This window comes from Salarias fasciatus, chromosome 13, assembly GCF_902148845.1.
Source record: "Salarias fasciatus chromosome 13, fSalaFa1.1, whole genome shotgun sequence".
Classification (NCBI taxonomy): domain Eukaryota; kingdom Metazoa; phylum Chordata; class Actinopteri; order Blenniiformes; family Blenniidae; genus Salarias; species Salarias fasciatus.
The window spans coordinates 28,464,665-28,536,284 of NC_043757.1; the positions used below are offsets into that span (position 1 = coordinate 28,464,665).

At 51.0% G+C, this 71,620-nt stretch overlaps 1 protein-coding gene across 3 annotated transcripts; it reads right to left on the bottom strand.

Annotated features, from left to right (window-relative positions):
* Nucleotides 1-6,946: 6,946 nt before the first annotated feature.
* Nucleotides 6,947-49,917, bottom strand: hspa12a (heat shock protein 12A). Of its 3 annotated transcripts, XM_030106925.1 has the most exons (13): nucleotides 49,719-49,917; nucleotides 31,816-31,892; nucleotides 31,402-31,526; nucleotides 28,195-28,381; nucleotides 27,891-27,995; nucleotides 27,663-27,779; nucleotides 24,581-24,752; nucleotides 24,465-24,479; nucleotides 20,576-20,662; nucleotides 10,831-10,935; nucleotides 10,494-10,752; nucleotides 8,988-9,091; nucleotides 6,947-8,000 (listed from the first exon to the last, which is right to left on the bottom strand). In XM_030106925.1, the coding sequence occupies exons 1-13, from the start codon at nucleotides 49,756-49,758 to the stop codon at nucleotides 7,369-7,371; spliced, it is 2,025 nt and encodes a 674-aa protein (XP_029962785.1). In that variant the 5' UTR covers nucleotides 49,759-49,917; the 3' UTR covers nucleotides 6,947-7,368. The 3 variants fall into 3 exon arrangements, with proteins under 3 accessions (XP_029962785.1, XP_029962787.1, XP_029962786.1); XM_030106927.1 differs by lacking the exon at nucleotides 24,465-24,479 and having other exon boundaries at nucleotides 7,369-8,000; XM_030106926.1 differs by lacking the exon at nucleotides 24,465-24,479 and having other exon boundaries at nucleotides 7,369-8,000; nucleotides 20,576-20,665.
* Between the last annotated feature and the right edge of the window lie 21,703 nt (nucleotides 49,918-71,620).

The window sequence follows — 71,620 nt, forward strand, 5'->3', positions numbered from 1 at the left end:
CATTGTGGGTTATTATGTAGTATGCTGTAGTGTAAACGCTTTGCATACTGACTGATGGACTGAGTATGCAGGATGCAGTATGGGCAGTATGGGTATGGAAGGATGTAGTAGGCAGTAAGCGGTTTCAAACGCAGCCATTGTTTTCACTCCAACATGGCGGCGACTACCCAGCGTGCATTGCAAGGCCGGGTGTGTGACGTCAGTTGCCAAGCTCCATATGCTCATCCCCACTGAGCAGAGCTGCTGCAGGGTCAGGGGTCGCTGCAGCCGGTGGGCAGGGCAGCGACCAGCTGGCGTGCCGGTGTGAGTACCTTGGCACAACACCGGTGTTTCTGCAGGACTGACGGAGGTTTCTTTTTACTTACACTTAATTACATTTAACCACAAACACAATTCTCTGCGTGGAATGACTTTAGTTTGATTTTCAAAACAGAACAAAATCTCTGAAATAGTTTCTGAAACAGATCAGAAGCCACAATATGAACCACAACAACAACAGACAAAACACAAATCTATAGAATGGAGAAATCTCTGTATCGTAATTTACACAATGCCTCTCTAGAGTTAAGGATACTCTTTATCTTATCTGGGTTTATGGGTGTGATCTGCAGGTTTTTCCTTTCTGCCTGCCTTCCTGAGGCTTCCTCTGCAGAGCTGCTGCTCCGCTGCGTCCCTAGCAACCAGTCATGGTTGCTAAGGAGTCTCACCTCCGACCCGGAAGGGGTTGATGTGTGTCACGGACTTATTTTTTTGGTTTAAAAACTTGTTCCAGTAGTATGAATACACTTCTGAATCAAAAACAAATAATAAATAAATACTATCTGGAAAATGACAAATGAAGTTGTTATTTAATGCACAGAAGAGTAAACGTGGACAATTATTATTAGATAAAGAGCAAGGAAAAAAACGTGTGTGTGTGTGTGTGTGTGTGTGTGTGTGTGTGTGTGTGTGTGTGTGTGTGTGTGAAGTGCTCCCGGGTACCTTTACACCTGAACACTTCAGAGGTTACACAAATATTCAATTCAAACAAACAGCTTGTAATGAGCAGGACTGTGTGTGTTTCCAGCTCGGAGTGTGTCACGCTCCCTGTTACCGTCCCACGACGTGATTGGCTGGCCGCGGCGCTCTGAACCCCGCCATTAGCAGGGAGAGAGCGAGCTGTGGGAGGGCGGCCGAGCGGCTGCCTGAAGGACCACTCCCGGGGTTCGGGTCCCTCCAGATCACCGTAGCAACTGCTCCACTTCACAACGGGCCACACCTATCCAACCCCCTCACCCCGGCCTCCCGCTGACCCCACACACACACACACACACACACACACACACACACACACACACACACACACACACACAGCAGCTAAAAACAGCCCTGGCCTGTGCGGGTGGAGTGGCTCTCTGCCTCCACTCCTGGAAGAATAACACTCTCACAGTGTAAATGTATTCTGCTGGAGTGAGAGGCTGCCTCGCTCCATGAATCCCTGCTGGGGTGTTTGAGGGAAGCTGGACAGAAACACTGGTGGAACATGCTGGAGTTTCCGTCCTCGCCGTCGCTCCCCCCGACCCACATCTCTGCAGCGACCCTCGCTTTCACTGGAAACCTCTGCTTCCTGAACACATCAGTAAAATCCCAGCGTCGCCTCGCCTGGCCCGTGAGCCACAGCTTGGACACCTGAGCTGGTTGATAGGAGTTTCACTACATTAGTAAAAGCACAGTGTCAACTGAACCGCAACAAAGCTCAGTAATTCTCAGTGAAACGATTCATTCATCAGTTTTCAGCCGTGCGACCGTCAGACAGCTGGAAACGACACGGCGTTTTAACACCATCATCCAGAAAAACAGAAAGACGTCCTTTTAAAGAGCCGGGACTGAACGAGAGCCAGACCTCATCCTGATCCAGGACTCATGACCCCCAGCCAGTCCTCAGTTCATAGTGAGCTTTAATCCAGATCAGGCAGTGGGTGGCAGAGGGAACAGGCGGACTGTCTGAGGAGACTCCTCAGGACCATGCAGTGTGTGTGTGTGTGTGTGTGTGTGTGTGTGTGTGTGTGTGTGTTGAACCCCACTGCACCGGGGTGCTGGCAGTTTGGTGGACGTTATATGGTAAGTGATGGTAACAGTGAGATAAAAGCATCAATCAGCTGCTCTGACTGCTGGAGGGAGCTGGTCCTGCTGTCTCATCAACAGAAACCAAAACTCAAGTTTACCTTCGTCCCTGTGGACAATGTATGATAAGAACAGACGCTACAGAACGGTGGAAACACACAGACACACACACACACACACACACACACACACACACACACACACACACACACACACACACACACACACACACACACACACACACACACACACGCCTTGCAGTGAGTGTCGGTTCCGGTTTCAGCCGCTGGGGGGCAGTGTTGTCGCACAGATTTGAAAATCATTCTCAAATCAGACATTAAGCTTTCTTTCTCCTGCCTCAGATGATCAGATTATAAAGGTTTTGTTATTGCAGTCCTGGACCATATCTGAAGACCAGCTGGTCTGCTCCTGTTGGCCCCTGGGCATGCAGGTATCCTGTGTCCAGGTCCAGACTCCGTCCAGGTCCAGGCTCTGTCCAGGTCCAGGCTCCGTCCAGGTCCAGGGTCTGTCCAGGTCCAGGCTCCGTCCAGGTCCAGGCTCTGTGGGCTGGGAGCTGTGTGTTGTGTGTTCAGGTCAGAGTGTGTCGCTGGCTGTCCACTGCTCTTCCTTCACACTCTTGGAGGTAAAGGTGACATTTGAGATGAAGTTCCAGGCGAAGCTTCAGGTGAAGTTCACAGTAATTCCTCGGCAGCAGCCGCCGCATCCTGCTGCTCTGTCCTTCAGCACTGCTACAGCGGCCCTCAGAGAACATGCAAACTCCACAGACTGGAACCGGACAGACACAAAGAGAGCAGGAGACGATGAGAAATACACCGAGCGTTTTTATTGGTGACAGTCGGACAGAGAACACCTGGCATAGATCAGAATACACCCAGTAGAGTGAAAACATCAGTAACTGAACAGGAAAACAGAGGGAGGAGTGCGCCGTGTTGTTTTCCACTAACTACAAGCTCGGTCAGTATAAGTGCTAGCTCTGCTGATTTACTGGTTAGATAGTGCTAAGCAGATGCTTGTACAGGAAGCCAGCGTGCTGGACTGCTACAATCCCTCCGAGAGCTCCTCCTCCAGGAGGCTCAGTCCCGGCTGCAGAGGGGAGGCTGCTACACACCAGCACCCACTGCTAACAGAACATTACAGGTGTCCAACAGGAGTCCTCCAGCTGTCCTCCAGCTCAGAGGACAGCAGCGGCCCGTCCCATCGCCGCCGCTGGCTTCAACAAGTCATCACCTTGAGTCATTCCTACGCGACACATGCGAGGCGTGCATTACAGAGTGCTAAGGAGAGAACTGAAGCGTGTACCGAGCGCCAGGAGCTCCAGGGTGTGACAGGGCCACGACGCCGGAGGGCCACGGCACTGCAGGGCCACGACGCCGGAGGGCCACGGCACTGCAGGGCCACGACGCCGGAGGGCCACGGCACTGCAGGGCCACGGCACTACAGGGCCACAACGCTGCAGGGCCACGGCACTGCAGGGCCACGACGCCGGAGGGCCACGGCACTGCAGGGCCACGACGCCGGAGGGCCACGGCACTGCAGGGCCACGATGCCGGAGCACGACCGTACTGCAGGGCCACGGCACTAAAGCACCAGGATACTGCAGGGCCACAACGCCGGAGGGCCACGGCACTGCAGGGCCACGGCACTAGAGCGCCACGGCACTGCAGAGCCACAACGCCGGAGGGCCACGGCACTGCAGGGCCACAGCGCCGGAGGGCCACGGCACTGCAGGGCCACGGCCCTGCAGGGCCATGACGCCGGAGGGCCACGGCACTGCAGGGCCACGACGCCGGAGGGCCACGGCACTGCAGGGCCACGGCACTACAGGACCATGACGCCGGAGGGCCACGGCACTGCAGGGCCACGACGCCGGAGGGCCACGGCACTGCAGGGCCACGACGCCGGAGGGCCACGGCACTGCAGGGCCACGGCACTACAGGACCACGACGCCGGAGGGCCACGACACTGCAGGGCCACGGCACTGCAGGACCACGACGCCGGAGGGCCACGACGCCGGAGGGCCACGGCACTGCAGGGCCACGACGCCGGAGGGCCACGGCACTGCAGGGCCACGGCACTGCAGGGCCACGACGCCGGAGGGCCACGGCACTGCAGGGCCACGATGCCGGAGCACGACCGTACTGCAGGGCCACGGCACTAAAGCACCAGGATACTGCAGGGCCACGACGCCGGAGGGCCACGGCACTGCAGGGCCACAGCGCCGGAGCACCACCGTACTGCAGGGCCACGGCGCCGTGGCGCACTACTACGCTGCGGTGCAAACTCAGCAAAGGAAGAATTGTCTAGAAAAGCAGGTTCAATCAGGACCATTAAAAACACTGCAGCACAAAATATGATCCTGAACGGTGGGGGCTGCTCATCATCACTCTGATCTATGGGGGGCTGCTCATTAAGACTCTGAACGGTGGGGCTGCTCATTAAGACTAAGGGGTTGCTCACTGGCACCAGTGACTCCTGGTGGTTCGGTCCTTCGTTTTGTAACCAACAGGTCTTCATATCAGAAGTTAAAGCTGGGATATCTTGCTTTGCGACAGTGATTAACATCTTCCATGCCGTTAAGAAGCTTCTATATGGACTCACGATACAATGACACCTCATGGAAGTGGGAAATTGCCAGCTGGCAAAGTCCCATTTCCCACCTCCCAGCTTCATGGGGCCAAATGAATTTTAACAGTGGGAATTTCCTTGTAAGACAGCATTTTGATTAATTCTGACACCATGACTCAGCATTAATCTGAATTACTCAGCATTAATCTGAATGACTCAGCATTAATCTGAATGACTCAGCATTAATCTGAATGACTCAGCATTAATCTGAATGACTCAGCATTATATGTAATATTCTCCTTGATGTGTGCTGCTGGACTGTGTGTTGACAGAGAGCAGAAGCTGGTGAGTGAAGGTCAGAGGTCACAGGAAAGTCCCTTGGGTTCAGTCCGAGCTGCTCTTCCTTCATCTGGGCCACGGTGACGTTCACGGCTCGGGGTCGTCGAGGTTCACTAACCCATGAGAGACAGTTCAGACCACCTGGAGACCGCCCTCTGGGGATTATTGCTGACTGGGCCTGGTTTCCTCAGGAAGCTTTGGTGAACGAGTGACTCAAGTTCAAGTTATTGGGTGAAAGATTGAAGGATGAAGTGATGAAGGATGAACAGAAAGATGGACACATTCAGTCTGCTTCTTAAGGAGGGAGGTGCTGGATCTGCTGCTCATGCTACAGCTGTGGGATCTGTGATAGTCCAATACCCACGCGCGCACGCACACACACACACACACACACACACACACACACACACACACACACACACACACACACACACACACACTCTTGGCTAAAGCTGCTAAAATAATACTAGAAACCTGTACAGTATTTAAATAGTGTATTTACAGGAGCTGACGCTGCGCCGTGTCCGGCCGGCAGCCTGAAGCTGAAGCACGGCCGTCCTCTCCTCACCTCGTCAGCCTCGCAGCACGTCTCACTTCGCTGGATGGAGAGCTGAGCGTGGATGAGACTGGACCAGACTCGGGTTTCCCATGATTCTCTCATGGCGGCTCTCTGTTCTCCAGCATGTGACAGGTGAGACAGACCCCCCCCAAAACACCAGCAGCACCAGCTCCACAGGTCTACAGGCTCTATAGAGTGATTCCCCAACTGGATGGAACGCCTGAACTACTTCATACCTGATCACAACAGGAACCAACTCAGAAACCCAAACCCAACCAAACCCAACAGACTGCTGGCCTCCTGGAGCACTGCTGGAGAACACTTCTGTCAGGCCATCAGAGACAGAGAGCTGCTGTGTGGAGGCACAGACACGTTTACAGACATTTATATCATGTTAGAAGACTTATATCCATACATGTACGAAACTCAGATGATGTTCTAACAGAGTGAAGTCATGAAGAAACGGTTTCTAACATAAAGTCCAGCTGAAGGAGAAGAAACCTTCACAGCCACCAAGTCAACCCTTCGTTCAGACCTGAACATGGTGGCTGGTGACCACAGCCTGCCGTCTGAGCTGCTCCTCTCTGCCTTAGTCTAAGAGCGACGAGGACGAAGGTCCCTGTGTGACGGACACCACGTCCCAGGCCAGTGTGGAGGACGAGAGCTGACTTTCCTCTTCTGCCATCAAGAAGATCCAGAACCCTTTCTCCAACAAATCTGAAGACTGAGGCAGAGCCTGCTTTCCTGGAAGGAGGCGTCAGGAGGAGACGGCTGCAGGACAGCAGCTAGCAGCACTGGGACTGGAGTCTCCATCAGGTGCAGAGGACTCATGTGAAGCCTCAGGAGGGTCCTCCAGCTGGACGGACGGCGACGGCGTGAAGACACGGGACATGGTGGCGTCTCCAGACAGGATGGACACAGTGAGAATGAACTGAAGAGCTGGACGCCAGACATGAAGCGAGACGGGACGAGACCAACTTCAGCTTCAGACTGAACTCCACCACGGAGAGACGAGTGCTGATGAAGCATGAGGATGGGCCTTCACCTCACTGCGGGGTCTTCCTATGGGGTACATGGGTTAGTCCTGAACACCGGGAAGCTCCTCAACACTTCATCTAGAACCCTGGTCCTACAGGTCCTCGGTCCTGGAGACCCTGGTCCTACAGGTCCTCGGTCCTACAGGTCCTCGGTCCTGGAGACCCTGGTCCTACAGGTCCTCGGTCCTGGAGACCCTGGTCCTACAGGTCCTCGGTCCTGGAGACCCTGGTCCTACAGGTCCTCGGTCCTACAGGTCCTCGGTCCTGGAGACCCTGGTCCTACAGGTCCTCGGTCCTGGAGACCCTGGTCCTACAGGTCCTCGGTCCTACAGGTCCTCGGTCCTGGAGACCCTGTCTCTGCTGAAACGCCCCTGAGGACATCGCCGAGCTCCCGGTGGGCCGGAGCAGGAGGTCAGACCCAGGGTTGTTGGAGCCGGGAGGAGACATGTGGGACAGGAGATCAGACGGAGCAGGTCTTTAAAGCGCTGGTCTAGACTGAAGACAGGAAGCGGAGAAAGAAAACTCACTGGGCCTCCCAGACTGCCTCTCTCCCCGAGCCTGGATCCTGGACTCTACAGTTACTGTCTGATTCCTCTTCGTGTCTGCCACCAATCCTAACTCTGTGAAGATTCAATACGATGAGCCAGTGTGTGCGTGTGTGTGTGTGTGTGTGTGTGTGTGTGTGTGTGTGTGTGTGTGTGTGTGTGTGTGTGTGTGTGTGAGGCTCTCTCTGCCCTGCTCTGTCTAATGGCTCAGGAAGTCGATGCTGGCTTTGACGGTGCGCCCGGTGGACACGTCCACGGCCATGGCCCGGATCTCCGTGTCCCCGAACTGCATGAGCGTCTGGATCTCGCGGCGCGGCGCGGCGCTCTCCGTCCCGCTCACGTCCAGGCGGAGCGTCCCGCACTTCCGGACGCCCGCCTCGCTGATGAAGCCCACGGCCTCCTTCTCGGAGCAGTAGACGTGGATGACGATGACCTGCTGGGCCGGCCGGGCCGGCGTGTAGCTGCGCTTCACCAGCTCGCCCAGCGCCACCGACTGGTCCGCCGCGATGAAGGTGTCGAAGACGTCGGTGCACCAGCGCGTGCCGTCCTTCACCAGCAGCTTGTCGGCGGGGTGCTTGCCCTCCACGAAGCGGTTGAGGACGCCCACGCCGTAGGTGAGCGGCGAACGGCGCACCTTGATGACGCTGGGGTCCAGGCCGAACAGCACGGCGCCCTTCAGGATGGTCAGGCCCACGTCGTGCGGGATGATGATGCGGCTGCGGCCCTGCAGCATGGTCTGCACGGCGTGCTGCAGCAGCGGCGACTCGGCGAACCCCCCGACCAGGAACAGGAACTTAATGTCGCACACCTCTGGCTTCTCGAAGAGCTCGGCTGCAGGGGGCGACAGAGAGCACAGCCTGAACCCACAGCCTCCACCCGGGGGACGCTCAGGAAACAGCCGAGGGTGGAGGAGACGGAGCAGTCAGTCCAGAGCTTCGCCACAACGGACCGAGACGACGACTGCATCGCTGCAGCCGCTGCACCGATCCGCCTGTCCATCTCACCTCCATCCTCCACTGGTGAGCAAAACCCCGAGAACTGCTCCGCCTAGAGGTCAGACGCTGTATTAAATGAACTTCACTAAAGCCCATTGGAACAGTCTGAAATTACAAAAGCTCAATTCAAAATCATCGTCGCCACCTCAGAATGCACCTTCGAAGACGTTTGACAGAAGCAAAGGTAGCTGGCTTTAACTGCTGCCATCTGGTGGTCAGTGTTGGTGCTGCATCGCACCTGCTGAGCAGATTAAGACTGGAAGTCTGGCAGGCAGGTAACGGATACCTGTAACAGACCTGTGGACGGTCCGCTGCTGAAGCGACACCTCGTCACACCGCTTTGGGTCTGCGCTGACTTCCTCTTAGGATGCTGCATGTTGTTTTACTTAATGCTTCTCAGGTTGGATGCAGAGCGCAGGGAGGATTCATTTAATCATTCCTGACGGTTTTCCTGATAACCCAAAGCTACTTCAGCTGATCAGGAATCGTCCAGACCACTGACGGCTGAACAGGTGAAGCTGAGGAGGAGGAGGAGGAAGATGAGCCGATTCACTCAGTCATCCTGAAGCTCCAGGAGGAAATCCAAGCAGTGTTAGAACACAAACACCAGAGCCCCGTGACCCTCCCTCCTCTCAGACAGGAAACTATCAGTTATGCAGGCGGGAGGGTTTAACAGCCCCACATCCCTCTGAGGTGCCACCAGGCACTGCTTCCATTACTGAGTGAGTGTGTGTGTGTGTGTGTGTGTGTGTGTGTGTGTGTGTGGTGGGGGGGGGGGGGGGGGGGGGGGGGGGGGGGGGGGGGGGGGGGGGGGGGTTCTTACTCAGATGCTGGATGATGTGGTCGATGGTGGGCTTGAAGAGGGAATTCATGGCGTCTGGACTCATCCTGAGCATCCCCTGAGAGGACCACTTCACAAAGTCCACACTGCAGACACACACAGGACACACAACTCACACACTGGCGGGCGCCCACAGTCAGCCATTTATCCAGTGAAAAAAGAAAAGCTCATTTCCAGTTAGTGTGAAAGTGAACGTGTCTGCTCTCTACCAGTTTTTCCCGTGGATCGGTTCAGACCAGAGAGTCCATCAGTCTCACCATCTGACATTTCATGAGGTTTTTGGTTAAATCCTCCAGAACACTCTGAAACAGTCAGTGAAAAGCTGGACTGGTGTGAATTCATCAGGCAGTGTTTCAGGTCTGAAAGAGGCAGGCTTCCATGAATTTCAGAGGAATTTACGACGTTTCATGACTGTTTCTTCTCACAAAGCGACTTCCACTCTGAAAGTGCCGTCGCTCCAGTGTGAGGCAGTTTGTCCTTCACTGACTTCCCTGCAGCTCCTCTGGCTTCCTGCAGTCACTCATTCATTCACCCATTCATTGCATTTTGGCTGTTCATGAAACTGTTTCAGGGAGGCAGTGTTTTATCTGGAGGATCAGCGGATGCTTCCACTGCAGCAGTATGAAAACCGTCACGTAGCTGTGGACGAGTTATTCCTGCTTTCTAGAAATCATCTTCATGGATGAGAGGTTGGTGTAATAAACCCTCCCAGCGGCGAGCAGGCGCCGTCCTCTCATCTGTCTGGGGTCCGGCGGACTCTGCTGTGGGCCACGGGACGGATCAATAGGAAACCCGACCTCTCCGTACAGGCTGCTTTGGAGCTGGGTGATTTCTGGTAAACTGCTCCCTTCAGGCCTGAGAGCGCAGCGAGCTGCGTCAGAGCGTTGAACCCCCCACCCCTCCACGGCGAGCGCCCCGGCATTTCCAGTCAGGCAGCGAGGCGTCCGGGCTTCCTCCTGATGCTCCTCTGGGGCTCATGAAGGTCCAGCAGCCATTAGCCGGACTGTGTCTGCACCGCTCTGGAACGGCGGGAGGAGAACCGTCCTGCCTCGGTCCGGAGCTCCTCCCACTCTGGAGGACGCTGGGCTCTGAGGTGGTCCGGACCGGTCCGGACCCAGCAGGCCGGGATGAGGAGGAACCCATGAAGAAGAGGAGGAGGAGGAGGAGGTGTGGAAGGAACCCGCAAACTCAGGGTCCAGGAAAGAGCAGCGACGGCCAGTGTGTGTGTGTGTGTGTGTGTGTGTGTGTGTGTGTGTGTGTGTGTGTGTGTGTGTGTGTTTGATGTGATGTTTTAAATATTTCATCTGTTACTGACAGAGTTCCAGTCTTCCAGCTATCTGAACTTCATTTTCCATTTTGAGCAGTCTGAACATGGTGAAGAACCCTGAGAGCCGGCCCAGAGGGTTCAGGGTTCAGGGTTCAGGGTTCAGGTTCCTGTGAGCCGGCTCTCAGTGGTTCCGGACCGCTCCGGCAGAGCTCTGGACCTACTTGCTCTTGCGCAGGGCGTGCTCCACGCTGTGGCCTCTGAACTTCTTGTAGTAGTCGATGAAGGAGAAGGGCAGGTTGATGTTGAGCGGGTTGGTCCTCTCGGGCGCCGCCGCCCTCTTGCGGGACTCGAAGGCGATCATCAGGTCCACCCAGGCCGCCGGCCTCTTGACCTTGAACTGGTCGATGAAGTCCTGGCCGAAGATCTTGCACAGCAGCTTCTCGAACTCGTAGTCGATCCCGATGGAGCCGTACGGCCCGCCTGGAGAGGAGCAGCGTGAGAGGAGGCCCGGGGGGGGGGGGGGGGGGCAGCTGGACCAGGTCCTGCTGGGCTCTGTACCTGATGCCTTGTACAGCTCCTTCAGATGTCCCTCTGGAAGACGGATCTGATGCACGGTCAGGTCTACGGTTCCTCCGCCGCAGTCCACAACCACATAGCGGTCTCCTGCAGACGACAGAGGACAGACAGTGGTCCACATGGTCTCTGTCCAGATCAGGTTCTACTGCTGACAGTCAAAGAACCACCGTCAGGGTCAAACCTCGGCCCAGGACTCTTCTGTTACTGGCTGGCTGCTGATTGATTCACTTCAGACCATTTATATTTACACATAACATACAGTACATACATACATATATATACGTATATATATGTATATATATATATATGCATGTGGGCCGTCAGGGCCTGCAAAGCCTTCTCTGCTGGCCTAAAAATTATCTGAATTAAAGACTGATGTAAATTATATTTTGTCAATAAATAATTAATAAATGATTCCAAGCGGTATGCTCCAGTTCCTTTCATAGTTTTCCCGTGGTTGCGCTGCTTCCAGACATGTTTTTTTCATATTAAATCATTTAACCAATCAGATTTCAGGCATCATCTGTTGCTAGGGTCAAAGAAATCTGCCCGAGGCCTTCGCTATCCGTTCCTGATGGCGCAGTGAAGTAAAGTGAAGCGTCAATCAGACAGTTGCTTCAACCAATCAGACAGTTGCTTCAACCAATCAGATTTCGACTTGGCGACTCAGCGCCTTCTAGCTAGCTACACTAACAACAGCAGATCCAGGCCTTCTGCTTTACATTCACCAAGAGATACAGTAGGGGGCGCTATGCACCTAAGTTGTTGGTCGCTGACCGCAATTATTCCAAAGAAGAAGAAGAAGAAGAAGAAGAAGAAGAAGAAGAAGAAGAAGAAGAAGAAGAAGAAGAAGAAGAAGAAGAAGAAGAAGAAGAAGAAGAAGAAGAAGAAGAAGAAGAAGAAGAAGAAGAGAATTAAAACTTAGCCAGAAATCCCACAGGGCAGCTGGACTTTCAGTCCTGGCTTTATGGAACTGAAACGCACGGATAATCTATATGACAGAGCAGTTGAACTCTTTTAGAGGAAGGAAAGGAGGATGGATTTTGTTTTCAAATAATCGGGATTTTGGTGAGTAAAATGTTCCTCTTTTCCTAAATAATATTGCTGTTTTATTAAGTTGTTGATGCTCATTGTATGTGCACAGATGTAGTAGGAGAATTGTGCACTTCAGCAAAGGCATTTATTCTGGCTGCACAAGTATCTATCTGCTGTGCAACAACTCTTTATGTGCATATCTGCATAATAAGATTGTTTTTTGTAGACAAAATAGTTATTGAGAGGTGGATTGGTTCAGGCGGATCTGTTCTGAAGGCCTTAATGTGAAATGCACGGTCCGCCACTTATATATATATATATATATATATATATATATATATATATATATATATATATATATATATGTATAGGGGTGGACTGGCCATGTCCGGTCCACGATAATTTTTTTTTCTCCTGTCTCTCTGAATTCCCTCCAATTAGACCAGCCAGTGGGCTACAGAGGGCTAGCGGTGTATTGTGAGCATCGACACATAATATTGGTCTGTGTTTGTCATTGACAGGCCCAGAGGCCCTGAACGCTGTCAATCACAACACAAACCAGGGTGGGCGGGGCCTCACGGCATGGGCCGCAGCTCGCTAACGTGACGCGGCAGGTGGCTTGTGAGCACTGTGAGCGCACGTTTACGATATTGAAGTTCATCAAAAACCGACTCAGAAGCTCTCTTTCTTTCGATCAACTGGAGGCATTTCTGCTGATGGTCACAGAGAAAGACGTCCTCATGGCCCTGGACTCTGACTCTGTGACAGAAGACCTGCAGAGAAGAGTGAGCTGCTTAAAAAGCTGCTACACTGATAAGGTGAGAAATATTTCATATTATTGTTATCATGTAACACACATTATGGACGTAGTGCTTCTTTGTTATTTTAATGATGCTTTTTCAGAAGTTTTATTGTGCTGATGTGCTGATCCTTAACTAAATGATCAATTTTTCTCCATTACAGGTTGTAATGATGGATTTGAGGAGTCGTTCTCCCTCTGTTCTACAGTATATTTGGACTTGTTCTTCCATTTGGGACCACTGTTAGAATTTGGTATGTTTATTATGTATTTTTAATGAAATATAATTCATACTTTATAATTATTCTAATTTTAAAAAAGTTTTAAAAGAAAACCCACATCCCAAAAGTTTTCAGCTGGAGGTGCAGCAAAGAGGAAAACATTTTTGTCATTTTTCAGAATTAATAATGTGTCCCAGTCTCTCATAGGTTGACCGCTTGATGTGTGAGAGTTTGAGGAGTTGTTCGTCCTCCGTCCATGTTGGAGGACTTGCTCTCTATTTGCCTTCACTTCACCAAAGTTTGGCTGTTGAGTTTCCTCTAGTATGGTGAGTTTCTAATTTTTTTTATGATTTATGAAATCATACTTAATTTGTGATGATTAAAGACTGAATGTGTCCATGTCCCTCTCAGGTTTAGTGACCACTGGACCTGTGAGAGCCTGAGGAGCTGTCCCCCTCTGCTCTCTCACTGCCTCCACTTCACCACCGTTTGTTGAGTCATGTGTCTTATAATGTTATAAATTCATCCTTGATTTGTGATGATGACTTGATAATGTTTCCATGTCTCTTTTTGGTTGACCACCCGATATATGACAGCCTGAGGACTTGATATTGATGTTCATATTGATGATTTTAATTTCAAACATCTGCATATCTTTTAATGTCAATTACCAGTTTTGCAGGTCGCTGTTCATTGACATTGGGCATTGGGCCTCGGGGCTCTTTTGAGACTGAAGTCCTTCATGCAGATAAATTTGTTCACGAGTGTAACAACATCAGATAAAGGCTACATGGATACATATACTTGCCAGTACACAGATACTGAGTACAAGTTCTGTTTGCTGTTTCTTGCAGGTCATACATTTGGTGAGGAGTGGAGCTGGCTGGCTGTGGACGAGGAAGTGGGGCAATATACATCTGCACTGCACAGACCACGTATATGAGAATGCAGATCTATTTAAAACTATAATTCAGGTCTGAGCCTTTTTACAAACCTGTTGGTAATATTCTTTTAATTTTCTATTTATATATTATGGCTGAGTCATAATCCTGCTACTGTCTGCAGTTTATTCTGTTTAGATTATTTGTCAGGATATTTTGCTCATATCTGGTTTTAACTAATGCTCTCATGTCACTCCTAGTCATACCTTCCGTTGTGGTTTGACACTGGAATGAATAAATACTGATTGCTTGATTGCTATAGGTGCCATTTTTTGTCCTTGAGTTCATAGTTATGTGCTTTTATTTGTTATCTGCTATCAAGGAATATGACTCTCAGTATGCATGAGAGGAGATATTGCAAGAATTGTAGACGTGTGTAGTGTCTGCTAATATTGTAGTGGGCTGGTCTGGACAGAAAATGCCAGGGCCAAATTTTTGTCCCAGTCCACCCCCGTATGTGTGTGTGTATATATATATGTATATATATGTGTGTGTGTGTGTGTGTGTGTGTGTGTGTGTGTGTGTGTGTGTGTGTGTGTGTGTGTATGTATATGAATATATGTGATGTCTGATGTCAGGAATGTAAAAAAAAAAAAATGTAAATATGATAACAAGTTATAAAATTGATTTTCCAAGCATGAAACTGCTGTCAGTAGATGATTTCCAGGTTTAATCTCCACTTCTTTAGTTCTCTGGGTTCTTGATGAGTTCTCTGAGTGGTTCTCCTGCCGGTGGGATCCCTGGTTCTCTGTGGTTCTGAAGTGTTCCTCCACACTTTACGGTTCCCTGTGATTTTTTTCCTCTACGTTTTCAGTTGAATGGGTTTGAAAGTTTGAGTTATTAAACAGTGTCTTTAGATTCTCTGGTTTCTATGAGTGAGGCATCTTAATGTGAGTTCATTTGGGTTCTGCAGGTTCTTACTGTTACTATGTTCTATTTACTCTTTCTCCACTGAAACAAGAAGTCAAGCAGGAAGGAGGTCAGTCAGGGAAACTGCTGCTTTCTAAAAGACTCTCGTGCTTTAAAGAAAGCTTGTTTCCTTTGTCCTGTCCTCAGTTTGGAGTTCTATGTCTTTGTCCATCGGGTAGAAAGTGAAGTGTGAACCTTTTGAAGTCCAAGCTGATTGAGTGGCGATCATACAAAAGCAGGGCGACACACGTCTACTGACAACACTGTGAAATAAAAACAGAACAAATGTAGATTTTCCTCCACCCTGGTTATCAGAGGCAGTTAAACTGCTGGAGGACCAGGCAGGAATGAGTCCAAGTTGTAATTTTGACAGAAAATATTCACAAATGGCGTGAAATAAAAGGCACAGTTGCAGAACTACTGTTATTTTCAGGTGACCATATGGAAGAAAACCAAAATATATGCTCACTTCTTTCAAGATTAAGATCTGATCATAACATGTTTTAATGAAGGGATTTGAACCATAAACCCCCTGAACCTTTGACCTTCCTGAGGGGTGAGACAGGTTAGCTACACCCTGCTGAGGATGTGCTGATGCAAGATACATTTGTGTAAAGAAACAGGAAGCTCATAGTGTGTCTGCTGATCAACATCCACCCCATGAGACGAAGCAGGAGAAACGAGATCTCCGATGTAAACACTCCTCAGATCCAGATCCAGAGTGACGCTTCACCTGCTGATCCCACATTCCTCATCAGGAGGCTCCCCGAGTGGACGGAACACAACTCATCCCACTGAACCAGACTCCCACCAAACAGGATCCACCTGAACAGGATCAATCTGCTGAACAGGACCTGTCTGAACAGGATCTGTCTGAACAGGATCAATCTGCTGAACAGGATCTGTCTGAACTGGATCTATCTTAACAGGATCTGTCTGAACAGGATCAATCTGCTGAACAGGATCTGTCTGAACAGGATCAATCTGCTGAACAGGATCTGTCTGAACAGGATCTGTCTGAACAGGATCAATCTGCTGAACAGGATCTGTCTGAACAGGATCTGTCTGAACAGGATCCGTCTGAACTGGATCCATCTTAACAGGATCCGTCTGAACAGGATCAATCTGTTGAACAGGATCTGTCTGAACAGGATCCGTCTAAACTTGATCCGTCTGAACAGGCTCAATCTGCTGAACAGGATCTGTCTGAACAGGATCAGTCTGAACAGGATCTGTTTTGACAGGATCCGTCTGAACAGGATCTGTCTGAACAGGATCCATCTTAACAGGATCAGTCTGAACAGGATGCATCTGAACATGATCAATCTGCTGAACTGGATCCATCTGAACAGGATCCGTCTGAACAGGATCCATCTGAAATGGATCCGTCTGAACAGGCTCAATCTGCTGAACAGAATCTTTCTGAACAGGATCCGTCTGAACTGGATTTGTCTGAACAGGATCTGTCTGAACAGGATCAATCTGCTGAACAGGATCTGTCTGAACAGGATCCGTCTGAACTGGATTTGTCTGAACAGGATCTGTCTGAACAGGATCAATCTGCTGAACAGGATCTGTCTGAACAGGATCTCTCTGAACAGGATCAATCTGCTGAACAGGATCTGTCTGAACAGGATCCGTCTGAACTGGATCCATCTTAACAGGATCCGTCTGAACAGGATCAATCTGTTGAACAGGATCTGTCTAAACAGGATCCGTCTAAACTTGATCCGTCTGAACAGGCTCAATCTGATGAACAGGATCTGTCTGAACAGGATCAGTCTGAACAGGATCTGTTTTGACAGGATCCGTCTGAACAGGATCTGTCTGAACAGGATCTGTCTGAACAGGATCCATCTGAACTGGATCCATCTTAACAGGATCAGTCTGAACAGGATCTGTTTTGACAGGATCCGTCTGAACAGGATCTGTCTGAACAGGATCTGTCTGAACAGGATCCATCTGAACTGGATCCATCTTAACAGGATCAGTCTGAACAGGATGCATCTAAACATGATCAATCTGCTGAACTGGATCCATCTGAACAGGATCCATCTGAACAGGATCCGTCTGAACAGGATCCGTCTGAAATGAATCCGTCTGAACAGGCTCAATCTGCTGAACAGAATCTTTCTGAACAGGATCCGTCTGAACTGGATTTGTCTGAACAGGATCAATCTGATGAACAGGATCTGTCTGAACGGGGTCAGTCTGAACAGGATCTGTCTGAACAGGATCAATCTGCTGAACAGGATCAGTCTGAACAGGATCCGTCTGAACAGGATCAGTCTGAACAGAATCCATCTGAACAGGATCCGTCGGAACAGGATCCATCTGAACAGGATCAGTCTGAACAGGATCAATCTGCTGAACAGGATGTCTGAACAGGATCCGTCTGAACAGGATCCATCTGAACAGGATCACTCTGAACATTATCCATCTGAACAGGATCAGTCTGAACAGGATGAGTGTGAGCAGGATCCATATGAACAGGATCCGTCTGAACAGGATCAATCTGTTGAACAGGATCTGTCTAAACAGGATCCGTCTAAACTTGATCCGTCTGAACAGGCTCAATCTGATGAACAGGATCTGTCTGAACAGGATCAGTCTGAACAGGATCTGTTTTGACAGGATCCGTCTGAACAGGATCTGTCTGAACAGGATCTGTCTGAACAGGATCCATCTGAACTGGATCCATCTTAACAGGATCAGTCTGAACAGGATCTGTTTTGACAGGATCCGTCTGAACAGGATCTGTCTGAACAGGATCTGTCTGAACAGGATCCATCTGAACTGGATCCATCTTAACAGGATCAGTCTGAACAGGATGCATCTAAACATGATCAATCTGCTGAACTGGATCCATCTGAACAGGATCCATCTGAACAGGATCCGTCTGAACAGGATCCGTCTGAAATGAATCCGTCTGAACAGGCTCAATCTGCTGAACAGAATCTTTCTGAACAGGATCCGTCTGAACTGGATTTGTCTGAACAGGATCAATCTGATGAACAGGATCTGTCTGAACGGGGTCAGTCTGAACAGGATCTGTCTGAACAGGATCAATCTGCTGAACAGGATCAGTCTGAACAGGATCCGTCTGAACAGGATCAGTCTGAACAGAATCCATCTGAACAGGATCCGTCGGAACAGGATCCATCTGAACAGGATCAGTCTGAACAGGATCAATCTGCTGAACAGGATGTCTGAACAGGATCCGTCTGAACAGGATCCATCTGAACAGGATCACTCTGAACATTATCCATCTGAACAGGATCAGTCTGAACAGGATGAGTGTGAGCAGGATCCATATGAACAGGATCAGTCTGAACAGGATCAATCTGCTGAACAGGATCTGTCCGAACAGGATCCATCTCAACAGCATCCGTCTGAACAGGATCCGTCTGAACAGGATCCATCTGAATAGGATCAATTTGAAGATGATCAATCTGCTGAACAGGATCCATCTGAACAGGATCCATCTCAACGGCATCCGTCTGAACAGGATCAGTCTGAACAGGATCCATCTGAACATGATCAATCTGCTGAACAGGATCCATCTGAACAGGATCCGTATGAACAGGATCTGTCCGAACAGGATCCATCTGAACAGGACCGTCTGAATAGGATCCGTCTGAACAGGATCTGTCCGAACAGGATCCATCTGAACAGGATCCGTCTGAACAGGATCCGTCTGAACAGGACCCGTCTGAACAGGATCAGTCTGAACAGGATCCGTATGAACAGGATCTGTCCGAACAGGATCCATCTGAACAGGACCATCCGAATAGGATCCGTCTGAACAGGATCTGTCCGAACAGGATCCATCTGAACAGGTGCAGTCTGCTGAACAGGATCTGTCCGAACAGGATCCATCTGAACAGGATCAGTCTGAACAGGATGCGTGTCAACAGGATCCATCTGAACAGGATCAGTCTGAACAGGATCCATTTGAACAGGATCAGTCTGAACAGGATCCATATGAACAGGATCGGTCTGAACAGGATCAATCTGCTGAACATGATCTGTCTGAACAGGATCCATCTGAACAGGATCCGTGTGAACAGGATCTGTCTGAACAGGATCCGTCTGAACATGATCAATCTGCTGAACAGGATCCATCTGGACAGGATCCGTATGAACAGGATTTGTCCGAACAGGATCCATCTGAACAGGACCGTCTGAATAGGATCCGTCTGAACAGGATCCGTCTGAACAGAATCCATCTGAACAGGATCCGTCTGAACAGGATCAGCCTGAACAGGATCTGTCTGCTGAACAGGATCCGTCTGAACAGGATCCATCTGAACAGGATCCGTCTGAACAGGATCAGTCTGAACAGGATCAGTCTGAACAGGACTGTTTTCTCTGCTGTGTTCAGTGGATTCCCTCAGGTTCTCATTTCTCAGCAGCTTTACTCAGGAACAGATCGGCCTGTCGGTGTGGTTCTGAAGAGATGCTCCAGTTTCCACTGGGACTCTGATCTGAAGCGATTAAGTCGTGAAGTCAGTTTGACACACGAACGTCTGGAACTTGTTCTTGACTGTGTGGACTAAACACAAGTACATCCTGACACACGTTATTACTGACTTCTATCCCATGTATCAGACAGAGAAGGTGAGTGAGAGGCTTCTGCTTTGGTATTAATAGAATACAGACTGAAAACCGTTCAGAACGCAGACACTCTGTTAACCAGTGAATCCAACTAGATCCAGCAGGCTGACAGCTGCTGTAACGAGGAGAGATCTGCTGTCAGCAGCAATCCCTCTCAGCTACACTGATTTCACCAGCAGTGGTCGATAACTTAGTACATATTTCACAGTTTTGTTCAAACGATTGTATAGGGCTCGAAAATGACGTATGGAGTGGAAAAAACCGCAATGCATTGTGGGCTTCTTGGGATGCTGAAACGTTTGTTTACGGCAGCTACAGACAAGACGCTGCGCTGGTGTTCTTTTGTTTGGCAAGTTTTTATAAATTAGAAACATGGTGCAGTCGTGCTGTGTCATTAACTGCCACAGTCGTTCCCACCATCGCTCCAGTAAAGAAAGAACGAGGGATGACATCTTTCTCATTCCCAACCTGGAAGCAGCGCAGGGAGCTCGGATATGTGAGCTAACAGAGACGCCGAACGGCCTGGAGAGCAGCGTCAGACGACCAAACATCACTTTCAACGCCGTCACCAGACACGCTGGAGTGTTCACGCCATCTTCACCCTGGTGAGTTCTGTTATGTTACTAGCGTGTTGCGGTGTTAGCAGTGTTAGCTGGTTGCTAGCGTTAGCCGCGCTAGCTCAGGGCAAACACTCTCTCCCTCTTTCCTCCACTTCCTGATCGATTAGTGTTGAGTTTATATCATAGTTGTCCTCCCTCAGAGGAGACTGACTTTGAGATTACATTGTAACTTGAGGATCAGGGTTAGGGTTAGGATCAGGATCAGGATCAGGATCAGGATCAGGTTTAGGTTCAGGATCAGGTTCAGATTTAGGATCAGGTTCAGGTTCAGATTTAGATTTTAGGTTAAGGTTCAGATTCAGGTTGAGGTTCAGGTTTAGGATCAGGTTCAGGTTCAGATTCAGGTTTAGGATCAGGTTCAGATTCAGGTTTAGGTTCAGGTTCAGATCTCACAAACACGACGTCTTCATGCAGAATGTCTTGACAGTCAGATATAGAAACATGGAGAGACACAGCTGGTCTACGTCGGTGTGCTGAGAGGAAGCGGCGAGCGAGCGTCCAGAGGCCTGCAGAGCGGCGGAGGCGGAGACGGAGGCGGAGACGGAGACGGACAGGACAACCAGAGACAAGAGGAGGACACTCTACCTTCTTCCAGCTCCGACCAGAGCTCCCCTACGACATTTTCCACCAAAAACGTGCGGCTCTGCCGGTTGCGCCGGACATGCTCCTTAGCTGCTTGTTAACAGAGAGAGAAGGAGTGAGTGGGGCGGGGGAGGGGCGGGGGAGGGGCGGGGGAGGGGCAGGAAGTGGCGGCGGCGGGCGTCCCGGCACGCCCTGCGCACCAACCGGCCGCCGCAGGAGCAGGAAGCAGGAAGCGGGAAGCAGGAAGCAGGAGGGTTAGTCAGAGACAAGCACACCGTCACCATAGGCATCAGTCCCACTCCGTCCACACCGTCCCACACTGTCCACACCGACCCACACCGTCCCACACTGTCCACACCGTCCCACACGTCCCACACTGTCCACACCGACCCACACTGTCCACACCGACCCACACCGTCCCACACTGTCCACACCGTCCCACACTGTCCACACCGACCCACACCGACCCACACTGTCCACACTGACCCACACTGTCCACACCGTCCCACACGTCCCACACTGTCCACACCGTCCCACACTGTCCCACACTGTCCACACCGTCCCACACTGTCCACACCGTCCCACACGTCCCACACTGTCCACACCGACCCACACGGTCCACACCATCCCACACTGTCCCACACTGTCCACACCGACCCACACTGTCCACACCGCCCCACACTGTCCACACCGTCCCACACTGTCCACACTGTCACACTCCATCCACACGACCCACACTGTCCATACCATTGCACACTATCCCACACTATCCCACACTGTCCCACACTGTCCATACTGTCCACACTGTCCACACCGTCCAACACTGTCCCACAACGTCCCACACCGTCCCACACTGTCCACACCTTCCCACACTGTCCACTCCGTCCAACACTGTCCCACCCTGTCCCACAGCTCTTCCTCCCTGTGAGACCTGAGCAGCGTCCAGCTGGCAGGAGGTCGGACCGGTCAGACGTTCCTCGTCCAGAAGAGCAGAAGCTGTGTCTAGCACACAGATACGTCTCAAAAGACGTAGGACTCTATCCTGGTCAGGGTCACAGGTCACAGGTCACAGGGCAGCTGGCCCCAGAATGGCGTAGGCAGGGATTCCAGTACAAGTTCATCTATCTGGCAGATATTTCAGACTCATCACTCCTAAACTGGCCAGTCCCAGACCTGGTCTGGCTCCTGGTCCACAGTCTGAGTTCTCCAGAGAGGAAACTGCAGTTTCTGAAAACATCTGAACGGTGAGATTACATGCTGGTCACTTTCTGACACCAGGCGGCGTCGCTCCGCTGGCGATGCACAGGCAGCGAGAGCTGTGCCACTGCCTGTCAACCACAGGAAGTCACATACGATCGGCTCTGGAAGCAGGAAGTAGTGACAGTCTAGCCCCGCCCACCGTACTGGACCAGACATTGCTGATGGAGAAGAAAGATGGTTCAACGTGATGGTTCTTCAACAACAGGAATGTTTTCAGTGATGTCAGAGACCTCTCTGACCTTTCAGACGTGGCTTCAGGACAGAAGTTCAGCCCTGACGAGCCACATGGTCACGTTGTTGATTTTCAACATTTCAGGCTTCTGTTCAGATGAAACGCTGTGGATCGTTTCTACCGACGGCTCTGAACTCACCTCCTGTCAGGTGATCAGCGGCGTCGGAAACCTTCTCTGAGCCTCAGTGAAGCCTCTGTTCCCCGCTCGGCTGTGCCAGAGAAAAACTCGTCCATCTCCCGTCAGGCTGGAATAATCACTCTGTCACGTCTGTCCGTCAGCTGTCCCGCCTCCGCCGAGCCTCCAATCGGCTCGGAGCGCCCGGCGGCGAGCCGGAGCAGTGAGCCGACGGGCCGACCTCAGTCGGGCTGGAACCAGGACCAGGACCAGACAGTCTGCTTCCACCTCGCTTCTGCAAACACAGGCGGCGCGATGGCCACGGCCGGAGGAGACGCCACGCCCACGGCCCCGTCTCTGAGGACACAGCTTCAAGCCTCCAGTCCGTCTCCACCCGCTAGGCTGGACACTGGGCGTCCTCCACCTGGACCACTGGGCTCCTGCTGCCTGGACTCTGTCCATGGCACCACCTCTACAGACCCTCTGAGACCAGGTCTATAGACCCTCTGAGACCAGGTCTATAGACCCTCTGAGACCAGGTCTATAGACCCTCTGAGACCAGGTGTATAGACCCTCTGAGACCAGCTCTATAGACCCTCTGAGACCAGCTCTATAGACCCTCTGAGACCAGCTCTACAGACCCTCTGAGACCAGCTCTATAGACCCTCTGAGACCAGCTCTATAGACCCTCTGAGACCACCTCTACAGACCCTCTGAGACCAGCTCTACAGACCCTCTGAAACCAGCTCTATAGACCCTCTGAGACCAGCTCTACAGACCCTCTGAGACCAGGTCTATAGACCCTCTGAGACCAGGTCTATAGACCCTCTGAGACCAGCTCTACATACCCTCTGAGACCAGCTCTACAGACCCTCTGAAACCAGCTCTATAGACCCTCTGAGACCAGCTCTACAGACCCTCTGAGACCAGGTCTATAGACCCTCTGAGACCAGGTCTACAGACCCTCTGAAACCAGCTCTATAGACCCTCTGAGACCAGGTCTACAGACCCTCTGAGACCAGGTCTATAGACCCTCTGAGACCAGGTCTACAGACCCTCTGAGACCAGGTCTATATACCCTCTGAAACCAGCTCTACAGACTCTCTGAGACCAGGTCTATAGACTGTCTGAGACCAGCTCTACAGACCCTCTGAAACCAGGTCTACAGACCAAACTCTGAGGCTTTGAACACGCCAGACTTTGCTCGTTCTGGAATGAACCGGATTGGTATGGAAGCTGCTGGTCGTCCACCCCAAGGAGCTGGTCCAGGTGGTCTCTGGATCTCTAGAACCCCTGGTTGTCCACCCCGAGGAGCTGGTCCAGGTGGTCTCTGGATCTCTAGAACCCCTGGTTGTCCACCCCGAGGAGCCGGTCCAGGTGGTCTCTGGATCAGAACCCCTGGTCGTCCCTCAAGGTTTGTGATGTTTGGCCCTCTTGTTTCTCCATATCTCCATCCATAGAGTCCTGCTCAGGGCCACAGGGAGCTGGATCTGACCCAGACCTGACCCAGACCTGACCCAGACCTGCAGAGACCAGACCGTGTTGCCCAGGTAACAGAGGCTCTCCTGACTGACTGCAGAGCTGCTGCTTTTCCACTCCGGCAGGCGGAATGACGGAGCATTGTTCTAGAAGGAACGGTTCCTCCTGCTCACAACAAAGACGCCGTCAGCGACTGAGGCGTCGGTGAAAAGGCGAGAAGTGAGTTTGTGACATGTCATCAAGCGGTTTGTGTTTTCAGAAAACATTTCCATGTTTACAACATCAAATCACTCAAAGACACAAAAAGAAACAAACAGTGAAACAGTGTGGCTCTGTTCTTTGAATCAGTGGTTTCTGCCTCCCCAGCTCTCCGCCGCCCCCTCCTGGTGGAAACCATTGCTTTAAACAGCAACACGGACGGATTCTACAGCATGCAGAGTCCTGGTAGCCCTCCTGGTGACAGGAACGCCGGGGGGGGGGGGGCGTTCTGCTGTTGCTGCTTCACAGTGGACCGAGGGGGGCTTGGTTCTAACTGACCCGGCACCCGGACCCGGACCCGGACCCGGACCCGGTTCTACCTCACCCGGCTCCACAGGACCTGAACCAGACTGAGGCCTGATCGTTCAGCTGAAACTTGCTTCAGACCAAAACCTAAACACACTGAGAAGCAGCAAGAGGGGGTGGAGGTGGAGGGGAGGTGGAGGTGGAGGGAGGTGGGGGGGATGTGAGGTTGGGGGGAGGTGGGGGGGGGGGGGGAGGGGGGGGGGAGCTGTGTCCGCCATGCTGCTGTGTGGAGACATGTTTACCGTGGCCGGGAGACGCTGAGGAAGAAAAGACATGGATCCATGAGCGGGGCGGCGCGTTAGCGTGTTAGCATGTTAGCGCAGCGTGTCAGCGCAGCGTGTTAGCGGGCGCCCGGTACCTTGGCTCATGCTGCCGCCCACGGTCTCGGTGGGGCTGAAGCCGTTCTGGGTGGTCGGGGTCCCCAGGTCCACCATCTGGTGCAGGCGCAGCTTGCGGCAGTAGATGGAGGCGGCCTCGGGCTCCAGGGCGATGATCAGCTGCTCCGGGACGTCCCGACACACCAGGCCCGACTGCACACACAACACACCGCCCGTCGGTCCGGAACCTTCTGAACGGGCTTCTGATGTGCCAGACTGCAGACCCGGGCCTCCTCCAGCACCACGGGTCCAGGTCCTGGTCCAGGTCCAGGTCCTGCTCTGCTGCAGGCTGCGTCCTGCTCGGTGGACGGTCTGCAGAGTGGAGGTCTCTGCTCTCACCTGTCCCGCCCTGCTCCCTGCGGCCATGTGGGGGCGCTCTGTCTCAGCTGTCTCTGTCTGTCCTCATGTCCTCCGCCTGGTCTCCTGCCTCGCTCCGCCCTAATGCGCTGCACCTGTGTCTCCCTGTCAAGCCCGGCTCCCTTGCTGGTCTTGTCGGGTCCTTGTGGGCCTGTCCTGCCTGTCCTGCCTGTCCGTCCCCCCGCACCGAGACAAACCCCCTCTGGACGGGTTTCAAGGTCACTTCAGTGAAAATCAAGAGGAGCTGATGTGAGGATCTCTTCTCCACACGTTTATGAGACTTTACATCTGTGCTCTTCCTCCCTCCTCCTCCTCTTCCTCCCTCCTCCTCCTCTTCCCTCCTCCTCCTCTTCCTCCCTCCTCCTCCTCTTCCTCCCTCCTCCCTCCTCCTCCTCTTCCTCCCTCCTCCTCCTCTTCCTCCTTCTTCCTCCCTCCTCCTCCTCTTCCCTCCTCCTCCTCTTCCTCCCTCCTCCTCCTCTTCCTCCCTCCTCCCTCCTCCTCCTCTTCCTCCCTCCTCCTCCTCTTCCTCCTTCTTCCTCCCTCCTCCTCCTCCCTCCTCCTCCTCTTCCTCCCTCTTCCTCCCTCCTCCTCTTCCTCCCTCCTCCTCTCTCCTCCTCCTCTTCATCCCTCTTCCTCCCTCCGCCCCTTCTTCCTCCTTCTTCCTCTCTCCTCCTCCTCCTCCTCCCTCCTCCTCCTCTTCCTCCCTCCTCCTCCCTCCTCCTCTTCATCCCTCTTCCTCCCTCCTCCTCCTCTTCCTCCCTCCTCCTCCCTCCTCCTCCTCTTCATCCCTCTTCCTCCCTCCTCCCCTTCTTCCTCCTTCTTCCTCTCTCCTCCTCCTCTTCCTCCCTCCTCCTCCTCTTCCTCCTGCAGCCCGACATGAAGGATAAAGCTCTGAAACCTGTTCTCTGAATAAACTGAGCAGTGGAGGAGAGAAAAGATGATGAGCCGAGCAGACGGAGGAGGAGGAGGAGAGGAGGAGGAGTGCTTCGTCTTCCTGTCCTCCCTCAGCAGCCAATCAAATGAGTCCCCTTCCTGATGCTGAGTCACTGTCGACCCCTCCCCCTCCTCCCCCTCCTCCCCCTCCTCCCCCTCCTCTTCCTCTTCCAGCAGCCACAGCAGGGAGGACAGCAGGACAGAGACATGATTTTCTGTGCAGCCTGGATCATGTCCTCATCTGGACATGTGGACAGACAGCAGGACTCACTGAAGCCTTTAGACCCAGAACCCAGCTCTCTAGTCAAACCCTGATCCAGGACCATCGTCCTCATGGCTCCATGGATCATTCTGAACTGTGTCCAGTCATCACCTCCGCTGAGGGGTCTGCAGACCACCACACCCAGCTGGAACCACCTCTGAACCGGGCCAGCTGACCACACCTCCAGACCGGTCCAGCTGAAGGACCGGTCCGGCTGAAACCACCTCTGAACCGGGCCAGCTGACCACACCTCCAGACCGGTCCAGCTGAAGGACCGGTCCGGCTGAAACCACCTCTGAACCGGGCCAGCTGACCACACCTCCGGACCGGTCCAGCTGAAACCACCTCCAGACCGGTCCAGCTGAAGGACCGGTCCGGCTGAAACCACCTCCGGACCGGTCCAGCCTGCTCCTGCTCTGAAACGGGAAAAGCTTCAAACTAAGACCTTCTGAAGCAGCATTCAGTAATCCACTCTGTTTCAGTGATTTTTCGTGCTTCCATTCAGAGCAGCAGGGACGTTATGTGAATGTAGTTACAGGAAAAAACTCACGGACTGGAGTCTTCTTTCTACACTCAAAGCCTTTGATCTTCTAAACTGAGCTACTTCCTGAGCAGAAGCAGGGCTCGGGCTGGTCCTGAACCCGGCAGATCCCCCTCTCGGATTCACTGGCCTCTGCGGGGAAAGGGAGGATTTTGCTGCTTCTGCAGGAGGAAGGTAACTGAAGCAGGCTCATCCTGGATCAGAAAACTGTGAACTGCTCTTCAGCGTCACTGTCTGGGCTGCAGAGAGACCAGTCGTCTCTGTAAAGGCGGAGGGGGAATGTTGAAAACCTGAGAGGACTTTTTGAATCTTGGTGCTCCTGGAGCATCTGTCAAATGATAGAATGTTGAACTGACATGTATTTTTCTCTACAAGGCTTAAAGGTGCTGTAGGCAGGATTTTGCTAGTCAATGCTAATTTTTCTGTGTTTTCTTTGGATTAAATGTTAGAGTATCCATTGATAATCCTTTAGGAGTGTAGCATAACTGCTCTACCGCGAGGGCGCAGCGTTTCCATCTGTCTCTGTTCTGAGCTGAAAAGGAATCTCGACAGCTCCAGGTATCTTTGACCAATCAGAAGAGCCCCTGAGGCTCTAACCGTGATTGGTCGAGGGGCGTTCGTCGCACGTTCTTGTGGGAGGGGCTTAACTTGCGTAAGGGCGTAATGTCACAGAAAACAGGACAGGATTGACTGTGCTGGGTTTCAAATCACCATCTTAGATGGGTCAAATCGCCATCTTGCTTAGGTAACCCTAAGCAAGATGGCGGAGATGCAGAATCCTGCCTACAGCACCTTTAACTTGGTGAAGATTTCTGAGCATGTGAGGGATCAATGTGAACTTCATGCTGCTTTGAAAGCATGCAGTCGTCCTGAAGCTTCTACCCTCGACCTTTTGACCTGGGCTGGGTTCAGGCCGGTGAGAGAGGAGGTCCGAGCTGCAGTCTGGGTGGAGGTCGTCGTTCTGCCCCACCTTATAGGCGGCCTCCCTCATGAACTGCTTGGCAGGCATCTTCCAGATGGCGGGAACGGTGATGACCCATCTCACGTCGTTGTTGTCGAACTCGCCGCCCGTCTGGTCGCTCAGCTCCTGCTCAGGCGACACGGAGGCCCGGGGTTACGGCTAACCAGCGCTTCTTTCCCACTGGGGTAAACATCCGCGGCGGCGGCGACGCTGTGAGCGAGCAGCGGGCGGACGTACCTTCAGCGCCTGCTCCTTGAAGAACGCCAGCGCATACGCAAAGATGTCCAGCGCCTTCACCCGCTTCCCGTTGGCTGCATGCAGGTCGGTGTTGATGGACAGATTCTGAAGCCAGAGACGCACGAACCTGATATGAGGACACCTTCTACTCTGAAGTCTCTCTGGGTCTGGTTCTGGGTCTGGTTCTGAGTCTGGTTCTGCAGGAAGTCTCTCTGGGTCTGGTTCTGAGTCTGGTTCTGCAGGAAGTCTCTCTGGGTCTGGTTCTCCTGCTGTGAGTGTGGTCCGGCGCCCCCTGCTGGCTCACCGCGGTGGTGTGCAGCTTCATCTTGAACTTCTCCAGGTACAGCCACTGCTTGGACTCGCTGGGATCCAGGTCGTGGTAGAAGTCCCGGGCGGCGTAGCCGAAGCTGTGGAACTTCCTGTCCGGGGTCAGGAGGATGGTGGTGGGGGTCTTCTGGTTGGACACCCCGGGGTCTCCGCCCTCCCAGCGCCTGGAGAGACACATGCCAGCATTGAGCAGCAGAAGGAGAAATGGTGATCTGACGTACGTCAACAATGGTTTTCGAGGTGAAGGCTCCTCCGGGACGTTTCGGATGCTTTCACGGTGAACTGACCCTGAGCGCCGCCGCCTCCAGTAGCCCAGAGACACGGACTGCACCACTGCTCCTACCTGTGGGGAGGTACCATCCTGGGGAGGGGTGTGGTCGGATCCTGGAGGCCGGCAGACTCACACATGTTGACAGGAAGTCTCCAGGCCAGCGAGCCGGCGCCCGGCGCGTCCTGAGGAACCCGCCGTGGCGACCGGCGGCTGGTCTGGGCACCACGGCTTGGAGCACAAACAGCCTCAATGCTTTCAGGAGGGAATAGGCTGGTTCTCACAGTGTGGGTTCAGCCAGAGCGTCCAGACGCTGGAGGGGCCGCAACAGAACGCCGAGAACCAAGGCCTGCTGCGAAGCATGGTTCTGAAGTGGAGTGACCCGTTCTCCAGCGGACGGATCGATACGAGGTCCGCGGCGGACCGGAGAGGAAGAACCCCACAGGTAGGGAGGGCTGAGTGGTCCAGGAGGGGAGGACCAGAACCCCCAGAACCCCGGCAGTCCGATGAAAGGAGAGCACTCATTGTGTGTGTGTGTGTGTGTGTGTGTGTGTGTGTGTGTGTCAGCCCCTCACTCTCTTCCAGTGTTAGGACATGTGAGGACAGCTGATGAATGCTAATGTGGTTCTTCAGAGCAGAATGTCCCGTCCAGGCCCCAGTCCCCACCTCCTCCTTTCACTATTCAAGGTTTCCTGGTCTTCCTGAACCCTGAAGCCTGAACCCGGCTCATGGGCTTAGAACCAACACCTCAGCTGAGCCAGCTGGAGCTCCTCTGAGTCAGACTACAGACCAGGACTCCAAAGAACAGGGAGACCCTTCGACCCTGGGAGCCCTGGCTCTGGCTCCATCCCAAGATGGTGGAAACTGTGCTCCTGCTCCTGGTCCTGGTCCTGGTCCTGCTCCTGGTCCTGGTCCTGCTCCTGGTCCCGGTCCAGATTCTCCTGCTCCTGGTAATGTTAATGTTACTGTTCTCTGTGTTCTCCATAGAAGGTCCTAGTTTGGGGGGCGGTCCTGCAGGGACAGGGTCTGCTTTTAGACACTGAGAGGACGGGGACGTCCCTGCCGTTTGGGGCCTGTCTCGTCTCCTTTCCAGGAGCTCAGTCCCCGTTACCTGTGGACGAATGTCCCCTTCTCCATCGACCAGGAGAAGCTCTCTGGTCTCGCCGTCTGACCAATGTGGCTCATCCTGAAGGAAATCTCACGCTGTGTCCAGAAACAACAACTAGCGCGCTAACGTAGCCGCGCTAATGTAGCCGCGCTAATGTAGCCGCGCTAACGTAGCCGCGCTAACGTAGCTGTGCTAACGTAGTCACGCTAACGTAGCCACTCTATCGTGGTCACACTAACGTAGCCACACTAACGTAGTCACGCTAACGTAGCCACGCTAACGTAGCCACGCTAACGTAGCCGTGCTAACGAAGTCACGCTAACATAGCCATGATAACGTAGCCACTCTAACGTAGTCACGCTAATGTAGCCACGCTAACGTAGTTATGCTAATGTAGCCATGCTAACGAAGTCACGCTAACGTAGCCACGCTAACGTAGTTATGCTAATGTAGCCATGCTAACGAAGTCACGCTAACGTAGCCACGCTAACGTAGCCACGCTATGGCGACGTCATCATGTAAACCGCGCTGACCGGGGTCTGCCTTTCACACTGAAGCCGAGCGGAGACGCTTCAGGGTGGATGGACCTGGGTCTAAATGCCGATTTAACTGTTTCTACTGCCATGAGGAGCCGGGGTTAGCGGGTTTAAGCTAGGGGTGCACCTAGTAACCAGTTTTTCTATCAACCGCGGTTTTAAACGTCACAGTTATATAACGGCAGATGTTCGGCAACACCGGTTATTTCTGCCCACAACAGTCCGTCAGTCCAGACTCCCGTGAGGCGCAGCATGCAGCCCTTCGCCTCTCCTTCTCGCTTTGTTTCCACACGGCCTGTTTAGCGGACACACCAGACGCCTGTGTGAAGGTCGCTTCTCAGTCCATCCGAGGGGGAACCGCCGCCGCGGCTGGGGCCGTCGCAGGCGCCGCCTCCCCTCACCGCTCGCCAGGGAGCGGGACAGCGCCTTCGGGGGACAACTAACTCCAGGTTCTTCAGTTACCCCCAAGATCACTATCTAACCCCAGGATCACTATCTACCCCCAAGATCACTATCTACCCCCAGGGTCACTATCTACCCCCAAGATCACTATCTACCCCCAAGATCACTATCTACCCCAGGGATCAACATCTACCTCCAGGATCACTATCTACCCCCACGATCACTATTTTCCCCCGGGATCACTATCTACCCCCGGGATCAACATCTACCCCCGGGATCACTATCTACCTCCAAGATCACTATCTACGCCCAGGATCACTATCTACCCCCAGGATCAGCATCTACCCCCGGGATCACTATCTACCCCCAGGTCAATAACTACCCTCCAGTTCGCTCACTAACCCCCAGACCACTCAGTAACTACCTCCAGGATCAATTAAGATGTGAGTGTGTGTGTGTGTGTGTGTGTGTGTGTGTGTGTGTGTGTGTGTGTGTGTGTGTTCTCGTATTTCTATCCTTGTCGGGGCCAAATGTCCCCACAAGGATAGCAAAACGTGGAACGACGTGCCTTGTGGGGACCTTTTTCCGGTCCTAAGTAGGAGAAACAGTGTTTTCTTGACCATGTTGTTGTTACTGAAAAAAGTAAAAGTGCAAAAACATTTCTTTAGGGTTAGGCTTTGTTGTGGTGTGGGTTAGGGTTAGGGTAAGGGTCAGGCTTAGGGGCTAGACATGAATGGGAGTCAATGGAAGGTCCCCACAAGGATAGAAATACAAGACTGAGCGTGTGCGCGCGCGCGTGTGTGTGTGTGTGTGTGTGTGTGTGTGTGTGTGTGTGTGTGTGTGTGTGTGTGTGTGTGTGTGCGCGCTCACCTCATGGTGTGGATACACTCCGGCTCCTTGGTGAAGGCGTAAGCGTAGCCGCTGGACGTGGTGCCGAAGTCGATGGCGACCACGACCACATAGGAGGGTCCAGAGGGAACCTGGTCCGAGTCGCTCTGGGGTGGGGGGTGTCAGGGGTCAGGGGTCAGAGGTCAGAGGGAGGGGTCAGGGGTCAGAGAAGCTGTTACAGTGTTGTTCTGGCTCTGCTGCCGTCAGTCACATGCAGACGAGTAAACGTCATGATGTGTTTAAATAACATGTTCAATCTGCAGTAGTGCAGCTGGTTCCTCGGCTCAATGAACTGCTGCTACACTGCACACACACACACACACACACACACACACACACACACACCACACCACACCGCACTGACACAGAGAGCAGACGTGCAGGAGGCGGAGTCACCTGGGTGTGGGAGGGGGACAGCGGCGTGATCCCCGGGTCGCCCAGGCTCTTGGCCGGAGACGGGTTGGCCATGGCGTCTGTGGAGAGACGGAGACACGTCTTCACGGCTGTCCTCAGAGGACGAGGCTCTCTGGCCACCGGGGAACGCACGGCGGGTTCCGGAGGTCAGAGAGCAGCGCTGAAGAACGGGAAAGGGGCGGAGCTTCGCTCCACCTGCTGGAGGCAGCGTCATGGCGACAGCTGGAGTTCACTGCAGCAGGAAGAGCATGATGGAGAGGAAGGAGTGACACTGGACTGCGTCCCCCCTCCACTCCTCCATCACTCCATCCCTCCACTCCTCCATCACTCCATCCCTCCATCACTCCATCCCTCCACTCCTCCATCACTCCATCCCTCCAGTCCTCCATCACTCCAACCCTCCACTCCTCCATCACTCATCACTCCATCCCTCCATTCCTACATCCTTCCATTCCTACATCCCTCCATCCCTCCATCTCTCCATCCACCATTCCTATATCCCACCATCCCTCAATTCTTCTCCCTGTCCACCCCTCCTTCCCTCCATCCTCCAGCCCTCCATCCCTCTACCATCCATCCCTCCTTCATCCATCCTCCATTCCTCCACTCCACCTTCCCTCCAACCCTCTATCCCCCATCCCTCCCCCCTCCACCCCTCCACCCCTCCATCCCTCCATCATGCTCCTGCAGCTCAGAGAACTCGGCAGACAGCAGGTAAGACCCTGAAGTCGGCCCGTCAGATGAAAGAGTGGAGCGGTTGCGAGGTGAGGCAGTCCCAGCAGGAGGCGCCGTGCTGACCCCGTGACCCCGAGGCTGCTGCAGCCCCGCCCCCTGACGCCCGCTCCTCCAGTCAGGCGCAGAGCGTCTGTTGCACCTGGTTTTTAAACACGGTGACATTTCAATAGAGCGGGAGATTGTCTCCCCATTTGCCGCCATCATGTTCATTAGTGGGGCTTAATGGCCGCCGCTGAAAGTGTTCTCTGGACGCATCATAATAATACTCCCTGGACGTGCTGTAAGTGTCTGGCAGAATCGTCTCGCGACGGGACATCATGTTATCCGTCCTGTTTTTCCGCCTGGCTCACCCTTTTCTCTGGTCCACCCCTACAGCGTGGATGAGTGGTCTGAAGACCCATAATACACTTTGCCAGGCAATTACGGTGCAGAATTACAGACCACCTGTGGCTAGACTCCATCTCGCCGCCTCTCTGCCGCCCCTGTAGCCCACTCCCAAAATCACCTCCGCGCCCGGACGCTCGCTGTAAAAACCCAATCAGTGCCTCAGAGGTGAAGCGATTGTCATCTCCTAATCGCTAATCTCTGGAGCGACGGCAGATCGACTCCGCCCGTCTCTCCACTGTGCAGAGTGTTTACCTGTGTGCAGAGAGAAGAGTCATCTGTGAGCAGCAGCGGAGTGTGTGGCCAGCCGTCAGCCACACACTCCCTCAACACACAGCATGGAAGAAAAACTGTCCAGGTCCGTCCAGTCAACAGCTCCTCAATGGGCTGCACAGGCAGAGTGTGTGTGTGTGTGTGTGTGTGTGTGTGTGTGTGTGTGTGTGTGTGTGTGTGTGCGTTCTTGTATTTCTATCCTTGTCGGGGCCAAATGTCCCCACAAGGATAGCAAAACGTGGAACGACGTGCCTTGTGGGGACCTTTTTCCGGTCCTAAGTAGGAGAAACAGTGTTTTCTTGACCATGTTGTTGTTACTGAAAAAAGTAAAAGTGCAAAAACATTTCTTTAGGGTTAGGCTTTGTTGTGGTGTGGGTTAGGGTTAGGGTAAGGGTCAGGGTTAGGGGCTAGACATGAATGGGAGTCAATGGAAGGTCCCAACAAGGATAGAAATACAAGACTGAGCGTGTGTGTGTGCGTGTGTGTGTGCAAGTATGTCTATACTGCAACAATAGAATGACATAGAATAGAATAATATTGTCCATTATATTGATGTCCAAACACTTAAAGAGGAACTGAAACAACATTTTCTTACGTTGCAGGAGGAACAAACACGTAAATAAACTTCAGTAGATTAATAATAACTGAGCAAGAATGAGAGTTTCTGCCAAGAGAGGGAAGACAGGGGGAGGTAGAGGACAGGTAGAGGACAGAGGGGGAGGTAGAGAAAAACTACTCTCGGCTGTTTATGTCACCTGATGCACTTTTGAAATTGTACAAATGTAATTTGTCGGGTTTGGACGGATTCTGAATTGTCTTATGAAGCTACACGACATCCCCAGGGACGCAGCTGCCATTGAAGAGCAGCATTCACAACTTGGTGGAGTGATGGTGGAGTGATGGAGTGATGGTGGAGTGATGGTGGAGTGATGGTGCAGTGATGGTGGAGTAGTGGAGTGATGGTGGAGTGATGGTGGAGTGATGGTGGAGTGATGGTGGAGTGATGGTGCCATAGTGGAGTGATGGTGGAGTGTCTCTTTGGAGCGCCTCACACCTTGCCTGGTAAACCAGCCCCGCCCACTCCTCATCCCGTTTGGATTTTGGAGCTGGTCTCAGTCTGGTCGGAGCCCATAGAGGGGATTTCACTCGGTCTGAAACGGCCGAGCCAATCAGCGTTGCCGCTTTTTGTTTTCAAATTTTTTGGGCGAATTCCGGTGGCTAGACCTGAAGTGACGCTATCGCTGCACGTAGCGGAGATGACGGACTTTAACTTTAACCATCGTCTGAAAGCTGCAATCAGTAAAGTTACAGCTATAATACCAAGAATGACAACAATCAAGCAAGAGCAGGAGTCTGGCCTGGTGAGTTTCTAACAGGAAAAGACATTTTCGCGTGTCTTTGCGTGTAAGGAAGCTAGAGCTAATGAGCTAATGCTAACCATTAGAGAAGCTAACGCATTTTGATGACGTATTTGTTTTGAAGCGCTGATTGGCTGAAGTGTGCTGTCAGTCAAAGGAGGTACCGACGCCCCCTACAGGAAGTTTCTATGGGCTCCTATCCAGACTGAGCTTAACTCCAAATCCAAAGTGGATGAGGAGTGGGCGGGGCTGGTTTACCAGGCTACCTCACACCTCTCCTTGCTCCTGAATCATGCACTCAGCATCTGAAGCTCAGAGAGGTGTGACGTCGGTACGAGGCTCTGGACTGGCTCCTGTTTGAGTGGAGAAGCAAACCATTGAGCAACGGACTAGAACCAGCACCGAGTCAGCACTGGAGCCTGACGGGAGGAGAACCGGCACCTGTGGCCTTTCACCTGGTCACCATCCAATCAGCAGCAGAAACACTCCGCATGCTGAAACAACCAGCAGCTGTCTGGCTGCACACACACACACACACACACACACACACACACACACACACACACACACACACGCACAGTCTTGTATTTCTATCCTTGTGGGGACCGTCCATTGACTCCCATTCATGTCTAGCCCCTAACCCTGACCCTTACCCTAACCCTAACCCACACCACAACAAAGCCTAACCCTAAAGAAATGTTTTTACACTTTTACTTTTTTCAGTAACAACAACATGGTCAAGAAAACACTGTTTCTCCTACTTAGGACCGGAAAAAGGTCCCCACAAGGCACGTCGTTCCACGTTTTGCTGTCCTTGTGGGGACATTTGGCCCCGACAAGGATAGAAATACGAGAACACACAGACACACACACACACACACACACACACACACACACACACAGAGTCATGACGCTCAGAAACCTGCTCAGCAGCCTGCTGCCGTCAGGCGTGAGATTCAGAGCTGGAGACGAAGCAAAGCAGCCACTGTTCCCACAAAGCTCCATCGCAGCCTCATTAATCCACTGCAGCGCACCGACGGACACAAACACACCATCAGCCTTCAAAGAGCCACATTCATCAGGGCGGCAGCCAACAGAGGGCCGGCACAGAAAGCAGCTCTTCTTCTTCCATCTGAGGTCCCATTCAGCTCAGAGAGAGAGAGAGAGAGAGAGAACATCCCCCCCCCCCCCCCCCCACCCGCCCACGCCCCGGCTCACTGCATCCACTTGGCCATCAGCCCAGACTCACCATGCAGGGAAAAAGCTTGACAACAGCTGCAGCCACTACACACACAATCTCTTTAGTGTGTAGCAGGTAGCATGCAGCAGTAGCATGTAGCAGGTAGCAGTAGCATGTAGCAGGTAGCATGTAGCAGTAGCAGGTACCAGGTAGCAGGTAGCATGTAGCAGTAGCAGGTAGCAGGTAGCAGTAGCATGTAGCAGGTAGCATGTAGCAGTAGCATGTAGCAGGTAGCATGTAGCAGGTAGCAGTAGCAGGTAGCATGTAGCAGTAGCAGGTAGCAGGTAGCAGTAGCATGTAGCATGTAGCAGTAGCAAGTAACAGGTAGCATGTAGCATGTAGCAGGTAGCAGGTAGCAGTAGCATGTAGCAGGTAGCATGTAGCATGTAGCAGTAGCATGTAGCAGGTAGCAGTAGCATGTAGCAGGTAGCAGTAGCAGTAGCAAGTAGCAGGTAGCATGTAGCAGTAGCAGGTAACAGGTAGCATGTAGCAGTAGCATGTAACAGGTAGCAGGTAGCAGTAGCAGGTAGCATGTAGCAGTAGCATGTAGCAGGTAGCAGTAGCATGTAGCAGGTAGCAGTAGCAGTAGCAGGTAGCAGGTAGCAGGTAGCATGTAGCAGTAGCAGGTAACAGGTAGCATGTAGCAGTAGCAGGTAGCAGGTAGCAGGTAGCAGTAGCATGTAGCAGTAGCAGGTAGCAGTAGCAGGTAGCAGGTAGCAGGTAGCATGTAGCATGTAGCATGTAGCAGTAGCAGGTAGCAGGTAGCAGTAGTATGTAGTAGGTAGCATGTAGCATGTAGCATGTAGCAGTAGCATGTAGCAGTAGCAGGTAGCAGGTAGCATGTAGCAGTAGCATGTAACAGGTAGCAGGTAGCAGTAGCAGGTAGCAGGTAGCAGGTAGCATGTAGCAGTAGCATGTAGCAGGTAGCAGTAGCAGGTAGCAGTAGCAGTAGCAGGTAGCAGGTAGCAGGTAGCATGTAGCAGTAGCAGGTAACAGGTAGCATGTAGCAGTAGCAGGTAGCAGGTAGCAGGTAGCAGTAGCATGTAGCAGTAGCAGGTAGCAGTAGCAGGTAGCAGGTAGCATGTAGCATGTAGCATGTAGCAGTAGCAGGTAGCAGGTAGCAGTAGTATGTAGTAGGTAGCATGTAGCATGTAGCATGTAGCAGTAGCATGTAGCAGGTAGCAGGTAGCAGTAGTATGTAGTAGGTAGCATGTAGCATGTAGCATGTAGCAGTAGCAGGTAGCAGGTAGCAGTAGCATGTAGCATGTAGCATGTAGCAGTAGCAGGTAGCAGGTAGCAGTAGTATGTAGTAGGTAGCATGTAGCATGTAGCATGTAGCATGTAGCAGTAGCATGTAGCATGTAGCAGTAGCATGTAGTAGGTAGTAGGTAGCAGGTAGCATGTAGCATGTAGCAGTAGCATGTAGCAGTAGCATGTAGCAGTAGCAGGTAGCAGGTAGCAGTAGCATGTAGCAGTAGCAGGTAGCAGGTAGCAGTAGCATGTAGTAGGTCGCATGTAGCATGTAGCATGTAGCAGTAGCATGTAGCAGTAGCAGGTAGCAGGTAGCAGTAGCATGTAGCAGTAGCAGGTAGCAGGTAGCAGTAGCATGTAGCAGTAGCAGGTAGCAGGTAGCACAGAGCAGTCACACTCCTGATCAGCATGGCTGTCACTGCTGCAGACGTCTGGTGATGGTGCTGCTGCTGTGGACATTTCGTCAGGACATCATTCGCAGTCCGCCTGCTTTGGTCACTCTCTTTAATAATGAAGCATCTCCAAACCGCAGACGCCTCCCTCCTCTCTTGTCTGCCTGCTGCTGACGTAGCTGAAGGATGCTGCTCATCAGTGTGTGTCGGGGAGTTTTCACCGGTATGTACCCATGCTGCATCCTCCAGGCAGACTTCCCAGACCCCCACCAATCACATCCTGAACAGGGCCCAACCTTCAGACCGCTAACAACAGAAGCAAACCTTATCAAGACGTTTCCACCTTCAGTTGAAGGATCTGTGGTGAATATATATAATTTATGTTGTAAAAACTAAAATCTCTCTGTATTCCTACGTTGCACGGCAGCCATTCTGCTCCAGTTCGAACAGGAACAATCAGATCATAAGTGGGTCTGTTAGCTGGTCTCACGACAGCTCTGGAAATCCTCTCAGACCAGACACCAGTGATCAAATATTCATCAGACCGCAGCAGGACTGGATGCATCCAGTCCTGCTGCGGTCTGCAGGCCCAGGCTCCTGAAGGCCGCTACTCCAGTCAGTGATTTCAGCATTCTCCTTTGTGAGTACATGGTGAACATGAAGGAATAATTCCTCTTTCAGTCCAGGGGCTGTGAAGGGTTCTGATTGGACAGCGGCTGAAAAGACGTATTTACGCCTACTGGAACGAAACAGCTCCGGTTCCAGTGATTCTTTCCTTCTTTCTCAATGAAGTTTGATGCTACAGCTTTAAAAAGGTTCACATGTTTACTTCTTTCTGCTCTTTTCATTACATCCATTTCTTCTAAGGCTCCATTAAATAAATCGTCTCCAGAGGAGTCCAACGCTTACTGCTGGTCGCCATCTTGGAACATGTGCTCATGCAAGCTAACCAGGTGAGCTAGCCTGGTGAGCTAGCCAGGTGCAGCACGCTGAACGTCTTGTCCACAGTGAGTGACATGGTGGTGAGACAGCAGTGGAGATGATCCGCCCAGAAAGCCACAGAGAGAAAACCGCTCCAGACCTCCAGACCACCGCTAACCACCCAGTGATGCTTTCAACTGAATGAAACATTTCTGGAGGAGGAAACACGAAAACTGAAACTTTTACGACTTTGACCACCAGCTCATCCAATGTCAGCTGAACCCGGACCATACTGGATCTGACAGGATCCGACTGGATCTGACTGGATCTCACTAGAGCTCACTGGACTTGGCTGGACTTGACATGGACTCACTATATATGACTGGATCTGGTTGGATCTGACTGGATCTGACTATCAGTTCTTAAGAAGGTTTACACGATGTTGTCGTGGCAAGGCGTGCCAATCTGGAGTCACGAACCGGCAGGCTCCCGCACCGTTCAGGACTAGTTCACGAATAGTTCAGGAATGCACACGAATGCTCGCCCGTCAGTGTCACGGACTGGCACGACGCATTCACACATAGTTTACGCATAGTTTACGTGCTTCCCGCATTGGCATGACGTGGTTGCACAATCCGGCTTGGGCTGTTTGTGAACTATTCGTTGCAGCGGGTGGCGTGATGCCACGACTGGCAGCATCCTCCCGCATCGTCCCGACAAGTTCACGAGGCATTCACGGACAGTTGGCGCATAGTTCACGGCCCGGTCGCTATATTTTGTCGTGCCCAAAATTTTGAACATTTCAAAATTCTTGTCCCGACATGGCACGCAGTCACGACGGGTTTATGCACACTTCACGCCACTTTACGAGTAGTTTGCGACTCGATTTGCGGCGATGCGTGCCACAGAATCGTTCAAGTGTAAAACTAGCTTTAGACTCTGAAGAGGAAGTGAGGCGACAACAGGAAGTAACCCAGAAGCACCGGAGCTCCAGCAGACAGTCAGTCCAGGGACAGAGAGGAGAACCTCTGGTTCCACTGCTTCCAGCAGACACTTCAGGAAATGAACACGTGCTTCACATCCATCTATCGCCTGACGTCAGGACCGACCAGCTTCAGAGAGGGAGGCGTGATGTGGTGGACGGAGAGTCGTAGATCTAACAGCGATGGAGGGGGTGATAGGATGTGGTCAACCAATGAGGGGAGCAGAAGGAAACAAGCATTTACGTCATGCATGTTTTTTTCTTTTCTCCCCGCCATCTATGTGACGACTCAGGAGGTTTGCTGCAGCTAAAGAGATGGCTTTGCTGGCGTCTCTGGAACTGCAGCTAACGCTGCAGAACGAGACGCTTCACACTGATCTCTGACCTTCAGCCTGCGGACAGTGCTGAGGCAGAGTCGTGACTCCTCAATAAATCTATACCTGAAGAGGTGCAGAGCAGACAGAACGCCAGCGTCAGTCTGAATCAGTGAATCCTGGCAGTCGGTTCCTGAGCCAGAGCTCCATCGCACTGCATAAAGAACCTCGGAGAAAACCCTGCAGAGAGTCCGATGAGTCAGGAAAGGAGCGTCAGTCAGCAGGCCTTCACTCAGCCCTCACTCGGTGACGCTGCTGCTGCTGGTGTCAGGGCGGAGGCTCTCTGAGGGCGCAGGTGAACGGGCGTGGCCATCGTGGCTGATGAGGCTCAAAGCGTCGGCTGTGCAGGCTGACCTCCTCCTGACACCACAGCAAATGCTCCAGACACGCAGAGACTTTCTGCTTTAAGGTGAACAGACAAAGACACAGATGTGACCGCGCAACAATGGTCGCCGTGAAGAGGTCCCGCTCGGAGGAAATGCCTTACAGCTCTGTCCTGAACAATAGAGTTCCTTCCTGCATGTCAGCACTGGGTCCGTGTGCACGGTGCTCCACAGACACGCCGGGTCTGAGGGACAAACCCTCCACTTCCTGATCTGGACGCCGCCGGCTTCCTGAGGCATCCAGCAGGAGGCGGCGGCGGCGGCGGCAGCCCCGCCTCCGTCAGGTAGCGCAGGTCATCTCAACATCTGGACGTGGTTGGTTTGATTCTCCAAACGCTGAAGTGACAACGCTGACTGACTTCAGCAGCTGGACTGAGTGAGGGCTTTGCATGGCAGGTGTGTGTGTGTGTGTGTGTGTGTGTGTGTGTGTTATTCCCTGTTGCAAGTAGTATTTTGGCAGACGACACTGACTGGCAGTACACGCTGGAATCAGAACAGTTCAGGTTTTTCAGCTGGCCGCCACCCCAGGGCTTCATGTCAGCGGTGACGCTGTGTGGAAGCATTTTATTCATATTTTCAGTGGACGTATAGATTACTAAACTTGAAATGTTCAGTGAAGCCTGTGGCAGTGGGTCATGTTTGTTATGGTATTTTTAAATACTTGTATTGGTACTCGGTATCAGCAAGTACTCAAATATCTCGTACTTGTACTCGGTCAGCAAAAAAGTGGCATCAGAGCATCGCAGTACCGACGACGTCCTTTACTCGCTGCCTAACGATCACTCCAGAGAACCAAACCAACAAAACGCTTCGTTAACTCGGTGCATTTAGCATGGTTTCTATCAGGAGTCGGTCCTCAACGCCTCCATCACACTATTTTTTTGTTTGCTCTCTGCAGGACTCTGAAGGTTAGCATTTAGCATTTAGCATTGCTACTGCAGTCAGCATTCAGTGTCTTCATGAAACCTCCTGAAGCCTTGAGGGTCCACAGCTGGTTTCAGAGACAGTCAGGTCCGTCTGGACCCCGGTCTGGACTCCGGTCTGGACCCCGGTATGGACCCCGGTCTGGACCCCGGTCTGGACCCCGGTCTGGACCCCGGTCTGGACCCCGGTCTGGACTCCGGTCTGGACCCCGGTATGGACCCTGGTCTGGACTCTGGTCTGGACTCTGGTCTGGACCCCGGTCTGGACCCCGGTCTGGACCCCGGTCTGGACCCTGGTCTGGACTCTGGTCTGGACTCTGGTCTGGACCCTGGTCTGGACCCTGGTCTGGACACCGGTCTGGACCCCGGTCTGGACCCCGGTCTGGACCCTGGTCTGGACCCTGGTCTGGACTCTGGTCTGGACCCTGGTCAGGACCGTCCAGGTGAGCGGTGGTCCTGGAGCCGAGGCCTGCCGTCCTCGTTCCCTCGTCTGCTGCTGCAGCAGTACAGTGTGAGGAGAGGGGCCAGCGCTCCGGTCTGAGTGGAAGGGGACTCACCAAGTGCCGGTTTCATGCTTGACCTGCCACAGTAAGCTGAAAGCCATTACCAGGCGAGTGAGGACTCCGCCGCTCAGCGCCGTGTGGAGAGCGTTTTGATTGGTCAGCACACACACGCTGAAGAGTGCCACAATACAGACTTCCTAACTATGTTTTGTTTGCCAAACGAGAGCTATTTCCTCCCTCCCAGCTCCTATCTGATGTCCAGCAGGGAGCCCCTCCCCCATCCGGAGTCCCATTCCTCTGCAGACCAGTCCTGCCTCCGCCCCCGGCCCCCCGGCCCCCCGGCCCCTCCACATGGCTCATGTCAGAGACATGACACACTCCTGGAAGCCAGCTCACGTTCCTCAACACACTGAGAGTCATGGATAATGGAAAACATCCATCTGCTACGGCTTTTTTAAAAACAGAGCAGGAGAACACACCGCCCTGTAACGCCAGCGCACTGTCGCTCTGTCTGGTGATTTGAAGCGCACAGTGCATACTGATGTACACTCATGAGCTGCTGCAAAGTTGCTGTAAATAAACCAGATTTAGCACAAGGCTAATTTCCATCTGTTGTCGATGCTGCAGATCGGACTGCAGTTCTTTAGAGTTGGAGCAGGACAGGAAAAGGTGCAGCGCAGCATGAAAACACAGATTCTCTCAGTGGAAGGCCTCATAACATAGAGTCACTCTGAAGAGAGGGAAATGTATTCCAACTGTTCGTTGAGAGAAACAAGAACAATTCACCAGGACAGCACACACACACACACACACACACACACACACACACACACACACACACACACACACACACAATATACATAAATCTACTAAGTAGCACAGAAGCATGTCTCTGGTGTGTGTGTGTGTGTGTGTGTGTGTGTGTGTGTGTGTGTGTGTGTGTGTGTCTGAGAAAAATCCAAACCAGAAGTGGAAAAATGTGCGAACTTCACACAGAAAGTACAGAATCGAACTAAAGTCCTCAAGGTCTGAGGCGGAACACCAAGTGTAGTGGACTCCACCCCGCCTCACTTTAACTTCACCGTCACTGTCACCATCGCTGTGATCATCACCAGCACCATGGGGGGTCGCGGGCCTGGGGGTTGCGTGCGTGTTTGCGTGTGTTGTTGTGTGTGCGTGCGTTGGAATCTATTCGCGGGCCTGCCTGGCCGCCAGTTGATGATCACTGTAGTATTATATTATTAGCGTTAGCATGTTAGCGCTTTTGACCGGCACTGTTTTACGGTAATGTTTACACATCACTTCCCCCACGTCGCCGGGCTCTCCCTTAAGCCAGGTTTACACTTGCACGACTTTTTTCGATGTTGCCGTGGCAAGGCGTGCCAATCTGGAGTCACGAACCGGCAGGCTCCCGCACTGTTCACGACCAGTTCAGGAATACGCACGAATGTGCGCCCGTCAGTGTCACGGACTGGCACGACGCATTCACACATAGTTTGTGCATAGTTTACGTGCTTCCCGCATTGGCACGACGTGGTTGCACAATCTGGCTTGGGCTGTTCGTGAACTATTCGTTGCAGCGCGTGGCAGTGGTGGCGTGATGCCACGACTGGCAGCATCCTCCCGCATCGTCCCGGCGAGTTCACGAGGCGTTCACGGACAGTTGGCGCATAGTTCACGGCCCGGTCGCTATATTTTGTCACGCAGTCACGACGGGTTTACGCAGACTTCACGCCACTTTACGAGTAGTTTGCGGCTCGAATCGTGGCGATGCGTGCCACAGAATCGTTCAAGTGTGAACCTGGCTTTAGTTGCACTTAAAACTGAAATGCATCCAGCGGTGCCCTGGTACCTGGACCTCCTCACCCTCCATGTTATTAGCCTAGCCTCGCTAACTGTCCAGCCGAGACGAGAGGGAAGCGGCAGGGTGAGTGAGGCTGCTGCTGCTGCTGGCGCTCCACCATGACGCCAGATTCTGAGATTTATGCAACTTTGTGGATAAAATAAATGATTAATGGTTATCGCGAATATGAAAAACAATCGTGATTGACGATTACTGTAATAATCGCGACAGTCCTACTGTCATCACCGTCACCGTCACCGTCAGCTGTTCAGATTAGAGTAGAGACACCCTAGACGGGCGGGGACATGTGGGGACAGGTAGACCTGGACAGGTGAGGACAGGGACACCTGGACAGGTCTCCAGTCCACCGATGCTCAGTTATCGTCGTTGTCTCTTGGCTCCACCACAGCTTGGGGTCTTCACTGTTGAGCAGTGTTTCCATGTCTGGATGCTGCTCTCTGCTGAGAGGCAGGTTGGACCTGCAGTCCACGAAGACCGTTGGAGGCTCAGCCTTCAGGTTCCAACCCCTCGCTGCACAGAGCACTGCTCTCAACACTCCTCACAATATGGATATGGAATATTTCAGAGACCCTTCTGTGGGGGTGTGACCCCCCAGTTGGGAACCACTGTCCTGAGTGAGCCCGGTTTAATTCACAGCAGTCTGACTGGAGCTCTGCAAAGAACACGACACCCCCGCCTCACCGCCACCCCCTCCCGGTCCCCCCACACAGCACTCTTCACAGACCACCAGGTCAGGAAGAAACACTCTGGAAGTTAAACTGAGAATGTTTTTCAGGCTCATGATCTGCTCTCTTCAGTCTTCTTTGCTTTCAGACAGTCTTGGAGAAATCTGACGGACACCCCACCCCCTCCACGCCTTCCTCCACCCGGAACCTCCAGTCACACCATGCAGTTCACAGATAGACGCCAACGGCCTGCCAGAGCCCCTTCATCCTGGGCACAGTCATGGAAATGAGAGTCCTTTTGGTTTCCCATCCCGCTCATTCACACCTCAGCTCCATGAGCATCCAGCTGGATGCAGATAGAAGCACAACTGAATGACTGAAACTGAAAAACACAAAGCGGCAGGGTCACAGTGTCATGTAATCACACTCTATTAGGAGGTGGTGAGATTCAGAAATCAAAGCTCACAGGTATCAACCGTCACAGCACTGATTCCCCAGTGTTCGGCTCAGGTCTCACACTGAGCGCTTCACAGCTCCAGCCAGCGTTCTGAATCACTGGGTGTGTGTCAGTCTGAGGATCCAGGACTTCACTGTCACACACATACAGACGGGCCGTTCCCTCTGCTGCAAAGCCATCGTTAAATCAATAAAAGCTCTTTTCTGACAGCAATACAGTCCGTCTTTCCTCATCCACCTTTCTTCTTTCTTTTCATTGTTACAGTTATTAAAACTCCTTTGAACAGAAAGGTTCCAGACCTTTGGTTATGGACTGGGCCTACGAATCACCTGGAAATCCAGAACCCCGATACCAGGAACTGATGGATGGATAAATGGATGGCTAAATGGATGGATGGATGATGGATGGATGGATGGATGGAAACCAAAGTGGTCGTTCAGAGTCCTGAGTCCATATCGTGATGTGTTCACAGAGATTATTCGACTTTATGTTATCAACGTTCCACCTGCTCCTATCACTATGGAAACATCATTATTTTATTTGTTACTGGGCTTGGTCCTTCTCAGGGTCGCAGGGCGCGGTGGCCCCAACCATTAAAACCATTACACTTTTAATTGAGTAGTTACAGAAGCTGCAGAAGATATACCACTGTGGTGCATACTGTACGACCAGCAGAACCTCGGCCCATCTTCAACACAAACACCCAGCACATCTTTTTAACATCGTAGTCATGTTTTCATGAATATAAACCTTTTGTGCTCTTCTTTTGTGACGCCCCTCCTCAGATATGAGTGCAGCCATGTGTGTCTGAGCAGTGCTGTATTCTAATGAATGTCCGTCGATCTGTGATATCACTGGATTAGCCAGGAAATTCTCCTCATGAGAGCTGCTGAAGGAAGGACGGTGTGTTCTCACGGCAACGCCTCAAACTGCAGGAACGCCAGGGAGAGGATGAGGGGTGACTGGATGAACTGGAGGAACTGCTGACTGAGTCAAACGACATTGAAAACAGGAGGAAACGCTGAAGACATCAGGAGACAGTTCAGATCGTCCTCTGAGCCTGAAGCACGTTGGATGATGTGGACGGTGACGGTGCTGCAGGTGGAGGAGGCCTGACTCAGCAGTGCTAATGCTAATGCTAACGGACTCCGTCTCAGCTCACTGCAGCACTGAGTGACGGAGGCCTGGGGTGTCTCCTGTTCAGAACTCACTCCTGTCCTCCACCGCCGTCCTCGGGAGGACAGCAGCTGCGGACAGACAGTGGACGATCCAGGGTGACTGGTGAGAGGAGCCATTAGCATTCACACTGCTGACTCACTCCTCCCTCCACCTGCCGCGCTCCCACCACCATGAGTCAGCACAAGGTCTGAGTCCGCAGTGTCACTCTCTCACTCTCTCCCTGCAGTGTCACTCTCTCACTGTCTGAGTCCACTGCAGTGACACTCGCTCATGACAGTGTCACTCTCTCACTGCAGTGTCACTCTCTCAGTGTCACTCTCACTGCAGTGTCGCTCTCTCAGTGTCACTCTCACTGCAGTATCGCTCTCTCAGTGTCACTCTCTCACTGCAGTGTCACTCTCTCAGTGCACTCTCTGTCACTCTCAGTGTCACTCTCTGTGTTGCTCTGTGTCACTCTGTGTCGCTCTCTCACTGCAGTGTCACTCTCTCAGTGTTGCTCAGAGTCACTCTCAGTGTGACTCTCAGTGTTGCTCAGTGTCACTCTCTCAGTGTCGCTCTCTGTCACTCTCTCAGTGTCACTCTGTGTCGCTCTCTCAGTGTCGCTCTCTCACTGCAGTGTCACTCTCTCAGTGTCACTCTCTCAGTGTCGCTCTCTCAGTGTTGCTCTCTCAGTGTCACTCTCTATGTCGCTCTCTCAGTGTCACTCTCTCACTGCAGTGTCACTCTCTCAGTGCACTCTCTGTCACTCTCAGTGTCACTCTCTGTGTTGCTCTGTGTCACTCTGTGTCGCTCTCTCACTGCAGTGTCACTCTCTCAGTGTTGCTCAGAGTCACTCTCAGTGTGACTCTCAGTGTTGCTCAGTGTCACTCTCTCAGTGTCGCTCTCTGTCACTCTCTCAGTGTCACTCTGTGTCGCTCTCTCAGTGTCGCTCTCTCACTGCAGTGTCACTCTCTCAGTGTCACTCTCTCAGTGTCGCTCTCTCAGTGTTGCTCTCTCAGTGTCACTCTCTATGTCGCTCTCTCAGTGTCACTCTCTCACTGCAGTGTCACTCTCTCAGTGCACTCTCTCAGTGTCACTCTCTGTGTTGCTCTCAGTGTCGCTCTCTGTGTCACTCTCTGTATTGCTCCCTGTGTCGCTCTCTCAGTGTCACTCTCACTGCAGTGTCACTCTCAGTGCACTCTCAGTGTCACTCTGTGTTGCTCTCAGTGCACTCTCAGTGTCACTCTGTGTTGCTCTCAGTGTCACTCTCTGTGTCGCTCTCTCAGTGTCACTCTCTCACTGCATTGTCACTCTCTGTCGCTCTCTCACTGCAGTGTCACTCTCAGTGTCACTCTCTCAGTGTCACTCTCTGTGTCGCTCTCTCAGTGTCACTCTCACTGCAGTGTCACTCTCTCAGTGTCACTCTCTCACTGCAGTGTCACTCTCAGTGTTGCTCTCAGTGTCACTCTCAGTGTCACTCTCTCAGTGTCACTCTCTCAGTGTCACTCTCTCAGTGTCACTCTCTCACTGCAGTGTCACTCTCAGTGTCGCTCTCAGTGTCACTCTCTGTGTTGCTCTCAGTGTCACTCTCTGTGTCACTCTCTCAGTGTCACTCTCTCAGTGTTGCTCTCTCACCCAGCAGACCTTGGCCGTTCTGGATTCACTCTGCTTTCAGAGTCAGAATCTTTCCTGTGGGTTTGGACCTGGGACCGTCCGCCTGTCCCCTCTGTGTCCTGGACTCTCAGGTCTTCTCCCTCCACCAGCCGTTGCTGATCTGTGCTGGACAGGGTTCAGAGTGGACCCTGCTGCTGGTCTGTGCTGGACGGGGTTCAGAGTGGACCCTGCTGCTGGAGGACAGTGTGAGTTGGGGGGTTGAGTCTGCTGACTCAGCTCTTGGGCACGTCTCTGGGGGTCAGTGTGAGGGTGCAGCCTCAGAGGCGTCCCTCAGGCCCGTTACGTCAGGCTGAAGAGCTGCCGAGCCCACAGAGGACCGGGCCGCCGGTCCCACAGAGGACCAAGCCCACAGAGGACCGGGCTTCCGGTCCCACAGAGGACCGGGCTGCCGAGCCCACAGAGGACCAAGCCCACAGAGGACCGGGCCGCCGGTCCCACAGAGGACCGGGCCGCCGGTCCCACAGAGGACCGGGCCGCCGGTCCCCGTGGAAAGACAGGGTGAAGTCCGCAGAACCAGAGGGACACTGGAGAAGGTCTCAACGCCTTCAAACAGGAACACGGCGACCGTGGTGAGACGCAGAGCTTTCCCTGCCGACGCAGACCAGATCTTCACGCAGCCAGCTCACACTAAAGCCGACGTCCTCGGTCCTTTTTCCCAGCATGCACTGCAGTCCTGATGAACGCTGCAGGATAAATGTTAGCGGTGTCTCCAGCTCCCGTCCTCTGATCATCAGCCACTGCCGTCCCCCGCCCTCACAGGGCTGACTGATGGAGGACAGCGTCTCCGTCTCCATGGCAACCAGCATGGCGGCCTGACAGAATGAGGCTGTGTTGAACAGTCTGGGACCGTGTCCACCGGGGTGGACATGTGTCAGGTCATCAGGTCGCTGCTTCCTCTCATCCTGTCAAATACTTCAGACCTCCTCTGCGTCTGTCCTGCTGGACCTGGTGAGACAGGAGTCCTCCGGCTGGTGCTGGACAGCCTCCTCTGTCCAGACCACTACGAGGCCCTGCAGTCCTCCAGACCACTATGAGGTCCTCCAGACCACTACGAGGCCCTGCAGACCTCCAGACCTCTTTCGTCAGTCTGACCCTCTGGTGGGTCTGATCTGAACCTCCTGGACTGACGGGAGCTCAGTCAGAAGCAGACTCACATCCAGACTGCAGTCCGCTGACCTGGTCTTGCTCTCAGAGGCCGAGTCCGGGTACCGACACAGGTGGCTCTAGACCTGCAGCAGGTCACAGGACAGCTCGTCTCTGCGGGGTGAAGACATTCTGGAGGAGTGTGGACCAAAACCAGACTCGGTCCAGCCTGCACCACCGTGTGGAGGGTCAAGAATACCAGAGGAAACACCAACAGCCATTTTCCAAGGAAGCCGAGTGCTGTTTGGGCATTTGTCCACTTGGGGCGCTGTTCGAGTTCCAGGATGGGACACGACAGTGGAGCCAGTGCTGCAGCAGTGGAGGACTGAAACTCTGACACCCCGAGGAACTCACTGCAGACTGCAGAATATCTGATGAGCATTAAATGTCGTCATCATCATCATCACTATAATAATAATAATAATAATAATAATAATAATAATAATAATAATGCCTATTATTATTATTATTATTATTATTATTATTATTATTATTATTATTACCATTACTAGCACTAGCAGCAGTGTCAGATGTCCTGTAGGAAGCAGGTCTGAGGTTTTTGGGCTCTGGTTTTACAGCTGTGTTCGGATCGGCCTCATTAAACTCTGAGTCCTGCATGTGGACCAGATCTACGGTCTCTGGTCCAATGTGGTTTACAGCCTGGACCACAACGGGCTCGTCCCACCATGTGTCCGGTGAAAATCTGAGGTTTTCCACCGCGATCTGTCATTATGGGAGAGGCCGAGAGAAACCGGAGGGGAGGAGGGGGAGCGGGGGGAGCGGGGGGAGCGGGGCGAGCGGCGCTGCGCTACCTGAGGACGCGGCGGTGCAGACTTTTTGCTGCATTGACTCGGTGCTCCGGTGGGACGGGCCATGTGACCGGGCTCTGCACCGTCACGGCGCGGCGCGGAGAGCCTGGCCCGTGTGCACGCAGCCCCCGCGGGCCGTGTGCGCGCCGCGCAGCTCGGCCCGGGTAATAAAAGTTTTTCCCCTCGCCATGTTCCGGAGGGGCGAGCCGCTCCGTGCAGGCCGGCGGGCAGCCCTGCACTGCGGCGGCGGCGGCGGCGGCTCTCCCGCCTCCCTTCCGGAGAGCAGAGGAGCTGCAGGCTCGTTCCCAGCCAGACCCGCCGCTCCGCAGCCCGATCCGCCCCGTCCCGCCGCGCCGTGCGTAAAGACGGCGGACTGAAAACTGGAGCGGGACCCACCTGTGATGATCTTCTCCGTGGCCGCGTCTTTCTCGCTCATCCTGTCCCGCAGTTTCGCCTCCTCCCGAGCCTTCTCTCCGATGCAGCCGCACCAAGCAATCTTCCTGCTTTACGGGGAACCGCGAGCGGAGAAACAGGACACAAGCATCCGGGTCGGCCGCTCAGTGCGCCTCAGTGCGCCTCGGGAGCTCCGCGTCCAGGCAGCAGGCGTCAGGGAAGCACATGGAGAATGGAGGTTTAGGAGGAGGAGGAGGAGGAGGAGGAGGAGGGGGGGGGGGGGGGGGGGGGGGGGGCACAGAGGATGTGGAGCCCCGGTCTGACTGCTGCTGCTGCGGCTGCTCTCTCCGCGCCCCTCCCTGCGCTCAGCCGCCAGACAGAGGAGGAGGAGGATGAGGATGAGGAGGATGAGGCTGTGACCCTGAGGATGCTCCGACCTCAGTCCACCACACCGCGGGGGGTCCCGCTGCTGTCACCTGACTCCTTACCATCGTTCAGAACTTCATGTGTCACAATCACACGGAAATGAGTTTAGTTCTGTTCCAGAGCGAAACAAGCAGAAAGCGCTCTGTGTCTGGAACACACAAGAAGAGATCAGGCAAGTTTATTTATTCAGAACTGCTCAAACAAGGCAATTCACCAGAAACTCAGAAAATTAGAAGATATTAAGAAAATATGAGCTCATTTACAATAACCAATATGAATCAAGCAGGAACATGAAGAGCTGAGAAAGAAAATGAATCTGGAAGAGTGAAAAATTACAACAACTAAAAGGAGTCATGTCTTAAACTCATGAGAAATGGACTGAAATGAGCGACAGGCTGAACAGAGCTCAGCTGTGCAGGACGTTCTGAGAACACACAGCAGACCGGTCCCAGACCGCCTGGGGGGTCTGGATGCTTCACTTTGGTTCTGGTTCTGAGAACACACAGCAGACCGGTCCCAGACCGCCTGGGGGGTCTGGATGCTTCACTTTGGTTCTGGTTCTGAGAACACACAGCAGACCGGACCCAGACCGCCTGGGGGGTCTGGATGCTTCACTTTGGTTCTGGTTCTGAGAACACACAGCAGACCGGACCCAGACCGCCTGGGGGGTCTGGATGCTTTTCTCTCTCGTCTACAGGGCTCATACTCCCTCACTGGAAGCCTTGTGACCGAGTTATTTGGAGCAGCATCATAGTTTACATGCAGCCAATAACTCTTTTCAAACCCTTTTCAAACTCGAATGTTGGCAATAACCCAGTAGCGTGGCCATGTAAACACTAGGGTGTGTGATATGACGATATAAGATCGTTAAGGATTATAACGTCGGGACGATCTCATAAATCAGAAAGATCGTTAAACCGTCCATAGGGCACTTGCTCCACGTTCTTTTTTCACCTATATATAATATTTTTTGGAGTGATGATGTTACCTGAAAGCTTCAGATAATATCAACTAAACATTCCCTCTGCTGCAGTTCTCCACATACATAATAGATACATGTGGAGCTACATTAACGATGATTAAAAAAAAAAAAAAAAAAAACAGCAGCCACAGCCAGAGCTGCGACCAAAGGCAGCTAACAGCGAGCGGAGCGCTGTGGAGCTTCTCTGACTGGAGCTGCTGCTGGGTGGAGGCTGGGTGGAGGCTGGGTGGAGGCTGTGTCAGGCAGAGCTGGTTTACAGCAGCAGTACAGGATCTACAAGAGATCAGCCGCCATAGAAACACCCCAACAAGCTGGAGGGAGAGACGCTGAAGCTAGCACCGATGCTAACGCTAGCTAGCGAGCTACCGCTAGCAGTTCACAAGCTAGCATGAGAGATTTTATATACAACAAATCACAAAAAAAAAATGTGAAGACACTTTGATTTAATGGGATGATTAGGGGCTGTATTTCAATGGAGACAGAGCCCTCTAGTGGTCAGATAGCGCAACCATTAAAACTATATCCCATTAATAACCTGGCAAAAGCCATACTTACATGTGCAGCAACGAATTGCTTCACATGTCATTCTCGTGGTGTGTGAGAACAAATACCGCGAGAATTCAGCTTGCCGGCAAGGTTATCCCATTAAAACTGTGCTAAAAAGCTATTTGATATGTTTAGTTTTTTGTGTTACAAAAGTAACTTTATTGTTCATTATCTTTTACCTCATTTTTAAAAGGAGATAAAAGCTCAGATCTCTGAACAAAAAAATATTCTCAAGCAGCTGTATTATTCACTCAGGTGATAGATAGTAAAGTTAAATTGTTTTTGTTCTAAATTGTTGTCCTATCAGTGGTAACCAGCTAAGTTTGCATTTTTATTGACCCTTTTCAATAATCTATTTGGTGTGTTTAGTTTTTGTGTTACAAAGTGCACCCTATTGCTGTTCATTACTTTTTATGTTTGTGTTCATTGCACATTTTGATTAGAAAAAAACCTGTACTATTTAAATTAAAGCCAGTTGCTTTAGCTTAAATTGTCTTTTTTTCTTTTAGGGTTTTACATGTTTAAATACATTTTATATGTTTAATATTGGGGAAGAAAATGGTCAAACTTGCAAATTAGTCTAGAAAAATCAATGTAAAAAAGAATCGTGATAAAATCGTGATCGTGATATTAATTTTAAAAAATCGTGATATGACATTTTTGCCATATCGCCCACCCCTAGTAAACACCCGCCAAAACCCGGAAAAGCTCATTTTCGAGATTTGTAAAACCCGATAAAGACCGCTGGGTTACTCCTTTTCAACCTCGAAAGTGCCGCCGTGTGAACAGATAACGAGTTAAGGGACGTTGTTTTTGGCTCTGCGCATGCTCCCATCCGCAATGAATCATGGTCTTTTGAGTCCAGCAACGAGTAGGTGCGAAACTCACCACACTTTTGTCCGTGTGAGGCTTCCGTCACGCACGATATGAACTGTTATTCTGAGCGCGCACGTCGCACATGCTTCCTTCTGAAAGTTGGCGACTTGTACGGCCTGCAGAAAAATCATGTACAACAGAACAACCGTTCTGTCTGCGTTCCGTCTACAGAACGGAGTCACCGCAGCGTCTGCCTCTGCAGGCCAGTGAAGGAGGTTGCCAGATCTGTCGATCGAACCCGTAAAAACATCTGAAACTCGTAGAAAGCAGCCCAAACCTCCATCTCGGTTGAAAATGTACGTTAAAACCGTATTTGTATGATACGAAAACACGTCATAAACACATAATCATTTAATCAACCCGTCCAACGTGTTCAAAAAAGAAGCTTGAAACTCCACCCAATCTGGCAACACAAAGCCAGAGCTGTTTTGTTTTGAGAACAGCATGACGTGCGCCGTGGTTTGGAAAGGGAGATCCCGATTGAATGCGCTGACTTGTAAACGGGGTAACTCTGTCTGTTACAGCATGTAAATGGGGTTTTCCTAATTGTTTCAGAAACCCAGATATTGACCTGAACCCGAATTTCAGCTGCATGTAAACGTAAGCAAGGCTTACGTTTACATGCTTACGTTTACTAACGTTTACTAACCCTAAACCCTAACCCTTCTAAAAGCTGATTTTCTTTTTTCACCTTGGTTCTGAGTTGGATCAGCGCCGCTGGGGCGTCTCTGGTTTGGGATCGGCTCAGTGGCAGGAGTCACTCTTAACCTCCTGGCAGATGGCACTTTGTGTGTTGGGGGACAGTGGCTAGTGTTATCCAAACCAGTCCTGGCTGTTTAGCAACACGGCTATAGTGTTAGCTTAGCCACTGCTTGTAAGGCCGCGTTGTGCGATTTCCCCCAGCTTCTTGGGCCCCGTCGTGGCCGTTAGTCACATGGTCGGTGGGGATGGGAATTGTTAAGAATTTAGCGACTCCGATTCCGTTATCGATACTGCTTATCGATACGATTCCTTATCGATTCTCTTTGGCCTCTTTTCCACCAAACTGGTTCCTGGGCCAAATCGGGGCCAGCACCCAAAATTGAACTAGTTCTTCTGTTCGAACCAACCGCGGCCCCGGCCCCGGCTCCTAAAAGTCGGGGCTTTTCAGGAACCAGTTTCTTCCTGGTCCAGTTCAGACCCTGATCAGGTCCCTGCAACCCACCGGCTAAGCCCGGCCCTGGGGGCGGAGTTACGGCGACAGCTGATCTCCGAACACACTCCGACTGAGCGGGGGATTGTGGAGCAGCGCGGGGCTCATGGTGGTGGTGGTGGTGGTGGTGGTGGTGGGGGGGGGTGCACACTCGTAACGTCGGAGTGTCCAGCTCCAGCTCAATCACTTGAGCGCAGCTTCTCATCAGCGTGACGCCATTATTATTTTTCTGTTTTCTTCTCCTGTCTGTTGTCCGGGAGCTGCAGAATTTAGCGTGGGGCGGGGCGCCCGGACTGAAACAGTCTGGCGGAAACCTATGTACTGATGTTCTGCAATGACGCGATGACGCCGCTCCACCTCTGCCTCCACCTCCGCCTCCACCTCCCCCTCCGTGGCCGCAGTGCGGTGGAAAACCAAAGCGGGGTTTTTCAGGCCCTGGATTTGAACCAGGTTGGAACCAGGCCCCGGTTCAGCCCGGGAACCAGTTTGGTGGAAAAGAGGTATCAGTGATTCTCAGTGAGTGAGAAATGAAATCATACAAATGGGTGTTTGCATTAACCCCAGTTTCATCTTTTGGTGTAAAATACAACCAAACTCTGGAGTAATTCCTCTTCCTGACGCCAGGTTGGAAAGCTCAAAACCAAATGACACCGGGCTCACACTGGATGCCCCTGCCTGGTCCAGCTCTGCAGCTCTGCCACTCATGTCTGCTGTCCAAGAGTGTCTGGCTGCAGACCTGAGGTTGCCAGATCAGCCCCAATATAATGTTAATACCGTCCAACAAAGCAGCCGAAACCTCCGTCTCTGTAAAAAATGCAAGTTAAAACTGTAAAAACTGGATTTGCATAATGAAAGAAAACACGTGACAAACACATAACCATTTCATCAACACACCTGCCGGGTTCAAAAGAACCTTGATTGTGCAGAAACCCGTCCAATCTGGCAACACAGTCGCTCCGGTCTTAGAGCTTTGTTATGTGCAAGTTTGGTGTCGTCTGACTTTCCTAGCATAAGTACAACATCGTTCATCTTTGTAATGCATATAATGATTAGATCACTTTATTTGTTATATATTCCACCAGAAGAATAAAAAAAAAATAATATTAAGGCAAAAACACGACAGATTTTATTTTGAAATCACAGATTCTGGAACATGTATCTACTTTCCTTCTGGCACCCGAGTTGCTTGTGCTTATATTGACGCAGCAGGGCTCCGGCGTGAGGAAAAACAGGATCATTGCTGAAAGTTTCCGGTCTGCGGCTCTGTAGCTGCTCGGGAGCCAGGGAGCCGGTCTGCAGCCGCTGTGGCTGCTGGGAGTCCATGTGCTCTGCGCATGGTACGTCGTCACGCAGGGATGAATGAGTTCCAGTTTTTCTTTGACAAATTACACAGTCTCTGTCATGCATGGGCTAAAAACCGCCGCGAGCTCAGAGAATGTGCTTGCTGTGCAGTGTCTGAACATAGGGAAAACTCTCAACACGAGACGGTGGCTTCCAGTTTTAGGACATTTAAAGGGAAACTCTGGTTTTTTGACACCTGGACCTTATTTGTAGGTGTGTGTCATGCTCATATACTCAGACAAACACCGTGCAGCTCGGAGTCCAGAAGTTATTTAGATCCAACTGATGTAGCCGCACTAGCGGGGGCCACGGCAAGGGAGCTTCAGCGCGGGACATAATCTCTGCAAAATCGCTCATTTCGGCTATATTTCTTCATCCATCGCCAGTGTTATCATAAAGTCAGCTCGTCTACCGTCTTCAGGTGGGTCAGCTGACAGTTTTCGCTAACTTAGCCACAATTAGCTCGGATGGGAACGTTGGAGCTCCTCTCCCCAGCAGAGAGGCACTTTGAGTCAGCCTCGGCTGTCACGGCGCCTGGGCGTCTGACTTCCAGAGGCCGAGTTGGGGCTGATTGGGTAAACGGCCCGGAGCTGCTCCACGGCGGCGACGGGAGAGCTCCAGCAGCCGAGGCCTGCTTCACGCGCCTCCGTGGTTATGCGTGGTTATGTCCCCGCGCGCTCCGCGGCCGGCACGGAGCGCGTCTCCGCCCGGGAGCGGAGATCCGGAGCTGCTCCACAGAGACGCGTGAAGCAGGCCGCGGCTTCCAGGGGCCGAGTTGGGGCCGATTGGGTAAACGGCCCGGAGCTGCGCCACGGAGGCTGACGGGAGAGCTCCGGATCTCTGCTCCCGGCCGGAGACGCGCTCCGTGCCGGCCGCGGAGCGCGTGGGGACCCGCCGCATAACCACGGAGGCGGAGAGGAGCTCCGCAATGTTCCCATCCGAGCTAATTGTGGCTAAGTTAGCACGGTGTCAGAGAAGAGCGAAGCGCAGCAGATCCCATCAGAGCAGAGCAGAGCTTTGAGCATCCAACCCCGGACCGAAAAGCAACCTGCGCCCGGCACGGCGCCCAGCGCCGCCGCTGTTTCGGACGGTTCCCCCGACCCAGCGGCCTAGCCTCCAGGCCCGGCTCCGCAGGCAGGCGACTCGACACACGCGCTGGCCGTCCCTGGCCGCCTCACCGTCTTCAGGTGGGTCAGCTGACCCACCTGAAGACGGTAGACGAGCTGGCTTTATGCAGCCTCCCGGCGAGTCAGACGCCCGGGCGCCGTGACAGCCAGGCTGACTCAAAGTGCCTCTCTGCTGGGGAGAGGAGCTCCAACGAAGGTTTCCCTGCCGTGGCCCCCGCTAAGTGCGGCTAAATCGTTTGGATCTAAATAACTTCTGAAGGACTCCGAGCTGCACGATGTTTGTCTGAGTGAGTATATGAGCATGACACACCTATAAATGACGTCCAGGTGTCAAAAAACCGGAGTTGCCCTTTAAAGCTGTATGGCAACAGTACCCTGCACTCCACAAGCACTTTTCTGATGCCTCAGCTGATCATAAACCAACCTCAACACAGAGGTTTAGCAGATCGCCTTTCTAATACAGTCTTTGTGCACAACCTTGGACTATGTATGATGCAGAAGAGCTGTCTGAATTCTCTCTCTCCCTTCAAGCGAGAAACACAACGCTTCCCAAGGCTGAAGCAAGTCTCAGGCAGCAGATCCGTGTGTTAAAGTCGATGGCAGAGCAACCTGGACCAAAGGCAGAGGAGGCTCAGACAGCAGTGGAGCTGAAGTTATTCAAAGGAGTGCCACTGACAGAGAAATAAACCAGCAACAGTTTGTTCATGCCTTGGCAGATAGCACTGAGAAGAGAATGGGTTGCCTGCCTGGTAAACAGAGGAGTAAAGAAGAATACCAGAGGTTTCTGAACAACATCAAAGTGCTGCAGCCCTCTGGCTGGCCAGAGGAGTGTGGGGGTCGTTGTGCTGAAAAGGAAATACAGGAACTCTGCTCCTTTTTCAATCTTGATGATTGTAGACAAATTCAAAGAGGGATGAGGGAATACATGGACTTGGTCAAACTCAAATCTGTCGGTGAAGTGAAACCAGCACCAGAAGAGCTGGAAGCCCTCCTTCAATCAGTGACCACGCCGCTCATCTCCACAGCTGAGTGTGAGCGTGGGTTTAGTCAGATGAACATTGTGAGCACATCTCGAAGTGCCCTAGATTTAAGAAGCATGCCAGCCTTGCTTTTTATCATGTGTGTCGGCCCTCCCCTCAAAGTCTTCAAACCAGATGTCAATGTCAAGTCTTGGCTTCAAAGTCATTGCTTGGCTAACATCAGAGAGCAAGAACCCGAAAAATTGTTGACAAAAAACATGATTACGACACTCTTTGGAAACTGCTATGAGATGCTGAAACTTGAAACTGTGAAACCAAAAACTGTTCACCGAAACAGGAGAAAAGGAAAAGTATTGTACAATGTTATCAGTTCTGTTCTGTAAATTACTATGATTTCATTTGAAATAAACTTGGCTCGACTTGATTTTGAGAGGATTCAGAAGTCTTATTTACAGTGTTTTGTGTTGATAATGAATTTACATGAATAAGACCCCTGCCCCCCCACTCTTTTTTGCAAAGGTGAAAAAAAAATTGATCATCCCCCCTGAATTTTTTTACAACTCGACTACTGCGTATAATGACTACATCACATTGTTTGTTACATATTCTACAAGAAGAATTAAAAACAATGGAATATTAAGGCAAAAACACGACACAGAACTTACTCTGAAATCACTTACTTTTGAACACGTGCTGAGTTTTACTTCCAGCACCCGACTTGCTTCTGTCTGGATTGACACGGTACGGCGCTACGGCGTCCGGAAAAATAGGAACCTTACGGAAAGTTATAGGGCTCCGCATAGGGCTGGACGATATGGCAAAAAAAAATGATCACAATTTTTTTTCCATATCATTCAATCTCGATTATAATCACGATATGTTATATTGTTTTTAGGGGTGGGACTCGATTAAAAAAATTAATCTAATTAATTAGGGCCTTTGTAATTAATTAATCTCAATTAATCGCATATCGATATTTGACCCGAGATCAGTGAGAACCTTTCTTTTTCAAATGAATTTTGGTATAGTGAATCAATATAGTGATACATGAGCTTAAGCAACAAAACGCTGTTCATTTTTTCAGCAAGGAAGGAGGAATTTAACCAAGACAAATAAACCAATACACACTGATTAGTGCAACTTTTGTTGGGCTGGGCGAGGGTCCTTGAAGTAGTCGGAGTGACGTCCTCTTCAACTCTAGCTGTATGCCAGGCTTGCGTGTTGGTCGCTGCTGCGACATGCTTAGCATTCAGTTGATATAGCAGGCTCGATGTGCTGCGATGGTATGCAAATTCTTTGCTGCACAATGTGCATACAGCTTTGGTTTTATCCACGCTGCCATCCGCTGGCTTTTTAAATCTAAATTTTCTGTGCATGAGACCAAGTAGTGCGCTGTTGTCAGGAGCAGTGTTGCCAACTCCCCAGTAAGGAAAGTCACTATTGGCTGTCCTAAAAGTCGCCAGAAGTCGCTAGATGAGGTCGTTACCTAATTTGCAATTTGCATGTAATTGTAATGGACGCTGTAGGAGAGAGGAATAACGTCATGGGAGAAGCAAAATGTGAGTTAAAAAAACACCCTAAATATGTTTAGAACTACAAATGAATTTTCTTCTGTTTATTCTTGGTTTGTCAGCAAGTGAGCAGTGGCGTATTTGTGCACACGCGATTCATTTGAAGTGTGGAGGAGTGGTGTGGGTCTCCTCTCTGCTCTGACTGCAGCAGGGAGCGCTGCGTGAGACTGGCCGCCTGTAAGTGCTTTGGGACGGGGGAGGGGCTCACGCAGCTCCGCAGCTCATTGAGGACAGCAGCTGCAGAACGAGGCGTCCTGTCACGTCTCCAGAGCTCCAGAAAAAGTCGCTAAATTTGTTGCTAGTCGCTTTTGACAAAAAAAGTCGCCAGGAGGCTTTGGAAAGTCGCCAGATTTAACGAGAAACTCACCAAGTCGGGAGCTGTTCCGTTGTTGTGTCACAGCGAAATATGTCCGGGTGAAACTCGTCCGGTGACAAACGTTCCGCGACAATTTGCGATAATTTTTTTATCGCGTTAAAATTTCTGTAATTAATTAATCGTAACTAACGCGTTAAAGTCACAGCCTTAATTGTTTTTAAACCAGTTTTAAAGCATCTGAACTGAAAACTAGAACCATAGAATAGTTTGACATTTTATTAACAATCCAAGTAAACAGCAATGCAAATTAAATAATATAAACATAGAAAAATATAAGAACAATTTGACTTAACAGTGCAGCAAATGGAAAAAATAATCTAGCACCAAGATAATAAAATCTTGCGATGCACCGTTTTTCTCAGTAAAAGAGAAGAACTGAACGATCGTTAGTTAAAGTGTGACAGTTTACAGCCCTGAGGATTTTTGTTTATATCAAAGATTAAAAAACTAAAGAAACCGCCTGGGGATAATGAAGGTGCTTTAGAATGGAAACATTATTTTCAAGTTCTGATGCTAAATATGCTGCTGCCATCATTAATGCTTGCATCAAATGTACAAAATTTAAATAATTGAGATTGGACAGATTAGACTTAAAATGTTACAGTACAAAACTACGATATGGTGCAGTGGCCTGAAAAGACGACACTGCCTACGTTTACGTGCAGTCAATATTCATGTTAAGATAAATATTCTGGTTTCTGAAACATTTGGAATAACCCCAGGAGATCCTCATTCAGACCACGGCCACAGAAGACGCCATGACTGCATTTGCACTTCATGCCACTAGGTGTGCTGTTTGCATGTTCAACCCAGGCGCCAACCTCCGCTCATAAAACATCAAGATAATGCGGAAGTGCAAAAAAGCTGTAATTCCAGAGAGATTCCAGCAGGGGGCGATGATACTGGTTTCAAAAGAGCCCTGGTCACATTGGAACCCATTCAAAACTGCCGATTTTCAGAGTGCAAATGAACATATAAAGCGCCCGGTTTCAGGACATGTTTTGGTCTCTCACTAGTTTCTAGAACCTGCTGCTTCACCAGACTCTGATTTTCACATAAATCATCTGTTGATTTTATATTACAAGTTAAAGTTTTGCATAAATCGCCCTATCACAGCGCCTCCTCTGTCCACGTGATGCGGTCACGGGACGGGCTGGACCAATCGCATTTACATCCGGTTTCAAATATTCAAAGTGGAGACGTCCTGCTGGACTCACTGAAGTCTTCAGAACGGCGGTTGGGAACTCTGTGGGTGATGTCACGAAAGGTCTGTCCATTTATTTACAATCGATGGTTCAACCTTGTTTTACACAGACACCACAGAAGAAGAAGGGCTGCAGGCTCTGCAGGCTCTCTGCATGTTGTTAGAAGAAGAGTGTTACCAGCCAGACGTGGTGACATGTTCAATGATGCGATGCACCGTTTTTTCAGTAAAAGAAAAGAGCTGAACCATCGTTAGTTAAACTGTATCACAAGTAGTTCCTGGACTCAAAAGACCAGATTCCTGGCGGATCGGTGAGCTAGCAGCGGTCTGCTAGCAGCGGTCTGCTAGCAGCGGTGCGGCGTGGAGCAGCCTTTCCTGTCAGCAGCAGCCTCATCTTCAGAGGATAACTCATAACTTCATCTGCTTCGCTGCCCTCGGCTCCACGTTCAGCTCCATCTCTGTTTACTTCTCAGACAACTTACAGGTTGATGTTGAGCAGGAAAAAGTCGACTGTGATTGGCTGTGGTCAGGCACATTTCTGCCATGTCTGATCGAGTAAATGTGCTCACAGCTGATCACCGTGATCGACTGGAAATTAATCGTGATCACCAATCATGATCATATAATGGCCCAGGCCTAGCTCCGCAGCCGGACCGCGGCCGGTGTGCACCACAGCATTGATTTTAATGAGTGCGGATTCGCTGCGGTGTCCGTTGAGCCAGAACGCGTCCAGTGTGAGCCTGGCCTGATACCCAGAAGCACTGCCGGTGAGCCATCCAGAGGAGGACGGCGGCGCTCCTCTTTCGGCCGCCATCGCAAACACAGCATCTCGGCAGCGACTCCTGAAGGAGGCAGTGTTCGGCGCTCTGTGGACGCCCGCCGCTCTGACTGTGTGAAGGACGCCGTCACCCGCACCGTACCTGCTACTTCCTCACAGACAGCGCCTTGCTCTCCGGTCGATTGGCGGTGCACTCCGGAGTACCGGGGCAAAATGACCGGCGGGGCTTTCTGTCCTGAAGGACCGGCAGGGTTCTCTGAACAGGCCGTGTGAGGATCGGCGGGTTCTACAGCCAACAGGCAATGTATTCTGGAGGTTAGGCAGGGTTCTCTGATACACAGGCTGCGGCATCCCCGGGTGGAGGAGCAGACCCCCCCCCCCCTATTCTTCCCACCAAATATCCATGTTGTTGCTGTTTCCATAATAATGAACATCACATTTTTAAACTCTATAACCTGCTGCTTCCCATGAGCTACAGTTTAATTAGCTTTAGAAAACTCCTGGACCTTTCCCCTCAGTAAGAAGCCTCATAATCCACATCGGATCCAGTGACTCAGCCTGGGGTCTCTCCGAGGTGGTGAGGAACAATAGACTGACTTTTTAAATAACTGTGATTTGTCCATTTTTATCAGCGGTCTGATCCCCACCTTCTGCCAAGGAGATTTACATTTCAGTCGACCTTCATTCCTCCACTATTGGCTCCAGGCAGCCTGCAGATCCCACGGCTTTGCTTTTATTGATAATTTTAATTTATTCCTCCTCCGCAGGGCCGGATTATTAATCCCAGAGGCCCCTGGGCACTGAAGCTCACAGGGCCCCCTCTGACTCTAACCGAACTCCCGAACTCCCGAACTCTCACAGCAATTATATCAATCAATCAATCAATCAATCAATCAATCAATCAATCAATCAATCAATCAATTTATTTTTGTATAGCCCAGTATCACAACAACAGCTGCCTCAGAGGCTTCAAGATGTTACATTGGTCGGTAAAAATAAAAACAGTGAATAAGCATAATATTAATATGTCAAATTCACAGTAACGAGACAAAACGAAGCAACCACCGCCTTAGACCCTCACATCCGGCAAGAAAAAACTCCAAAAACCCAGTGGGAAAAGAGGAAATCTTGGGGAGAACCACAGTATGGAGGGATCCCTCTCCCAGGGACGGACAGCTTTGGCAACAGCTAGCATGAGACAATAAGAAGTAAAGCTTAGGACTATATATACGAGGGGCTACCGGAAAATTCCCGGTCTTTGATTATAACTTTTTATTTCTGACATTTCAAAATAAAACATCACTGTCGCCTTCAAAATAACCTCCATCCGCATTAATGCAGCGCTCCAGCCGTGTCTCCAACTTCACCAATGCGTCGTCAGACTCGTGCGTAATTGTGCCATTTTTTGCCGGCTGCGATTTTTCTGTCCCCTCCTCCACATCTGCAAACCGCTGTCCCTTCAGCTGCTTCTTCAACCTGGGGAACAAGAAAAAGTCCCTGGAGGCTTCATCTGGAGAATCAGGCGGATGGGAGAGGAGATTCATCTCATTCTTCTCCAGAAACAGCGTGAGGCGCAGCGCCGTGTCCGCTGGCGCTCTGTGGTGGTGGATCAACCGGCTCCACTCCGCCACGACGCTCTGCTTCCTCCTCACATCCTCACGGAGCGTCTGAGGACTTCCTGTAGTAGTCCTGGTTTACAGTCTGACCTGGAGGGACAGACTCGCTGTGGACGAGACCCTGGACAGCCGAGAAGCAGCTCAGCATTGTTTTCACGGCTGAGCGGACCTGACGCGCCGACATCTGGCCCTTCTCAAACCCCCGGACCACTCATGGACCTGAGTCTTCCCCAGAGCAGCATCCTTGTAGGCTTGCTGCAACAAGCTGAGTGTTTCTGCTGCTGTTTTTCCAGCAAAAAGCAGAATTTAATGTTTGCGCTGCTCTGGCTTCACAGTCAATGTCGCCATTTTGGAAAAATCGCAGACCGCGGCTGCACTTTGTTACTATAAATAGCTCCTGACAGGCGTCAGTGTCACTCTGGGAGCTCAGCTTTTTCACAGATGTGCACGAGGCTTACCTGCAGCACATCTGACGGCCAGAAGTCCAAACTCATTATCATTATTATTATTTTATGACCAGAGTCCGGGAACTTTCCAGTACCCCCTCGTATTATATATTATACACATATATATCACATACAGTGTGACAGTGTGAGTACCAATTATATTATATTATATTATATTATATTATATTATATTATATTATATTATATTATATTATATTATATTTAGGGTTGTCAAATGATTAAAATGTTTAATCAGATTAATCACAGCTTACAAATTAATTAATCATCATTAATCACAAATAATCACAATTTCCAACTATGTCTTAAATATACCCTTTTTTCCTGTATTGCATTCACAAAAAAACGACAGGATATGATTATATATATTTAACACGTGATGTGTTTTATATTCAAGGCTCCAAATAAAATAAACATTCAAAAAACTAAAACATGCACACCATAACATAATGTGTGTGTGTGTGTGTGTGCAGCGCTCCCTCTGCAGTCCCTCTGAAGTTGGCTTTTGGCAGGAGTTACATTTTCAGGTCTGTAACAAATGTAGTACCACAAGAAAAGTAAAACTAAGAGATACCACACTTTATTCTTGACAATTAAACAGGTCATTCTTAGCCAGTGTTCCTTTTTGTGTGGAGAACAGAAAACTGCTTCAACATTTTTTAATCAAACAAGTAGAATCCATGAGGCCAGCAGCTTCTCTCCCTCCATACTGCTTTCTTCTTCTGTTTTGATAAATAAATTGACGCCAGGCCTCCTCTGCGTCCTGTCTGCTGCCCGTCCAGCTTCACATGTCTGCGTTGGTCCACGTCACGTAAAAATCGTCATGAATTCCTGTCCGCTGGGGTCCGCGGACGTCCGCGCAGCAGCCAGATTGTGAGACTGCGTTGCACGATCGCGGCAGTCTACGCATGCTCCAGAGCGCCACAGCAAACAAAACATGACAGTAAAAGTGAAAGTAGACGGAGCTCCAGCCTGATGGCTCCACTTAAAGACACCGAAAGAGTGAAAAACTTGTGGAAAGAGAGAGAGACTCTGGAGGGAGGAGAAGGTCTGCAGACAGAAGTGAAAGTAACTAATCGCTCCGGCGCCGCCCCGCGATTCAGAAACAGGAAAAAAAGGCTAAATAAACTTTAATACTTAATGATAATGTACTGACAGGGTATGTGCTTAATTTTCTCTAAATAATCCGTAATAAAGGAGCAGAGAGACAGTCTGTAGAGCCGGAAAAGCTTCTCGATCAGCCGAGGCTGAGGTGAGGCTTCTTCTTCTTCTTCGGTTGCTGGCAGCTTGCAGGCAGCTTGCATTCCACGCGGGTGCACTACCGCCACCCGCTGGTAGAGGTGAGGCTTGTCATGATGCGCATGCGTTAAACTGCGTTAACATTTTTTAATGAGATTAATTACATAAATTAATTAACGCATTAATGAGTTATTTTTGACAGCCCTAATTATATTATACAGTATATAGACGAGATGTGGTGCACTGACGGTAAAAACCTGTCATGGTGGTGTGTCTGATAGCTGTCGGAGTGTTAAATAAAGGCCATCTTCACTCATACTTGACTGCTCCGTTTCTGCAACATCCAAAATATATTGTTTTCACGTTCTTTCACACACACACATTCAGTTTTACACTTTTGTCTTAATTGTATGTCTTTCTATGAATTTAACACAATACGAGGGTCGGCCACGCTCCACCCTTGGTCTGACCAGCCTTTTATGGGAAACCAAGTACAGCCATCTCACTGATAAATCACAAAACACTATCATGAAATAAATCATAACCCAGTGCATGGCGAAAGATTATGACAATAAAGTGTTCACCCAACACACCACAACACTCTCACCATGTTATCAGTGAATTCTCACTATGCCAGCCTCAGTCACAAAGCGAAGACGTGATGTTCCCTTCACAGATGTTTATTGGCAATACCAACACCACACCAAACACCGTAGAACTCAAAATAAAACGTAAACACAAAACATAACCACCCTGAACCTGGTTCTAACCATTCTGGACCTGGTTCTAACCACCCTGGACCTGGTTCTAAGCACTGTGGACCTGGTTCTAACCATTCTGGACCTGGTTCTAACCACCCTGGATCTGGTTCTAAGCACTGTGGACCTGGTTCTAAGCACTGTGGGCCTGGTCCTAACCATTCTGGACCTGGTTCTAACCACCCAGGATCTGGTTCTAAGCACTGTGGACCTGGTTCTAACCATTCTGGACCTGGTTCTAACCACCCTGGACCTGGTTCTAAGCACTGTGGACCTGGTTCTAACCATTCTGGACCTGGTTCTAACCACCCTGGATCTGGTTCTAAGCACTGTGGACCTGGTTCTAAGCACTGTGGGCCTGGTTCTAACCATTCTGGACCTGGTTCTAACCACCCTGGACCTGGTTCTAAGCACTGTGGACCTGGTTCTAACCATTCTGGACCTGGTTCTAACCACCCTGGATCTGGTTCTAAGCACTGTGGACCTGGTTCTAACCATTCTGGACCTGGTTCTAACCACCCTGGACCTGGTTCTAAGCACTGTGGACCTGGTTCTAACCATTCTGGACCTGGTTCTAACCACCCTGGACCTGGTTCTAACCACCTTGGAACTGGTTCTAACCTGGTCTTTTCATCAGTGTGCCCTCTGTTCTTGACCTGATTGGGTTTCACCCATAGATTGTAAATAAATGGACAGACCTTTCCTGACGTCCCCCACAGCGTTCTGAAGTCCCGTTCTGAAGACTGCGGCGAGTCCAGCAGGACGTCCTCACATTGAATGTTTGAAACCGGATGTAAATGTGATTGGTCCCGCCCGTCACATGAACGCATCACGTGGACAGAGGAGGCGCTGTGATAGGGCGATTTATGCAAAACTTTAACTCATAAAATAAAATCAACAGATGATTTATGTGAAAATCAGAGTCTGGTGAAGCAGCAGGTTCTAGAAACTAGTGAGAGACCAAAACATGTTCTGAAACCGGGCGCTTTATATGTTCATTTGCACTCTGAAAATCGGCAGTTTTGAATGGGTTCCAATGGGACCGGGGCTCTTTTTGAAACCAGCATCATCGCCCCCTGCTGGAATCTCTCCGGAATTACAGCTTTTTTGCACTTCTGCATTATCCTCATGTTTTATGAGCGGAGGTTGGTGCTTGGTTTCACCACTACTGTGTTTCTTAATGCCACCAGTTCTAACCAGCATACCAGCAGGGGGCCCCAGTGAGAACGGTGAGCTTTTTAAAGCTCAGTATAGCTTTTTAGGCTCCAACAGACGTTCTCTGTGAGAACTTTGCAGACCACCGCAGACCTAGTCATGGACATCAGGTCCTGTTGTGTCTCCAGCTTCTGTATCCATGTTGAGGCAGGATAACATGTTATATACATCCATTTCTGATGTCTTCATTTCCCTCTCAGCACCGGGAGAAAAACATTGGTAGCTCCATTCAGTCAGACAGTTCCTGCTCACTGAACATTAACGTAAAGTGTCAGGTGGGGAGCAACGGCGTAGCTGGCACGAAAAAAACGGTGCAAATCGTGATTAAAAAAGAGACTTTTGGCCGAGTTGGTAAGCAGCTTAAAGTCAAGTCAGCCTGACCAACTCAGCCACTTGAGAGCGCACCCCCCCCCCCGCGAGTTTGCGTGGGGCCGACTACGCTATGTGCCAACTTCACTATGTGCTGACTTGACTGTATCCCCTAGCAAGGTGTACCTAATAAAGTGGACGGTGAGTGTAAGTATGGACACATGTTCCTCAGGAACCCATGAAATTAGGTGTGGGGTTCCCCAAGGTTCAATTTTAGGTCCCTTTCTTTTTACCCTCGACATGCTTCCTCTTGGGGACGTCATCAGGAGACATGGCATCAGTTTCCATAGTTACACTGATGATACTCAGCTGTTCATCAGTTTCCATAGTTACTCTGAAGATGCTCAGCTGTGTGGCATTTTCCCTAATCCATAGTGCCATGTCTACCTAATGTGTGTCCCCTGAGTGTGTGAGTGAGTGTGTGTGTGTGTGTGTGTGTGTGTGTGTGTGTGTGTGTGTTCTTGTATTTCTATCCTTGTCGGGGCCAAATGTCCCCACAAGGATAGCAAAACGTGGAACGACGTGCCTTGTGGGGACCTTTTTCCGGTCCTAAGTAGGAGAAACAGTGTTTTCTTGACCATGTTGTTGTTACTGAAAAAAGTAAAAGTGCAAAAACATTTCTTTAGGGTTAGGCTTTGTTGTGGTGTGGGTTAGGGTTAGGGTAAGGGTTAGGGTTAGGGGCTAGACATGAATGGGAGTCAATGGAAGGTCCCCACAAGGATAGAAATACAAGACTGAGCGTGTGTGTGTGTGTGTGTGTGTGTGTGTGCGTACGTGTGCATGTGTGTGTGGTGACTTTATATGTATATATTGCAGGTGGGAGGGACGGGTTTGTTTTGTCATGTTTTCTTCTTTTTAAATGCTGTAAAGCACCTTTTAACATTAATTGTATGAAAGGTGCTTTATAAATCAATCTATGTATTTTTGTATAGCCCAGTATCACAACAACAGTTGCCTCAGAGGGCTTCAAGATGTTACATTGGATAAATAAAGGTTGATTTGATTTGATTTGATTTGATTTGATTTGATTTGATATGATTTGATGTCCTGAAGCTGATAACTGAGGCCCCATCCACATGAAGACGAATCCAGGCCAAAACACAAAAATATTTGATCAATTCACCCTGTCATCCACACAAATTCAGCATTCAGTGGATCTGAAACCGAACATTTTTGAAACCAGGTCCCAGGGTGAAGAGATCCCAAAACTGTTGAATCCGCGTCTCCGTATTTACTCCTGTTTTGAAGCGTTTCCTGATACGCTGACGTCATCGCACTAAGTTGTAAAACTACAAGCCTTTTGCCTCTTTTACAGCAAAATATTGCACTCCTTCAGCACCACCGGAACAACAAATCAACATGGAGAACGCGATACTTCATGTGAGTTTTTTTCTTTTATTGTAAATATACGCGTACATGGCAAACATTATGCCGGGATGTACACAATAAGCGACCAGTTTCTTTCAAACAGTTTAAATTTCTCACAGATACTGAGAGTTTTTACGGCCTTTTTGTTTTCAGAGTCTTTGATATTTTTGTACAAGTGAGTACAACATTTTTGAAGAGGGTAAATGACGGCTTCTGCCTGCCGTATTTGCATTTATGAATAAAGAATTTAGATTTTAGGATTAGCAAATTGATGATAAAAAAAAATCTGTCCTTCTTTCCTGTTTTCTGAAGAAACAAACAACAACAAAAAAACATATTTTCCCACCTCAAAGTAAAGTCTTTGTATACATTATTAATTACAAAGCGACAGAAATCCTTCCAAAAGATCTTGGAGTCATCACGTCCAAAAGAGGTGTTCAGTTGTTTCAGGCTGATTTCCGCAGAAAGAAAAGTTCACATCAACGGATGAGGCCTGAGTATCATCAGAGACCCATCCTGAAGTCTGCTGTGCTCTGCTTCTTCTGTCCTCTGTCCTCTGCTCCTGTCCTCTACTCCTCTGTGTTTTTCTGCTGGCGGTTGTCCGGTGACCCACCCTCAGCTTTGACGTTTTCACTTCCTGAGTTCACCTGTACTGCTTTATTCAAACAATACACTCTGCTTCACTCTGAATTGTTTGTGCTTCGGAGCCTTCTTCATCCAACACACAACAATCACTGACAGTTTAAAGCTGGTGTCCGGAGTTTCCGTTCGTTTCCAATGTATGAATCATTTTTCAACAGAGCTTCAATGTGTCAGTCTGGTTCCATACTACAATATAATATTAGCAAAAAGCAATATAAAAATGTATTTATGAGCTCCGCCTTCGTCTCATAGACCCCCATGTTATCCGAAAAAGCGCCGGTCAGCTTCAGCCAATAGACTTCGAGCTTCCGCATTCTCGTGTTGTCAATCAAAGTCACAGCGTCGCAGCCAGAGAGCACGCCAGCAGAGGAGAGTTAGCTCTGCAGCAGATATATCCACTGTCTGCTGAACATCCACCGTAAACAGCTGAACATGGAGGATGCTGTAGGACTCAGAGGCTCTCATTTTCACCCGACAGACAATTCGCGTGCACAATTAAAGGGGCGTGGCTTGGTCGCTCATGAAAGCAGAGGGAGGGGAACCTGAGACTTTGGATTAAAAAAAACCTCTCTCTTTCAAAACTCCAGACACGAGCTTTAAGCACAGAGCCGCCTGTCTGGGGGTCTGGGTTCATGATTTACTCTCATTAACATGAGCTGTTGTGTTAAAATGCACTTGTCCAGCAGTTTTCAGGTTGAATAGACACTGCCATCAGTCTGGTTCTAAAATGTGTGTGTGTGTGTGTGTGTGTGTGTGTGTGTGTGTGTGTGTGTGTGTGTGTGTGTGTGTGTGTGTGTGTGTGTGTGTGTGTGTGTGTGTTGCAAAGTGCTCGACCTCCAGTTGGACTAACTTGGGGTTCATTGTGTTGCTGGAGGACTCTTCAGCGTGCGGATGGGTACGGATGGGAATCGAACCATTACTCAGGCAGCAGAGCCACAGCCACCCTGGTCTGTTGGATCACTGTCCTGCTTCTCCTGTTGAGGTTAACAGAAGAAAGTCTCCAGGATGGAGAGAGCAGACAGTAGAAACTGCTTTCAGCTGGTAAATCTGAGAACTGCAGGGAAAAGAATATCAAAAAACCTTCGAACCCAACAAACAACTGTTGTCCTGCTTTTTAACGGTCTACAGTTCTACCATTTCATCCAGCAGACGCTGGTAGAGAGTAGACCTTAAAGGAAAACTTCACCCAAACAACCATTTGGCCTCATTTTCTACTCACCCTCATGCTGAGCAACATTCTAGAGCATTTTTTGATGTCTGAAATGCAGCCGGAGATCCGGGGGGATTTTCATTGTCAACAAACAGGGACCGATAGAGCCCGAAAGAAAAAGGTCCATAAAGTCCAGAAAAACGAGCCTATTTTCCTTCATACTGCTCGTCCGCTGTAATCCAAGTGTCCTGAGCGCGTAACGTCCATAATTAATTCGAAACGAGGTCATTTAGTACATTTTTAGAGCCTAAACAGTGCTCTCTCTACTTCCCCAGTGCACGTCTGCCCGCGCACCCTGAACTATGGAAGCCGCGGCAGACCAAGCCAGACGCTTGCGCATATTCAGGGACTACTGTGCAAAAGCACAGTAGCGAAAGCGCCAAGCATCTGGCTTATTCAAGATATCTAAAGCTGAGGACACCATAGATCTGCGCCTGAACGGTTACACCTTACCCATGGTGATAGACTCTGGTGCTCACCACAACACGCTGTCTGTTCATGACTTCAAAAGGCTACAGAAGGCCGGGCCTGAAATCAGCCTGCAACCTGCCTCTACAAAACTGTATCCTTATGCCAGCAAGCAAGCCCTCATGCTCTTAGGAAAATGCACACTTGAAGTTGAAGTCCCAAACACAACACGGCATGCCAGTGCGTCATTCTTCGTGGTGTCACAAGCACAAGCATCACTCTTAAGCAGCAGGACCAGCAAAGAGTTAGGACTGTTGAGAGTCGGCATCGACTCCAACATCCTGAGCTGTTCTGGAGCTGACATATGGTCAAGCCTACGTACAAAGTACCCTCAAGTCTTCACTGGGCTGGGGAAACTCAAGACCTACCAGCTCAGACTTAAAATTGACCCAAAAGTCACTCCTGTGATTCAGTCCATGCGGAGGATTCTATTCAACAGACGACAGCGCGTCATTAAAAAATTGCAAGAGCTAGTGGACTTGGACGTCATTGAGCGAGTGACAGAACCAGCTCATTGGGTGAATCCACTAGTCACTGTGGAGAAAAGACCAGAAAATTATCACAAACACGGAGATGTGCGAATCTGCATTGACATGAGGAGGGCCAATGTGGCCATCGTCCGTGAACATCATCCGGTGCCCACCATCGACAAGACCATCCAGGAAATGGCCGGTGGGAAGTACTTCTCCAAAATCAACCTCAACATGGCGTATCACCAAGTAGAGCTCCACCCCGACTCCAGAGAAATCACCACATTCGCTGCACCTGGGGGACTCTACAGATACAAAAGGCTTTTGTTCGGAGTGAACATGGCCTCTGAAAAATGATCAAAGACTGCCCAGGCGCGTACAACATGTCGGACGACATAGTTGTAGTTGGCAGCACCGAAACAGAACATGACACAAGGCTGGCTACCGTGGTGCAGCGGCTAGCTGAGAGAGGACTGACAGTCAATGAGAAGAAGTGCCAGATCAAACTGACATCCATCAACTACATGGGTCATGTCCTATCACAAGAAGGCCTGAAAGTGTCAGGTGAAAAAGTCAAGGCCATCGCGCATGCTCCCCCACCAACCGACGCGTCACAAATGCGCAGCTTCCTTGGATTGGCCCAGTTCTGTGCAAAGTTCGTCCCACAGTTCGCCACAATAACTGCGC

What these genes read in the sequence shown, in the direction of transcription:
- hspa12a (XM_030106925.1), bottom strand. Translation starts at nt 49,758, where the DNA reads ATGAGCGAGAAAGACGCGGCCACGGAGAAGATCATCACAG. An exon ending in TGTCCCCCTCCCACACCCAG is followed by an intron (nt 31,527 to 31,815) that starts GTGACTCCGCCT and finishes CCCCCACCCCAG; the next exon opens with AGCGACTCGGACCAGGTTCC. An exon ending in CACGCCCTGCGCAAGAGCAA is followed by an intron (nt 9,092 to 10,493) that starts GTAGGTCCAGAG and finishes GTGTGTCTGCAG; the next exon opens with TGTGGACTTTGTGAAGTGGT.